This window comes from Mauremys reevesii, linkage group 4 (assembly GCF_016161935.1).
Source record: "Mauremys reevesii isolate NIE-2019 linkage group 4, ASM1616193v1, whole genome shotgun sequence".
Taxonomy (NCBI): domain Eukaryota; kingdom Metazoa; phylum Chordata; order Testudines; family Geoemydidae; genus Mauremys; species Mauremys reevesii.
Window position 1 is genome coordinate 149726532 of NC_052626.1, and position 68519 is coordinate 149795050.

Genomic DNA, 68519 nt, shown 5'->3' on the forward strand with positions numbered 1-68519 from the left:
GGCTCTCCCAGCATAGATCCAAGCAGGACATCTGCCTAGAATATCAGGGCTGGAAGGGACCTCAGGAGGTATCTAGTCCAACCCCCTGCTCAAAGCAGGACTCATCCCCAGACAGATTTTTGCCCCAAATGGCCCCCTCAAGGATTGAGCTCACAACCGTGGGTTTAGCAGGCCAATGCTCCAACCACTGAGCCATCCCTCCCCCTGCCTGTCCATTTGTCCCTCCCCACCCCAAGTGACTCACCTTTCAAAGCAATGAGCTGCTGACACAACCCACTGGTCTGAGATGAGGGACCCTCTGCAAAAAAGACAGCCCAGTAAACGGATGCTGACCTGTCACTGTACCCATGGGGCACCCCCTCCCCCAAACATTTCAGCCTGAGATCCTGGACTGGTGACACACGGCAGGGTGACAGCACTGACATAGGGTGAGCAGAGAACCCAGGAGTCCTGGCACCAGCCCCCCCCTGCTCTAACCCACCAGACCTCACACGTTTCTAGAGAAGGGGATAGATCAGACGCAGTGTTCAGAGGTGACCATGTTACAGCCCAAGAGACCAACATCCCAACCGAGCAGCGCCGCTGAGCTGAATGTAAGAACTTCCCAGGCCCGGCAAAAACTTTCCTCTGTCTGTTTAGACTGCGGTCACTCAGCCAGGGTCTGTGCAGCACCTGGCACAAGGTGACCGCTCCCCGTGACCTCAGTTTCTTCTACGGTAACGCTCTTTCACTTCCACTTTGATGAACAAAATCTCGCACCCAGCTGTGATCAGTGACCGTTACCCACATGTGAAGATTCTGGCCCAGAAAACAGATGTCTTTTTCCAATACACACTTTCAACTTGTTGCCAAAAGACAAGAAAAGAAGAAGCCAGAAACGTCTCAAGATTTTGTTTTTTTAAAAATAAATCCAAAAGTCGCCCTCTCAAATCACACACTTTCTGTGGACCGAAAATCTGTTGGGTCTAATACACAGTAAAAGATACTCAGAAAAATGCAGAAATTTTCTCCTGTAGAAAATTTCAACTTTTCATAGAAAAGCTGAAACTGAAAAGTTTGGGCCACAAACTCGAATTTTATTCCCCCCCCCCCCCCCCCCCAGGAATCAGACACTTTTCAGGAAAACTTCTGATTGCCATTTTAACTTCCCTTCAAATCTGCCACATTGAGGGACCCCCCTCACCGCCGCCGAAATGCCGCTGAAGACCTGGAGCGAGTGAAGGACCCCCCGCCGCCAAAGTGCTGCCGAAGACCCGGACCGCCGCTGGGTATGTAAAAAATAAATTAAAAAGGCAGCTAAGGCGTGGGGCCCTCTTAGGCGCGGGCACGGGGCCCGATTCCCAAATTGTCGGAGAAGAACTTAGTATCGGGATGACCTATGTATAAACAAAATGCAGCTGTTGCTTATTATTGTCTGTAACAAAAGTATAAATGCTGCTGGAATTGTTTACCTGGGGAGAGACCTGTCTAGGAGGGGGAGACCCTATGTCCTAGCGCATTTTCTCCCTGCTGTCGCTGCTAAACAGAATAAAGTATCTGACTCTGCTGCACCCAACCAAAAAGTGAGAACTCTGTTATTCTCCGACAATGTGGGGGCTCGCCCGGGATGGCAACGCCCACGGAGCCACAGACGGCTGCTACGGATCGTTCCCCTTCGAACCCCATGGCGCCACAAGGGAGGTATGAGACCTTTTGAAATCTCTATTGGGGTGTCGGAGGAGGACTGTCCGTGGGGCCGTCTGTCCCTCTTGGGCTCACGCCATTGAACTTATTGACTGTGCAGCAAGATCAGATGCAGAGCGGTGCTGGGGAACTGTTTCGCCGCCCCCAACAAGGTTAATGCATCAGGGAAATGCATTAGGTGCACCGGTGCTGAGGGGTTCTTACCGCCTCATGTACTGAGTCCGGACGTAAGGTACAGATGCATCCTGAAGCCAGCCCTGCCCGGAGGCCTTTGCCAGCCGTGCCTCAGCGAGCGAAGATGAATCAGGCCCAGCCTGGCTTTGCTCAACGCCAAGACAAATTGCTCAAGGGGACGCGGAGCGGGTCGAGGATGACAGCCGTGCGGACGGAAGGACGGCCCTCGGCCTGGAAGATTGTGAGGGCCGCGTTAGAGACGCGCCGGGCCAGCAGCATCGTGACTGCGTGGACTTCAGAGGACAGAAACCGCCAGCGCCGGCCTGGGTGCTGACCTGGGCCTGGGAAGAAGCCGTAGGTTCCCCACGCAAACGCAATCTCTGTGCTTAACCCACCAAAATGTAGCCCCCGGTGCCCCCTCGGTAAATGCTGTGCCAAGCGCTAGCGCCCCGGACGGTGGTTTAAAGAGAATTAGCGAATCGAAGGCTCCCGGCTTAGGGCGTTACACTGCCTGCCCGAACCTCACCGAGCCCTGCTTAGGAAAAAGAGGATTGGTAAGAAATCCAAAAGGATGAAGTCAGAGGATGGTGCCGGGACAAACCTAAGAAAACTTGGCACCTGCGAATAACAATATCTCTGGGACCATCCGTGTTTCCGTTCTGGGGGCCTTGGATAAGAGGAAGGGTTTGATGGGGCAGGGTGGTTCGTTTTCAAGGGCCGCATGTCGGTTCAATACAATAGCTTGCCTGATCCCGGCTATATACGAAAAGAGACGGATTCCCAGCCTGAAATGCCTGCAGGAGAATCCGGGGGAATAAAACCAGCGAGGTGAATTTAAAGGACAAGCAAGGAGCTCTCGCATTTTGTGTAAAGCCCGGACGTGTGACACACCCGCTTGAGCTCAGCAGCGCTGACCCGGCCCCATCGACCCGCCGAAGGCGCCTCTATCTCCTTCAGCGGCGCTATAAGAGCAGGCCTAGGGGTGACTCTTCCTTCGCTTTCCAGCAGGGTTGAAGATATTAGGCCCTGCCGGGGGTTGGAAAGATTGTCAGTAATTAGGACTAAGGGGCATTCACCGCCCAAAAGGGGGGCGGGGAGCTCAGATTGGGAGTAAATCAAACAGAAGCTCAGGAGTTTATATACCTGTGGGTCATAGAATCATAGAATATCTGGGCTGGGAGGGACCTCAGGAGGTATCTAGTCCCCCCCACCCCCCCACTCAAAGCAGGACCAACCCCAACTAAATCATCAGGTGTAATAACCCCTCGGGAGTTTGTGGCACACTCTGGGTCAGGCTTTCTAGCCTCACAAAGTCGCTAAACGGTTAAAAAAATCACATTGTTTCCAAAGTCAGCACCGTTCTAACACCGACACGTTGCCCGGGGTCGCACGCCTCTCAGGTATTTATAAAACACGCTGGAAGAACAAACTCCTCCCTCTCCAGCATTTCAAAGCGGGGGGCGTTTTGGGGGGGGGGTTGCTATGGCTCTCCGACGTCCATTTCAATTGAAAAACCAAACCATGAAGCACCCAAGTGACAGGTTGAAATGGAAAAAGCACAAAGACTCCATTGCGTAGGCCGTGGGGTGCTCTGGTTTGAACTGAAAACCGAACAATCAATGTAACGTTGTCGTTCCTCTAGCCAACGTGCGGGAGGTCAGGCTCGATGACCCGGGTGGTTCCTTCTGGCCTTACAGTCTATGAGAACCAGCTGCACTGGAAAGTTCTGGGGAGAAACCCCATCACTGAGGGGGGCTCTTCTGCATCAGCCGCTGTTTGAGCATCAGGGCCGGGGTCTCTCGCGAGCAGATGGGAACCCCGCTACGTGGGCTGCTCGGAATCAGCCTCTCCGTGATCCCACCCCTCATTCTCAGTCATAATGTTGTTTTCTCCTTCCCGCCCCTTCAGCCTTTTCTACAGTTTTGGGGTTTTATGGTGACTCTAGTCCATAGCTTCGGCAGGCGGCTGTTTGTCCCCCAAACCCTGCAGATCCAAACGCTCATTCCACCTGCTGCCGCTGAGCGCCCCCTCTGCAACCCTGCGCAGACCCTCGTGTGTTCAACCCCTGTTATCCGCACGGCTGTCAGCCCCATGCCTAGGCCCGTGTGGGCAGTGCTACCGTCTCCTGTTAGAAACCCCCAATTTTCGACCGCCACCAGCATCGACTTTGTACATTTATTGGTCTTTCCAACGGGTGGATTTGATGTCAATCAAATTGACCTACGTCACTAGTCAGGAAAACTCGATTTAATCATGGTTTTCTACATAAAAGTGCGTTCTCGTTGGTTGTTAGAACCGTAATACATATTCTTCACAACTCGGAGCTAGATGCACGTTTCATTTGTAGAAGGTACACGATACATTTTTAAACCGTGATTTATTTGGAAAACTTTTCAGATTCATTTTACAGCTGTATCAGAAAATGAATGATTGTTTGATCATTTCATTTACCAAAGGTAATTGAAGCAGATATTTATGAAGTCACTGGGAGGTGAACTATCTCCAATTCAACTATCTCCAATCATTAATATTTGGAGGATCTTCTTGCCGCATGAGGAGAACATCACCAGACAGACATTTACATTGTTTTATTTAACTAAAACAACAACGTTAAGTGTTCTGGATTTTTTTCTTCAGCAGCAAACATATAATATTTTAACAAAAAAGCATATGTCCCTCGCTTCTCACGATTACCTCCAGACTTCTTCTCCTTGTCCAGATCTATTCCGCCCCCAACTATCTTCTATTCTTTCAACTTTTTGAAACTTTGCACGTTTCGAGAGAGGTGAGGGATTGACTCTGTGTACACACATTTGCAGAGGGACAATAGCGTTGTGGTCTGTTATTTCTCACCTCTGTATATTATTTATTTATTTTAAAACATTTTTGCATTGAAAACATTTTGCTGTTAACAACTATGTTACCTCTGGCGACACAAATCCACAGTTTGAGAACTGCAAAACTAAGCATCTCTGCTGGTATCTTCAGGGGCGGCCCCAAGCACAGCAGTCGGGTGTCTTTCAGCAGGGCCGGCTCCAGGCACCAGCTTCTCAAGCAGGTGCTTGGGGCGGCCACTCCGGAGCTTGCTGCGCTGGTGCCTGGAGCTGCCCCAGGTATCTTCTAGACCGAGCACTGAGTCCCAGTGGGTAGATAGAAAGATTAACCTAAATAATCTCTACAGCAGCCCCTGGATCCCCATGGGATTGGGTCTATGAACTATTGGAACTCATTTACAAAACTTTTCTTAAACATGACATGAAGATATTGTCTCCTACATTCGAATTAGAATTTTTAATCCCTATTCCACGAGGAGAGATCTTTGAGCTATAATGTATCTTAATTAAAACTATCTTTAGATGGGTGTTTTCCTCGAAAAACATTTTATCAAAAAATCCAATTTAAATAAAAGAACCAATCATTGATTTTTATCCACCCTGCTTTCCAAGTCACTCAAAGGGTCGGTACTCAGGGACCGAACATCCATCGTCACTGTTTGCTTCCAGTCTCCAAACTCCTTACTGCTGGTATTAACGAGAGGAGACCTGACGAGAGGAATTGTTGCAACCATGTTTCTGCAGCCCGTAGCCACGCTGGCGCTGTGTGTGTTTGCAGCCCTGGGGTTTTTCTATTCGTCGCCCTAAAGCGCACACCCGCTTTCGTGTTTTCGCTCACAGCTTTCTCAGGGCTCGGTGTGGTGTGAACCGCAGCGGAGCTGAAGGTGTGGCTGCCGTGCTGATTTTGGAGTCTTTTGTTTTGGCTGGCCAGAGCCAAGGTTTGGGTTGGCCTGATGCTTTGTCTGCGCTCATCTGCTGGCTGTGTTGTTAACGGGCTGGGCAGATGCCTGGTTGTTCGGTGGTTCTGCTGGCCACGGCTCCTAGCTCTGACTGCGGCAGGTCGGGAGAGTTACACAGGATTGATTAGCAAAAAGATGCCCCAATTTAGCATCAAATAAACAACGTTCACAAACCCCTTAACTCTATAATCTATAATCTCTGCCTCTCACCGAAACCTACCCACACCTAGGTATTCGTTTAACAACAAAACCAGTTAAGCAACCAAACAAATCATCAAAACATATTTACTAGGTTTCAACCACCATCTGTCGACGGTTGATCCTGGAGAGTCTCTCTCCTCTCGTTCATTTTTCTTTTGGCTTCTTTGCACTCGGGTCTAAGGATTTCTCTTGTTTTGACCGGACTGTGGGGAGTCAACATGATCACAAGACACAGGAAACGGTTGTGTGAAAGTGAAAAATCAAGTGCTAATTTGGGGGGTGGGGGTTGCTGCGTTGGGGCTGTTTAAAAGTCACTGCGTTACACAAACAATTCCCCCGCCCCCAAGTTTTGCACAGAGTAAAAAAAAACCAGTATTTTAAGCATCCAAAACCAAACAGTTTGCAACGAAATACCTTTTAAAAACACACTTTTATCTCCCTTCCTTTCCTGAGATCACACGTACATTTTCCTGGGTGGGGAAGGGGGAAGACACATTTCCTGTGCCCTTAAATCACAAGCAATTTAAGCATCAAAACTAATTTTTTGTCCCGTTTTTAAACATACATTTGCACAGAGTGATAAAAACTCTCCTAGTATTTTAAGCCCTCAAAAGCAGGTGGCAATTGCAACAAAGCGCTGCAGAAAACCCACCCGCGCGTGTTCCTAAATATTTTAAACAGGAAAACCAACTTTTATAACCATTTCAAAACCTACACGGCCCACGTTTGGCACCCCGTAGATGTAAGCATCCAAACCCCAAACAGTTTGCGACAAAATACTTTTAAAAAAACCACACACCCCTTCGCCTCCCCCACCCGCCCGAGGTCACGCGTACATTTTCTCAGAGGAAAAAAAAAAAGTTCAGTGCTTATGCCCCTAAATCACAAACAACTTAAGCATCCAACCTCACTTTTTTAAGAAACCCATTTTAAAAAGGCACATTTGGAAACAAGTGTCAGCAATTTACACGGCGCTCCAGGGTACAGCGATGCTGGCACGTGGTTATTCTGTTTTCCCCCATGTGGATGTGGGCCTTTGGTTTCAGAACAAGCACAAATGTTACTAGTATTATTCCCCGAGTGCACAACCCTCGTACAGCCTATTTAATACCAGGCTGTTAAAAACCAGTATGAAGCACAACCGTAGTCAACGTGGGGCTTCACCTTGCCCTGGTGAAACACGGCGTGAAGTTGCGCTTTCCACACTAACCAGCCGACTTTGCAATAAAGACACGTATCCGTATTAGGAAGGAGAGCAGGTACAAAGAGTAAGAATCTATAATACGTATTTTCAGAGTTAGAAAACCAGCAGCCGAGCCGCACATGAGGTCTCTACCGAAGGCTTGTGACTTACTGCGTTACCTAGGGAGGTGGTGGAATCTCCATCCTTAGAGGTTTTTAAGGTCAGGCTTGACAAAGCCCTGGCTGGGATGATTTAGTTGGGGGTTGGCCCTGCTTTGAGCAGGGGGTGGGACTAGACACCTCCTGAGGTCCCTTCCAGCCCTGATATTCTATGATAGAAACTCCGAATCACTGCGAGATGTGTGGACGGGTCATATTTAAGGAATATTTAACTAACATTGAAATGTGAGCCCTGGCGGCCTTAGAGTGCAAGATTGTCACCAGGGAATCAGACGGCTCAGTGGTGGCCCATTCAGGTAGCAGCGATCACCCTTCCCCAGTAACGGGGGTGATGGAATTCACGGTTCAGTTCTCTACCCTTGTCCCAGCCCAGATGAAGTCAATGGAAACCCTCCAAGACAACGGCAAACCATCGGAACCGCATGGAGGTGAAACGGAATGACAGGGCAGCGAGGGGCTGTCCCCGTCTGTGAACGGAGACAAGCGACTGGTCCAGCAGCTCACAGGTGGAGAAGGCCTCTCTGCGCGTATCTTGATGAGCGGGGACCCGGGGGTGTCCTGGTTCCATGGGGCAGGGCAAAGGAGTGAATTTGGGGGTGACGTGCTACTTTGCTAGCTAGGAAAGGTGACTATTAATCAGGGTAGGTCCTAGTTTGTGGTTTCTGGTTTGTTTTGTATGTGACCGGTTGTTCCCATCTCTCCCACCTGTTTCCAGTTGAAGCTCTGTTCTTTCTGGAATCAATTCCCTTTTACTGGCCAACTGGGGTCTGCTGGTGCTTTGGGAACGGAGGCTCAGGGGCTGGACACCACAGGTGACACTTGGAAGGGACTCGGAGCTGGAGCCTAGGCACCGACGCCGCGAGTGCTTCAGGGCTCGAGCACCCATGGAAAAAAATAGGGGGTGCCCAGCACCCACTCGCCGCAGCTGGCGGGAGGTGCTGGGGGGCGGCGAGCGGCTGGCGGGAGGGGGACCTTGGGAAGGGGGCGGAGCAGGGGTGGGAAGAGGCAGAGTGAGGGCGGGGCCTCAGGGAAGGGGCAGAGAGGAGGCGGGGCTTTGGGGCAGAATGGGGTGGAGCACCCACTGAGAAAAATAAAAGTCAGCCAGTGCCTGTGCGCTGGGGTACCTTTATTGTCAAAGGGCAGAGCAGATTAGCCAATAGAAGCATCGCCGCCTGCTCTGGGATCTGCCCCTACGTGCCCCCATGTCCCACTCCCTCCCGGGTCCCGACTGGGAATTCAGACGTGCAGCTGTAACCTACACACCTCCCGGGTGGGGTGTTCTGGCCCATCGAGTGGCACTGAGACCACTAAGAGAGAGAGAGATAAAAGGAGTTTGCTCTGCAGCCTTAGCTAAGGGCCATGTGGCTTTTAGCTCCTGCAGGAGAGACTCATGCATTTAGCTCCCGAGGGCCCAGGTTCGATACCACCCACCGACCCCCAGGCTCTGTCGGCATCACAACGCCCCCTTGTGTTGCACTGCGTGGATTATCCCAACGGGTCCGTTTTGTCTTCTCTCCAACAGCTGTCATGGCGCCGCGCCCACATGGGCCGATCTCCACGTGCAGACACAGGGGGCTCTCGCTGCCATATGAAGGGGGGGACGGGCCAGGGCTTGGCGGGTGCCGGAAGATTCGAGGCCAGGGAGGAGGTTCGAGGCCAGCCAGTCGGCTGCGGAAGCCCACTGGAGACAGGGGTGGCAGGAAAGGTGTCAGAGGCAGTGGCACTGTTCAGAGGGAAGTTCGCCACCGGGAAAGTCACACCCGGCAGGTTGGCCGGGATCCGCTCAGGTGTCTTGGCTAAACCTTGGGGCAGGGGCTTGGGGCTGCCTCACAGATCTCAGTCTGGGGAGGGGGTCCGTGCAGCGACCTGGGCTGGGGCATAGAACCCAGGCGTCCGGGCTCACCCCACTCCATTGACCTTCCCAACATGGCGGCAGGGCAGGGTCCGCAAAAGGTCATTGGACCTTCTCAAGATGGCTGCGGGGCAAGTGTTTCCCCTCCCTTCCCTGAACGTTGACCTTTCCAAGATGGCGAATTGGCACACGACCTTCTCAACATGTCGCCCCTCCCCGCTATGGCGGCCGGACGCTGAGCTGACCATCCCAACATGGCCGCTCGCGTCCGCCTTTTTACGAATCGACCTTCCAAGCATGGCGGCCCGCTGGGCCGTTCCCCCCTCCCCATTGGTCCTGCCGCTCCTCTGACCCGGCCTCTCCCAAGATGGCGGCCAGCGCGGGGTCGCGCGCCGTGCGTCGCGGGTCGCGCGGTGCAGGCTGGGACGGTGGCGGAGCCGGGGGCTGCGGCTGCGTCTGGGCGAGCGGGGAGCGGCCGGGATGGTGAGCGAGCGAGAGAGACCGACCGCCCCTCCCCCACTGCCGGGGCCCCGCCCGGGAGCCGCCCCCGCGGGGGGGAAACTGAGGCAGGGCCCGGCCCTGAGCCGGGGGGGAAACTGAGGCTCGCCCCGTGGCGGCGGGGCCCGGCACTGAGCCGGGAGGCGCGGGGCCCGGCACTGAGCCGGGAAACTGAGGCACGCCGGGCCCGGCGCTGAGCCGGGAATTGAGGCACGCCCGGGGCAGGGGCGCGCGGGGCCCGGCGCTGAGCGGGGAAACTGAGGCACGCCCCGGGCGGGGCGCGCGGGGCCCGGCGCTGAGCGGGGAAACTGAGGCACGCCCCGGGGCGGGGGTGCGCGGGGCCCGGCGCTGAGCTGCGTGTCCGCCTGTCCCCCCCAGGACGTGTTCCTGATGATCCGGCGCCACAAGACAACCATCTTCACCGACGCCAAGGAGTCCAGCACCGTGTACGAGCTGAAGCGCATCGTGGAGGGCATCCTCAAGCGGCCCCCCGAGGAGCAGCGGCTCTACAAGGTGCCGGGCGGGGGACGCCATGGGGCGGGGGGCTGGGCAGGGGACTGGTGGGGGCTGGGCAGGGGCACCAGCAGGGGCACCATGGGGCTGGGGTGGGCAGGGGCGCCATGGGGCGGGGGCTGGTGGAGGTTGGGCGGGGGCATCATGGGGCGGAGGAGCTGGTGGAGGATGGGGCGGGGCTGGGCGGGGCTGGTGGAGGCTGGGCATGGGGCGCGTATGGGCCTGGGGGCTGGGCAGAGGGCACCATGGGGCTGGGGGCTGGCCAGGGGACTGGTTGGGGCTGGGTAGGGGGTTGGGCAGGGGAGGCTGTGGGCCAGGGGCTGGGCAGGGGTCACGTGCTGCGGGGAGCAGGCAGGGGGCTCAGCAGGGGGCGCTCTCCCCTTGGCCATCAGTCCCTGTGCCGTGTTATATGCGGCGGTTCCCCAGCTGCTCCGCCCCAGAGGCAGCTGCATCTTTGCGGCTCATGCGGCGCCACTCCGCTCTCCCTTCTCTCCGTCCCAGGATGACCAGCTGCTAGACGACAGCAAGACCCTGGGAGACTGCGGCTTCACCAGCCAGACAGCGCGGCCCCAGGCCCCGGCCACAGTGGGCCTGGCTTTCCGAGCCGGGGGTGAGTGCTTGGGGGGAAGAGGCCGTGGGGATCCTGGGGGGCTGATCCTGCCTCTCTGACCCTCTCTCCTCCTCCAGATGACTCCTTCGAGGCTCTCCGCATCGACCCCTTCTCCAGCCCCCCAGAGCTCCCCGACGTCATGAAACCCCAAGACTCCAGCAGCAGCGCGAACGAACAGGCCGTGCAGTGAGATCGGGGGGAGGGCACAGAGACCCACCCAACCCCCACAGGATGTCTCCCCCGGCCCCCCAACACACAGCCCTCGCCTGGGATCAAACCCCCTCCACCAGCCCCCCCGAAATCCACCTTCTCTTCAGTTTGGAGACAATAAAGGTTTGGCTGGTTTTGTGTTACCTGGGTCTGGGGTCTGACACCAAGGCAGGGGGGTTCTCCGGGGATCCCCCATAATCCTCTGGGGCTCCCCAAACCTTTGTCATATTGGGAGGTCCTGGGGCTGCCTCCCTTGAACCTGAAAAACCAGCAAGGTGTCCCACCTCTCTGACCGTGCCAGCCCCCCATCTCTTCCACCCAGTACCCCACAGCACCCCCTCTGATCGTGCTGTCTCCCCCAGTTCCTCTTTATTACCAGCAGCTCACCCCCCTTCTCATTGCCAACATTGGGGTGCCCCAGGGCTCACATATAACAGAGGGGCCCCCGTTCCCATCGCTGGTATCGGGGTGCCCCAGGGCTCCCCTGTAACATAGAGCCCCCCGTTCCCATCTCTGATATTGGGGTGCCCCAGGGCTCCCCTGTAACATAGAGCCCCCCGTTCCCATCACTGGTATCAGGGTGCCACAGGACACCCTTGTACCAGAGGGGCCTTGTGACGACAGGAATTTTGTCATTTTTATGACTCCTGCGTGCCTCGGTTTCCCCAATGGGGGAAGCTCCCTATGTTTGCCCTCAGCCAGAGAAACCCCAAGTGTCTTAGCCAGTGACTTGGGGCCCTGCCACGACCTCCTCCCCTCGTCTGCCAGGGAGCAAAGGGGCAGGGGACCCATCTCCCCCCAGGGTCAGCCAGCTTGGGGCACCCATCCCCCCGAGCCGGGGGAGGCAGAAAGCCACCCCTTGAGCATTTGTGGGGTTGGGGTAGGTTGGTCACCATGCCCACCTGGTCCTCACCCAGCCGTGTCTCTGGGGCGCTGGTGGCTCAGGGATGCAGGGGGCTCCCCCACATTGGAAGGCCCCCTTTGGCCTGAACCCAACCCCCGGGACAGAGCCCACCCTGCCCCGCCAGTGGGCTGCGATTCGGTGTCTCTCGGTTACGAGAACCCACCATGGCTGCGCCATGCTCTGCCCAGCTGTATCCGTTACCAGCAGCAGCATCTCAGCTGCTTTCCCCTTCCCTGGGGGGCCCCTGACGCCCCCCGGCTCGCACAGTTCAAACCCTGGCCGGGGAATGTGTTGTCGCACTTTATGAAGCCTGCCTGTGCCTCGGTTTCCCCAGCGGGGGGATGACTTTTGCCCGCAGGCCAGCTGGGAGGGTCTGTCCACACTGCAGCATAACCCTGGGCCTAGCAGCATTTGCGTTAACCTCTCCAATGTCTACACTGCAGCCGGGGGACGGAGCCCACTCAGCCGCCCCCCAAAACAGGGCTGCCCGCAGGTCAGCCCGTGGCCTTGGGGGCTACGTTTCCTGGGCTCCGGCAGCAGCCGGCCGGCAGGGCTGCGTCTACACTGCGAAGGAACCGGGCTCAAACCTGGCTCCCGGGGCGACAGAACGGGATCCGAGCCAGCGCGGTGGGAAGTCGCCGAGGACGGGGAAGCTGGGCCCAGCCCGGAGACCAAAGGACCTGCGGGGGGGGGGGGGGGAGTGGGGAGGAGGAGGGAACCCCTGGGGGTCTGGCACGTTGGAGAGGGGCTCCACTATGGGTTCTTCCAAAGCTGGGGGGCATAGTGCCGCTCATGGTGTCTGTGACGTGCCCCCCGGCCCATCAGAGATACCGGGGTGCCCCAGGGCTCCCCTATTGCACCGGGTGCCCCATTCCCATCTCTCATACGGGGGTGCCCTGCAGCTCCCCTATAACACAGGGAGCCCCACTCCCACCACTCATACAGGGGTGCCCCACAGCTCCCCTATAACCCACCCCTGCTCTTAACCCTGTGGTAGCGGGCCCCCCCGCCCCCGGTCTGCAGCCAGGGCTGGGAGCAGTGACGGGACCTGCCTGGCTCTGAGCCAGGGAGTGACCCCCGGGGCCTAGAATATGGTCCAGAGGGGGTCGAGCGAGGTCACATGGGGTAACAACAGGGGCACCGTGGGGTCACAAGAGGTCACAGCAGGGTCACCGTGGGGTCAGGAAGGCAGTGGGTCACCAGAGGCAAATGTCAGTTTGGGGTCAAGAGATCATATGGGGAACAGCCGGGCCAATGGGGCGGGGAGGGGGCAGGCGCCCAATGGGTCAGTGTGGGGCCATGTGGTCACGGGTGGGTTACAAGGTGGGGTTAATGCGGGGGGGGGGGGTCACATGGGGAAATCAAGCACTCGAGCCACACCCCCCCCCCCCCCAATCCATGGTGTAGGAAACCTCGGCTCAGACTCCAACACCCCCCCACATCCCGGCCGGGTCTCAGCCCTCCCTGGCTCAAGCCAGAACAGGCCAGGGGGGTGGGGGGGAGGGTATTTTAGCCAAACAGCAGCCCCCATCTCTCTGTAAGGCAGAGAATCCACCCCCCCCAGCACAAAACTCAGACCCCCAACGCACCCCCCCCCCCCGCTCTGCCTATGGGGTTACCAGCCTGTCGCTGTCTCTGGGCGGTTGGGGGGGAGGGCTAGAAAGACTCAATACACACCAATTTCCTGGCTCCTGACACCCCACTGACCCTCTGGGGGGGCGGGGGTCTGACGAGCCTGCGATAGGAGCCCCCCACTGAATAGCGCAGAGGACGTTGCGCCGGCGCAGGCTGAGTCCCTCGGCCAGGGGAGCGTCGCATCCACCGACAGCAACCGGGCCAAGAAAATCCCTCCAGCCCCCACCCCCTCGACACTCTGGACCCTCTGGCGAGCTGGGGGGGGGGGGATTCACGCCCAGCTCTGTCACGGCCCAGCAGCCCCATGGGACGCACTCCACTGCCAGGCAGGAGCAGCAGGCACCCTCAGCACCGCAAAGGCCAGAGGGAAACTGAGGCAGGCAACAGCCACATACAACGTGACAGGAACGGCCCATTTCGTCTCACCAGGGAACAACTGAGAAGCCACCCGGTGCAGGCCGGCCTTGGGGTCGCATGGACGGGGGGGCGTGAAGGTGAACCCAGGGGGCCGGCCCAGCAAAGCCCCCGCCCTACTGAGCCCAGCTGGGAGCTCCAGGCGCTCTGCAAAAGGCCGCTCCGGTCTCCAGCTAGCCCCCTCCCGGCTCCTGCCCCTCCCGGCCCTGGGGTCCCCCCCGAACGCCCCATCACCCCCTCCCCAGTGGGCTAGTTGCCAGGTTCGTCGTCAGCAACTCGAACGGCCAGTGAAACAAGCCTGTGCTCAAACACTCGCACCTGAACAGGGGCCACGAGGTTTGAAACGTGCGACCCACAGCCTGGCTCCCGCCCACCCGCCGCTGGGGTTTAGGAGCCCGTCGGCACGGTGACGCTGTGTAAGCGGGGGCTGGCTGCGCTCGCCAGGCGCCGGGAGAGGCGTCAGGCCCCGGCTGCGTTTGCACCGACGCCCCCGCACGGCCCCGGTCGCGCGCTGGGTTCCCAACGGAGCCGCGCTGGCGGGTGTCACACAGTCACTGCACTACGGCGCTGGGGGGAGTGTGTTGGCTGAGGCCCAACCGCCGCTCGGTTCCCCGTGACCGGACGACAAGCCCGGCCGGCCACCAGCCCCTCGTGCTAGGTTGTGAGTGATGCACCCGAATACTTGGCCGCTAGTAGCCGAACCGCACGGGTCCGTTTATTCCCCGACGCGTGGGCTACAGCGGATGACGCACTATGTGCATTTTAGGCCTTTTAATGGGTAATTTTGCATCAGTTGAGCGTTATACCCGGCTGCACAGACACGCTCTGGCTCTGGCAGCATTTTAACAGGAGCTTTAATAAAAATGTTGAATGCAGGGGGACTGCAGTGTTGTTAGCCGTATCGGCTGAGGAAAGGGCAGCAGACCTGTGCGTGGCCTGTCCCGATTGAGGGGGGTCACCCTCAGGGCTTAATCTGTGCCAGTTCAGCGCCCCGGCACCTCTGGGCCCGGGAGGTCAGAGCCCCCCAGCACCTCTAGACTCGGCCATTCAGTGCCCCGGCGCCTCTGGGCCCGGGAGGTCAGAGCCCCCCGGCACCGCTAGACTCGGCCGTTCAGAGCCCCGGCGCCTCTGGGCCCGGGAGGTCAGAGCCCCCCGGCACCGCTAGACTCGGCCATTCAGCGCCCCGGCGCCTCTGGGCCCGGGAGGTCAGAGCCCCCCGGCACCGCTAGACTCGGCCATTCAGCGCCCCGGCGCCTCTGGGCCCGGGAGGTCAGAGCCCCCCCCGGCGCCGCTAGACTCGACCATTCAGAGCCCCGGCACCTCTGGGCCCGGGAGGTCAGAGCCCCCCCCCCGCACCGCTAGACTCGGCCATTCAGAGCCCCGGCGCCTCTGGGCCCGGGAGGTCAGAGCCCCCCCCGGCACCGCTAGACTCGGCCATTCAGAGCCCTGGACACCCCCCCTGACCTGCGCTCGCTAAGCAGGGGCTAGTGGAGAGACAGAGGGATGGGCCCTGCGGCGGGACGGCCTGGGGGGGGAAGAGCCGGCCCAGGCTGCACCAGCAGCGAGCTTCCCCCCTGAGAGCTGACATCCCGGAGCTGCTGGGACCTCAGGAGCCCGACTCGCAGGTGGCAGGTGCGGGCGCAGCCATCGGGGACGGAGCGAACGGAGGCAGGACAAACAGCGGCCAGAGCGAGGTGCCCTGTCCCCCCTCACCCGCCAGGGCGGGGAGCTGCACTCTCGTGAATGTACCTCTGGGTCGCTGCTGACCTCGCCGCTGCCTGGGGGGGAGGCGGGAGGGGCACGGGGCTAAAGGAACAGTTGTTGGTTGGACTGTGGTTTAGGGACTTTGCTCCAGGATGCGAGATTTGTGCCTGGGAAACGTTTATACATTTACGTTCGCTAGTAGGCCAAAGATTTTTAAAATGCACCATTTGCCAAGGCCGTTAGCTCACCTCGGCGCCATCGCGAGAGGTCATCATCCGGGGACGTTTCTGTACTAAACAGTTTAATTATTGTAATTCATTTTTACATAAGAGCATAAAAACAGCCATAGAGGATCAGACCAAAGGTCCATCTAGCCCAGTATTCTGTCTGCCGACAGTGGCCAATGCCAGGTGCCCCAGAGAGAATGAATAGAACAGGGAATCATCCAGTGATCCATCCCCTGCGCCCATTGCCAGTTTCTGGCAAACAGAGGCTAGGGACACCATCTCTGTCCAGCCTGGCTAATAGCCATTGATGGACCTGTCCTCCATGAATTTATCCAGCTCCCTTTTGAACCCTGTTATAGTCTTGGCCTTCACAACATCCCCCGGCAAGGAGTTCCACAGGTTAACAGTGCACTGTGTGAAGAAACACTGCCTTTGGTTTGTTTTAAACCTGCTGCCTGTTAATTTCATCGGGTGACCCCTAGTTCTTGTGTTATGAGACGGGGTAAATAACACTTCCTGATTCACTTTCTCCACTCCAGTCAGGATTTTATAAACCGCTACCACATCCCCCCTTAGTCGCCTCTTTTCCAAACTGAACAGTCCCCGGCTCTTTAATCTCTCCTCATATGGAAGCTGTTCCAGGCCCCTAATCATCGTTGTTGCCCTTCTCTGAACCTGTTTCAACTCCAGTCGATCTTTCCTGAGCTGGGGTGCCCAGCCCTGCACGCAGTGCTCACGCTGTGGGCGTGCCGTGGATTAATACAGTAAAAGTGGAGGCGCTGGGTTTGCCAGACCGAGCAGCAAGGCCAGTGCTGACCATCTACCTGAAAAGGCTGCAAAACACCAAACCTGGGGACCGCGGCGGGCTGCAGAAAGCCTCGGGAGCCAGTCACTGTCAAAGCCCATTTTAGAAGAGCTTCGTGAGGCTAAGACTGCGGGAGCCCCAGCACAGTGTGTGCAGACAACCATGGCTGCGATCCCCCCCCACACACTGCACACTGGAGGCCGACGTTAAGGGCATCGGCCCTTGTTGGACACTGGCTCCTACCAAGCCTGGCAAAGGCTCACTAGCTTTCTGCACGACACTCAGCTGAGTGGTGAGAGGCAGGCGAAAGGCTCAGCAGTAGAAACCCCTTGCACCACATTCAGAAAACGTCCAGAATGGCCGATGAATGCACCAGTGCACATGCACATCAAGCATTAAGTCGTTGTGTACGTTAGCTTGCTGTCCGTGGTGGGTCAGTAGATGCATTTCTAGATGTTCACGTTATAGAAGCTGCATCGGTTGCATCTGCGACAACCCACATCGTACAAGAGTTAAATGCTTGTCAACTGGGCCCCAGACAGACGGCTGCTTGTGCATTTGATGGAGCTGCAAACTTCTCAGGGAGACATGGTGGAGACAAGCTTTGCTCAGAGAAAAGTATCAGAGGGGTGGCCGTGTTAGTCTGGATCTGTAAAAGCAGCGAAGAGTCCTGTGGCACCTTACCGATGCGTCCGACGAAGTGGGGATTCACCCACGAAAGCTCATGCTCCAATACGTCTGTTAGTCTATAAGGTGCCACAGGACTCAGAGAAAAGTGTGACCCTAATCTCTCCTATACACACTGCAGAGGCCATCTACTCCAACCAGCGCTGGTACCAGCTGCAGACTCTTCAAAAGGCATTTAAAAAGCTACACATTTCATGTCTTCATTATGTTCTTTTTTTCAGCAAGAGTCCAAAAAGACTGAACGTCTTGGAAAATATAGACAATACACTGGGACTGAAGTTCACGTTAGTTCAACCTGGGAAAACCCTCTGGCTTTCTCATGAGCGATCCCTTGGCTGTTGTCTTAAAATTACTCCAGCCGTTATTACTGGCTTTGGAAAGTATCTGCCAAGATGGGATGGATCTAAGGAGTGAGGCTGGTGGATGACTTTCGGTACTACGTTCAGAGAAGACTATTGCCATCCTCCCTCTTGTAAGTCTTCTGTTGAAACCACCTGGGTCATTACACAAGGCCCTCCAGGCACCTGCTACAACAGTAGGAGATCTTCGTCCAGCAATGGAAGCTGCCCTCGGGTCAATCAGAGAGAGATCCACTGAAAACGTACTGGGAGAAGCACAGACTTCAGTCCGGAAGTTGACTAATGAAGAGACTTTTACTGAATCCTTAGGTGAAGAGGACAGGAAGGGGTTGGAAAAGTCAGGAACACAGAGTTGATTCTTACAAATCTACAACAGCCACTTTGGGATTCTATCAACCTCTGCGTAGGGTTTACAGATCCCTGTCCTGTAAACCACCGACAGCTGAGTGGATTGAGGCGCTACCAGAAATGGAGCTGCCACGTGCTCAGGACAGAACAGAGAATTTGAACACGCCGTGGAACGTCATACGATGAACGAATGAACATTTGACTTCAGCTTCTTCTTCATCATCACGAGTGGTTTGGCCAATTCCTGGGCTCTGTTTCCTGGGAGGAGAGAAGTAGAGATTCATCTCCTGCGACTCCCAGTCACAACAGCTACAGGTCAGCATCTTTTTCCTCACTGAACAGAGTTTTGAGTTCTGAACGGCGCCGCCTTCTGCCTGACCGGGAGCAGATCCGGACGCACGGGATGTACCGGACGCACGGGAAGCCACCGAAGATGAGCGCCCCGCGGTCGAGAAGTTCCTGAACAGAGTTGTGCCAAGTGACAAGAAGAACCCAAGAGGGATGGACCTGCCTGGCTTCACAGAAGGCCGGAAGAGCCCGTTTCCATTTGCGGGACGATTTTAACACACGAGTGAAATTGAATAAAATGGTTGGGAGCCGTTTTTCACTTTTTACGATGGTGCCGCAAGCCTCCCTTCGCCCGCCCGGTCTCGCCCCTCGGCCGTCACCCCCTGGTGTATTCAAACACCCCTGCTAATTCCAATCCCTGGGGGCACCAGTCCCGAACTGGGTCCTGCCCGTCGAGAGGCTGGCGGGGGGGAGACGGCCCAGGCATGGCGACAGGGTCAGGTCCAGCCCAACCTTTCCGGCACGGCCAGGCGGCAAAGCCCCCCCGGGGGCAGCGCAGCTCAGAGTCCAGCCCTACACACTCAGGATCCAGCCCCTGGGCTAAAAACGCCAGGAGAGACGTTCCCGCTTGGGTTGGGACCCAGGGGCTGAAACCCGGCGAAGGTCTCGGACCCTGGGCTCCAACACCACAGAGAGCAGGGGGCTGCGCGTCGGGAGTGAGGGGCACCGGCAGGGCTGGGCTGGCAGGGGCTGCGGGTCGGGAGTGAGGGGCACCGGCAGGGCTGGGCTGGCAGGGGCTGCGGGTCGGGAGTGAGGGGCACCGGCAGGGCTGGGCTGGCAGGGGCTGCGGGTCGGGAGTGAGGGGCACCGAGGGGCTGGGCTGGACTGGCAGGGGCTGCGGGTCGGGAGTGAGGGGCACCGGCAGGGCTACAGGGGGCAGGTCTGGCCTAGCAGGGGCTGCGGGTCGGGAGTGAGGGGCACCGGCAGGGCTGGGCTGTCAGGGGCTGCGGGTCGGGAGTGAGGGGCACCGGCACAGCTGGGGGGGGGGCAGGGCTGGGCTGTCAGGGGCTGGCGGGCGGGAGTGAGGGGCACCAGCAGAGCTGGGGGGGGGCAGGGCTGGGCTGTCAGGGGCTGCAGGTCGGGAGTGAGGGGCACCGGCAGGGCTGGGCTGGCAGGGGCTGCGGGTCGGGAGTGAGGGGCACCGGCACAGCTGGGGGGGGCTGGGGCTGTTTCTATATTTGCAGGGCTGAGTTTCCGGCCTTCTCGGCACTGCTCTGTGGTTTGGGGCAGGCGGGGGGGCGGGTCCATTGGGCGGTCTCAAATCGGCGGCGTCATGGAAAAGTCCAGAGCGGGGCGGGGAGGTTGTGGCCTCTGGGGCTGTGACTGGGATGGGGGCACGGTCGGGATGTTGCCTGTCTGGGGCAGCGCTGCCCCGACTAGAAGTGGGGCAGGGGTGGCTGGGGCTGGCTCATGCACCAGCCAGTGTCTCGGGGGGGGGGGAGGTTGGGGCTCATTGAACCGGTGGATCCCAGGGCACCATGTGCCCAAATCCAGACACTGGGGGACAAACACCCCCACACCACGGCCCCTCCCCCCCATCCCAATCCTTCCCCCCCAGAGCCCCTCCATCCCCTCCCCCACCCATCCCCTGCAGCCGCCCCCCCTCGGGTGCCTGCAAACCAGGGCCCTGAAAATAGCAGAAGTCGCAGCTCAGCCACATCCTGGCGCCTCTCGGGGAGGGGGGGGGGCGGCTCCTCCCCCCAGGGGCCACTTGTACCCATATAAGGGCATAAGCCCCATCCCACTGCTCAGGGACCCCTGCAGGACACATCCCGGGAGCCAGGACTCCTGGGTTCTAGCCCAGCTCTGAGAGGGGAGTGGGGTGTAGTGGTTAGAGCGGGGCGGGGCTGGGAGCCAGGACTCCTGGGTTCTCCCCAGCTCTGGGAGGGGAGTGGGGGCTGGTGGGTCAGAGCAGGGGGGGCTGGGAGCCAGGACGCCTGGGTTCATCCCACTGCCGGGGGCCCCCCAAATCTGCCCCACCCTCCTCCACCTGCTGAAAAGCCTTTTATCTCCGGGAAGCCGTCCGACTTTCAGGGTGGGAGCCACTTCCTGTCCCAAAGCCCCTGACACAACTTCCTGTCTCATGTGCGCCTCAGATCACACGGCCCAACCCCAGGGTTAACCCCCCCCACCCCTGCCCTGACTCTCTAGGCTGAGCTCACACAAGCTGCCCCCCAGCACTGAAATGCAGCCAGCTCTGGGGCAGAGGACCCCCCCATGCCAACCCCCTCCCTCAGCCACGGTTCAGTTGCCCCAGCTCCAGCAACCCGGCACCTCCCACCCCCAGAGACAGAAGGAGGAAGCAGGGCCTGGGGGTCAGGCTGGTGGGGGAAGGGAAGCCACCCACCTACACCTGTGGGGCTCCACCCCCCGCCCCAGCTGTGCCGGTGCCCCTCACTCCCGACCCACAGCCCCTGCTAGCCCAGCCCTGCCCCCCCGCAGCTCTGCCGGTGCCTCTCACTCCCGACCCGCAGCCCCTGCCAGCCCAGCCCTGCCCCCCCCCAGCTCTGCCGGTGCCTCTCACTCCCGACCCGCAGCCCCTGCTAGCCCAGCCCTGCCCCCCGCAGCTCAGCCGGTGCCCTCACTCCCGACCCACAGCCCCTGCTAGCCCAGCCCTGCCCCCCAGCTCTGCCGGTGCCCCTCACTCCCGACCCGCAGCCCCTGCCAGCCCAGCCCTGCCCCCCAGCTCTGCCGGTGCCCCTCACTCCCGACCCGCAGCCCCTGCCAGCCCAGCCCGGCCCCCCCCCAGCTCTGCCGGTGCCCCACACTCCCGACCTGCAGCCCCTGCCAGCTCAGCCCTGCCCCCCGCAGCTCTGCCGGTGCCCCTCACTCCCGACCCCCAGCCCCCGCCAGCCCAGCCCTGCCCCCCCCAGCTCTGCCGGTGCCCCTCACTCCCGACCCGCAGCCCCTGCTAGTCCAGCCCTGGGACCCCCCAGCTCTGCCGGTGCCCCTCACTCCCGACCCGCAGCCCCTGCCCGCCCAGCGCTGCCCCCAGCTCTGCCGGTGCCCCTCACTCCTGACCCACAGCCCCTGCCAGGCAGCCCTGCCAGCTCAGCCCTGCCCCCTCCCAGCTCTGCCGGTGCCCCTCACTCCCGACCCGCAGCCCCTGCCCCCGCCCCTCCACAAAACGTTATGAATTTTCCATTCACACTTGCACCAGATGCACCCTAACCACTAAAATTAAGGTCACGGCGTTCGCCGAGTGTGCGGGGGAGGGAACGGCAGGGCCTGGTGGCAGGTGGGGGGCAGGGAGCCAGGAGGGATTGAGGGGGATGGGGGGACTGGGAGCTAGTGGGGGGGGCAGGTGCCTTTTCTGCTGTCCCCCACCCCAGCTCCACTGTGCTCACCCAGAGGCCTGAGCTGGGCCAGGTCGGGTGTTGGGGGCGGGGGGGCCGTCAGGGTACTTGGCTGCCTACGGGGGGTGGGGGAGTCACTGTGTGGCCCCCCTTTGCCGAGCGCCCCACGGTACCAGCTCTTAGCACATGATGGGGGCCACAAAGGAGACTGGCCACAGCAAACCCCCTCCCCCCATGTCCCAGGACAGCCCTCAATCCCCTGACCCCCTCTGCCCGTGGGGAGAGAACCCAGGAGTCCTGGCTCTCAGCTCCCCCTGCTCTGACCCACCAGCCCCCGCTCCCGGCTGGACTGGCAGGGGCTGCGGGTCGGGAGTGCGGGGCCCCGGCCGCGCGGGGGGCGGGGGCAGGGCTGGGCTGGCCGGGGCGGCGGGTCGGGAGTGAGGGGCACCGGCAGAGCTGGGGGGGGGGCAGGGCTGGCAGGGGCTGCAGGTCGGGAGTGAGGGGCACCGGCAGAGCTGGGGCGGGCAGGGCTGGGCTGGCGGGGGCTGCGGGTCGGGAGTGAGGGGCACCGGCAGAGCTGGCGGGGGGGAGGGCTGGGCTGGCAGGGGCTGCAGGTGGGGAGTGAGGGGCACCGGCAGAGCTGGGGGGGGCAGGACTGGGCTGGCAGGGGCTGCGGGTTAGGAGTGAGGGGCACCAGCAGAGCTGGGGGGGGCAGGGCTGGGTTAGCAGGGGGCTGCGGGTCGGGAGTGAGGGGCACTGGCAGGGCTGGGCTGGCAGGGGCTGCGGGTCGGGAGTGAGGGGCACCGGCAGAGCTACCGAAGCCAACTCTCACCCCCGGCCTTTAACGGGCCTGGAGGAGACGGGGGCTGGGGGGGATTGTTCCCCTTCCTGGGCCGAGATCCCCTTCCTGCCACCATGCAGGCCTGGGACCGTTAACCCCGCGCGGCCAGGGGGTGAAGCTATGCACGGAGCTGGGAGGGGGCTAGAATTTCCGCTGTCAGGCCCCACTTCGAGCCAGGGCCCCCCACTTCCTGTGGTTTTGGGGGGGGGGGGAAGGGCGGCTGATCACATGACTAGTGTGGGCCGGGGGAGGGGCGCATAGTGGGAGGGCCTCAGGTCAACCATAAAAAGCCCCAGCAGCGGCTCCTCGCTCTCTCTCCTCTGCAGGTTGCTGACTGGAGCCCCCACCCCCCACACCCTCCGCCACGGACACAGGTGGGTTCTCACACTACGGCGACGCAGGACTCCTGGGTTCTCTCCCTGGCTCTGGGAGTGGAGTGGGGGCTGGTGGGTTAGAGCAGGGGGGCTGGGAGCCAGGACTCCTGGGTTCTCTCCCCGGCTCTGGGAGGGGAGTGGGGTCTAGTGGTTAGAGCAGGGGGGCTGGGAGCCAGGACTCCTGGGTTCTCTCCCTGGCTCTGGGAGGGGAGTTGGGTCTAGTGGTTAGAGCAGGGGGGCTGGGAGCCAGGACTCCTGGGTTCTCTCCCCGGCTCCGGGAGGGGAGTTGGGTCTAGTGGTTAGAGCAGGGGGGCTGGGAGCCAGGACTCCTGGGTTCTCTCCCCGGCTCTGGGAGGGGAGTGGGGTCTAGTGGTTAGAGCAGATGGGGGGGCTGGGAGCCAGGACTCCTGGGTTCTATCTCTCTGTGCCTCAGTGTCCCCAGTTCTGGAGCTGGGGGGTGGGGTCGCTGTGCTGTCTGGTGCCTGCTGTGCCCCCCCAGGAGGGGAAGTTTCAAACCCGCGCAGTGGTTTATGCAACAGCAAAATGGCGCCTGATCCCTCTTCCACCCCGGCGGGGGGGTGGGGGGGAGGGCGAGATCCTTCCTGGGCCCCGATTCTGGGGCGCAGGGATGGCGGGTGCCAGAGCACCTCCCTCTCGGGTCCCCCATGCTGCTTCCCCCCTCCACCTGCCCCTTCCTCTTGGGGGTCACGCCCCACTCGCTGCAGGGGGCAGTAACTGGGGTACAGGCTCAGAGCTCCCAGCCCAGCAAACAAGGATCTGGGGGTCTCCCCGCACCAGCGTCTAACATCAGGAAGCACCTCGCTCGCCCCCACACCTGTGAGCTGGATACAGGGCACAGGTAAGAAGGTGGCCTTTGCTCCAGGCTGGGAGCCCGGACTCCTGGGTTCTCTCCTGGCTCTGGGAGGGGACTGGGGGGGTTAGAGCAGGGGGCAGGGGCTGGGAGCCCAGACTCCTGGGTTCTCTCCCCCGAGCCGGGAGGGGTGTGAGGTCTAGTGGTTAGAGCAGGCGGGCTGAGAGCCCGGACTCCTGGGTTCTCTCTCCGGCTCTGTAAGGGGAGTCTAGTGGTTAGAGCGGGGGGGGGGGAGCCCGGACTCCTGGGTTCTCTCCCAGCTCTGGGAGGGGAGTGGGGGCTGGTGGTTACTAATTATTTCTTGCCTTATTTGCCAACTATCAAACCGCTGCTCACTGCGCCCATCCTCCTGAGTTAGTTTCCTGGGCTAAAATGACGTTTCCTGCCCCGGTGACGCTCTGTTCTCGGCTCCGTCCGTCTCCCGCAGCCGGTGGCCCTGGAAGGAGCAAGCAGCCGGCTGCCCAATTAGGACCTGAGTGATTCCCTTTGCCAGGATCGGCCACGGCCTAGGAAACGCTTCTCATTTGCTGTCAGTGCTTGCCACTAATTAGCCCCTTCACAACGATTCGTTTGCAGCCTAGAAAATCCTTTTTGCAGCTAGAAACTAACAATAATTGGTCAGAACTGCATAATTATTGGTCTCTTAATAAGCATAGTAGGTAGTAATTAATCACCATTTTCTAATGAGTAATTCAATCAAGACCCTGAGGTCTGGGCACGTCAATCTTTCCTCGCCAGCTAACGAGCAGCAGATCCCCTTTGAGATCACGAGGAGTCGTTTGATAATTGGCACTGGGGTGCGGCTGCGGAAGCAGAGCCTGAGCTTTATTTTAATCTAGTCATTAGAGAATTACTAATTCACTGATCACTGCAACTGTTTGCTGTTAAATCAGTCTCAATTCACAAGTGATCGTTAGCTCATAACCATCACCATACGAGTCATCATTTTGTTGCTAATTATACCAAACTACAGCTCTGGGAGAGCAGTGGGGTCCAGTGCTTGCAGGGGAGCCGGGGCTGGGAGCCAGGACTCCTGGGTTCTCTCCCCAGCTCTGGGGAGGGGGTCTGGTGGCTAGAGCGGGGGGGCTGGGAGCTCGAACACCTGGGTTCTCTCCTGGCTCTGGGAGGAGAGTCAGGTCTGGTGGGTTAGAGCAGGGTGGGGGGCTGGGAGCCAGGACTCCTGGGTTCTCTCCCAGCTCTGGGAGGGGAGCGGATCTAGCGGATCAGAGCGGGCAGCTGGGTGCCCGGATGCCTGAGTTCTGACAATCCGACACAGGGCCCCTGAACCGGCCCCCTCTGCTTGTGGCTCCCTGTTCGTTTAGCCAGCCGGGGACCGCGGGCAGCGGGAGCTGAGGGAAGGGCAGGGGAGGGGACGGGGCAGCCGGAGCCTGGCACAGGCAGTGCCCGCCGAGGGACGCCGCCCGAGGACTGGCACCGATACGGACAGTGCACTCCTCCATAAAGTAGAAAGCACTACTAAACCGCCGTGTCCTGTGTAGTGTTTCCTACTTTATGGATGAGTGTACTGTGAGCAACGGGACGAGAGACCGCCGCGCTGCCGGGAACCCAGGAACCCGGCCCGGAGCTGAGAGGAGCGGGGTAGGAGCAGTAATCCAAGGGAGGAGAAACGTGGGGAGCGTTGGTGGAAGGGGACGGAGGAGTCCGGGGCCGGTGGCGGGAAGAGGACACAGGCACCTGGGGGACACAGAAGATGCTGGGGGCAGGACCCAGGCATCGGAGAAGAGCAAGGAGCCAAGGGACGCCGGGGTGTCAGAATGGAGGGGCCCAGGAGTCCGGGACTTGGGGATGCAAAGCCCTCTGAGACTCCAGCAGATTCAGGAGCAGGAGAAATGACGATATCAGGACCCCAAACTCGAGGGCTCCCAGGGTCTGCTCGGACCCCGGCCAGGGAGACCGGGGGCGGGTTTCAACTCTTTGCTGGGGCACACCAGCTATAGAAGGTTGTTATCCGCACAAAGCCGGGGAGGAGGGATCTAGGGACTGTACCTCAGCCGGCATCTGTATTCAAATAAACTGCTGCATTAAAAGTCAAAAACTCATCACCTGCCTCCTCATTCATTCGTCTGGCACGGAGCTGCAGCCACCTCTGGGGCGGAGCGGCTAGGAAACAGCCGCATGTAACACTGCAGTAGGATGGCTCACCTGGTACGGAGCTGCAGCCACCTCTGGGGCGGGGCAGCTGGGAAACAGCCGCATGTAACACTGCAGTAGGATGGCTCACCTGGCACGGAGATGCAGCCGCCTCTGGGGCAGAGCGGCTAGGGAACAGCCACCTATAACGCCGCACAGGGACGACTCACCTGCAGCTGGGATGCAGCCGCCTCTGGGGTGGGGCAGCAGGGGAACAGCTGCACAGCGATGCCACAGAGAAGTTGGCAACACAAAGTGGGAGGTAAAATCCACTCTGGGGCTGAGGGCGAGCGAGGGAGGCAGAACAGAAGCCCCTGGTTTGGGGCTGGACCCAGACTCCGGGGCTCAGGGACAGCTTGGGAGGAAATGCTGCAGCTTAGCTTCACTCGGCTCCCTGCCCCACAGCACCCCCCAGGGCCGCACTGGGGCATGGGGCCAGCCCTGGCTGCCAGGGGAGAGCGCCCCCTGCTGAGCCCTGCCCCACTCCCTGCCCCACAGCACCCCCCAGCGCCACACTGGGGCATGGGGCCAGCCCTGGCTGCCAGGGGAGAGCGCCCCCTGCTGAGCCCTGCCCCACTCCCTGCCCCACAGCACCCCCCCAGCGCCACACTAGGGCATGGGGCCAGCCCTGGCTGCCAGGGGAGAGCGCCCCCTACTGAGCCCTGCCCCACAGCACCCCCCAGGGCCGCACTGGGGCATGGGGCCAGCCCTGGCCGCCAGGGGAGAGCGCCCCCTGCTGAGCCTTGCCCCACAGTGCACAAACCATTGCAACCACGCTCCTACCCCACACAGGAGAAGTAGAGCATCAAGGGGCACCGGCAGAGCCCTGTGAGGAAAGGGAGCCCAGGGCTGGGCTGGCAGGGGCTGCGGGTCAGGAGTGAGGGGCACCGGCAGAGCTGGGGGTGGGGGCCGGGCTGGCAGGGGCTGCAGGTCGGGAGTGAGGGGCACCGGCAGAGCTGGGGGGGGGCAGGGGCTGCAGGTCAGGATTGAGGGGCACCAGCGGGGCTGGGGGAGCAGGGCTGGGCTAGCAGGGGCTGCGGGTCAGGAGGCACCAGCAGGGCTGGGGGCTGGGCTGGGCTGGGCTGGCAGGGGCTGCGGGTCGGGAGTGAGGGGCACCGGGGGAGCCCGGGGCTGGGCTGGCAGGGGCTGCGGGTCGGAAGTGAGGGGCACCGGCAGGGCTGGGGGCAGGGCTGGGCTGGCAGGGGCTGCGGGTCGGGAGGGAGGGGCACCGGCAGAGCTCTGGGGGCAGGGCTGGGCTGGCAGGGGCTGCGGGTCGGGAGAGAGGGGCCCCGGCAGGGCTGGGGCGGGGCTGGGCTGGCAGGGGCTGCGGGTCGGGAGTGAGGGGCACCAGCAGAGCTGGGGGCAGGGCTGGGCTGGCAGGGGCTGCCGGTCGGGAGTGAGGGGCACCGGCAGCGCTGAGAGGGGGGCAGGGCTGGGCTAGCAGGGGCTGCAGGTCAGGAGTGAGGGGCACCGGCAGAGCTGGGGGGGGCAGGGCTGGGCTAGCAGGGGATGCAGGTCGGGAGTGAGGGGCACCAGCAGAGCTGGGGGGGGGGGGGGTAAATGAAATGGGACTTTCCAGGCTGTACCAAAACGTGGGGAGACAGGGCTGGACTTGGTACATCCCGGTCCCCCTGCCAAGGGCAGTGCTGCCCTCTTGTGGCCGTTGCCGATGCGGCAGCAGCAGGCTCCGGAGCCCCCTGGGCCCTGCCTGTCCCTCCATAAAGGGGTTCACTGGAGTGACCCCCCCCCCCGGGCCCGTGTTACGCAGGGATCCCTCCTCGGCTCGTTCCTCCCCCCCGTCCCTGCCCGCCGCTGGGGGTGGGGGGAGGTTTGGGGGGCCCCGCCGCCCCCTCCCCGAAAGACGCAGGCACCCGAGGAAAGGGAGGGGGCGCAGGCTCTGCTTTTCGTCGTTTATTTCACAGAAAAGTCTCCTTGCTGTACAGATTAAAAAAAAAAATCCAACGCTTTTAAGAAACGTGAAGAAAATTCTCTGCCCCGCCCCCACCCCACCCCCAAATCTGCCCTTCGATTTAGGGTTTCTCAGCCGGCTCCTCCCCCCCAAACCGTGGGGCCCGCGGCCCGGCCACTCCCGCTCCAAAACCGCTATGGTCTGGGCTCTGCTGACAGTGCCCCCAAACTGCTGCTTGGGGTACAAACAGCCCCGCCCAAGAGTCCCTTTATTGGGGGGTCCAGTGAACCCCAACTCTGCCCCCTCCACGCATCAGAAGAGGTGCCCCAAATTTAACTGAAAGCGCATACGCTCCCCTAAATCAGAGTCTCATTTGGGGGTGGCTCCTGAGAGGGCAGATTCTGCCCTTGAACTCGGGGTGCTAATATCGATAGCTGGAACCCCCAGTGAGCCCGAAGAGGCGCCCCCCCACATTTCAATGGCAGGGAGAACTCAAATCACTTCCTCACCCCCTCTTAGAGTAATTGGGGGGGCTGGGCAGGGGGATATGGGCCTGGACATTTGGGGTGCGAGCAATGAGAGCTCCTGGCGCTGCTGCCAGTGAAAGGGGCGTAATCTACCCCCTAAAATTTGGGGGGGCGGCCAGAGAGAGGGTGAGCTAAACCCGAGATTTGGGGGGATTCACCCCCTGAAAATTGGGGGTGCTTCAAAGAGGGGCGATGCACCTCAGAAATGCCATGCGGGTCTCTGCCGGAGAAGCAGGATCTCGCCAGCTCCCTGCCCCCCGACTGAGAAACACTAAATCGAGCCGGCTTTTTCCGCGCCCCACCCCAAAATCCCACCCCCACCCCCCCTTTTTTTGTGTTTTCCTCTTGAACCATTTTTTGTCTAAAGCAACCCAACTCCCCCCCCCCCCCCCCACTTGTCTCAAAACACAGAAGTTTTGTCGGGTTTTTATCGGTAAAACTCACAGAAGAGAAAAAACTGAAACGCTCACATGGGAAAAAACGAGAGTCGAGTCACAAGGGGGCGGGGCCCCGGCAGCCGAGGGGGCGGGACGTAGCCGCCGGCCAATGGGGGAGGGGGAGGAGCCAATGGAAACGGAGGAGGCTGCTGCCGGAGCCCCTGCTAGGGGGCGCTGCTGCGGGAGGCTGGGCGGAGCCCCGCGGGCTACGGCGACCTGGAAAGAAGAGAAGAGGGGGAGGGGTTACGGGGCTACAGGGAGAAGTCTGCCCCCTGGTGGAGAAAGGGGGGAACGCAGACCCCAATGGCTCAGCCCCACGGGCCCATCTATGCCAGTATCCCGCCTCCTCCCTGCCCCTCCAGATCAGCCTCATGAGCCCGGTTACCCCCATCCACCCCCCCCAGCCCCCCAGGCGCCCGCGATCCCACCCACTCCTGCACAGCCCCCCCCGCCCATCAGCCCCGGGATCGCCAGTACCCCACCCACTCCCAGATCAGCCCCATGGGCCCATCTACCCCGGGATCCTGCCCCCTCCTGGCTGCCCCAGATCAGCCCCATGGGCCCATCTACCCCGGGATCCTGCCCCCTCCTGGCTGCCCCAGATCAGCCCCATAGGGCCATCTACCCTGGGATCCTGCCCCCTCCTGGCTGCCCCAGACCAGCCCCATGGGCCCATCTACCTCAGGATCCTGCCCCCTCCTGGCTGCCCCAGATCAGCCCCATGGGCCCATCTACCCCAGGATCCTGCCCCCTCCTGGCTGCCCCAGATCAGCCCCATGGGCCCATCTACCCCAGGATCCTGCCCCCTCCTGGCTGCCCCAGATCAGCCCCATGGGCCCATCTACCCCAGGATCCTGCCCCCTCCTGGCTGCCCCAGATCAGCCCCATGGGCCCATCTACCCCAGGATCCTACCTCCTCCTGGCTGCCCCAGATCAGCCCCATGGGCCCATCTACCCCAGGATCCTACCTCCTCCTGGCTGCCCCAGATCAGCCCCATGGGCCCATCTACCCCAGGATCCTGCCCCCTCCTGGCTGCCCCAGATCAGCCCCATGGGCCCATCTACCTCAGGATCCTGCCCCCACCTGGCTGCCCCAGATCAGCCCCATGGGCCCATCGACCCCGGGATCCTTCCGCCTCCTGGCTGCCCCAGATCAGCCCCATGGGCCCATCTACCCCAGGATCCTGCCCCCTCCTGGCTGCCCCAGATCAGCCCCATGGGCCCATCTACCCCAGGATCCTACCTCCTCCTGGCTGCCCCAGATCAGCCCCATGGGCCCATCTACCTCAGGATCCTGCCCCCTCCTGGCTGCCCCAGATCAGCCCCATGGGCCCATCTACCCCAGGATCCTGCCCCCTCCTGGCTGCCCCAGATCAGCCCCATGGGCCCATCTACCCCAGGATCCTACCACCTCCTGGCTGCCCCAGATCAGCCCCATGGGCCCATCTACCCCCGGATCCTGCCCCTCCTGGCTGCCCCAGATCAGCCCCATGGGCCCATCTACCCCAGGATCCTGCCCCCTCCTGGCTGCCCCAGATCAGCCCCATGGGCCCATCTACCCCAGGATCCTGCCCCCTCCTGGCTGCCCCAGATCAGCCCCATGGGCCCATCTACCCCAGGATCCTGCCCCCTCCTGGCTGCCCCAGATCAGCCCCATGGGCCCATCTACCCCAGGATCGTACCTCCTCCTGGCTGCCCCAGATCAGTCCCATGGGCCCATGTACCCCAGGATCGTACCTCCTCCTGGCTGCCCCAGATCAGCCCCATGGGCCCATCTACCCCAGGATCCTACCTCCTCCTGGCTGCCCCAGATCAGGCCCATGGGCCCATCTACCCTGGGATCCTGCCCCCTCAGCAGCCCCACGGGCCAATCTACCCTGGTATCCTGCCCTCTCCCGGCCCCCCCAGCCCCGTCTCAGCCCCCTCGTACCGGGACGCTCGGCGACGGGCAGCGTGGGGGGGGCTGGGCGTTTCCCGCCTGCGCTTGCGACCTGGGGAGCGGCTGTTGGTTCCTCGGCTCCTCTGGGAGGTTTTGTCACTGAGGGGGGGGGGCGCCGGGTAAGGGGAGGGTCAGTGGGGCCCCCAGATCTGACCCACAGGCCCCCCCCAACCCTCCCAGCCTGCCCCCTCCCCTGTCCTCAGTCCCCCCACCCCTCGCCCTTCCCTCCTAGCCCCCCACCCCGCCACGAGCTGGTCCCTGGGGGGCTCCGGCAGACACCTACCTGTGCCGGTCCCGCTGGGCCAGGGGGGGCTCCGGGGGGGAGGGCCGGCGCCGCTCGGCCGGGGAATAGCTGAGAGAGCGCGAGTCGCGCAGGGAATCGATCGGCTTCCGGGGGCTCCGGGAGCTGTGGGGGGGAAGGGGGGACAGCAGGTGAGACACCCTTAGACAGACCCAGAGGAAGCCACAGGAAAATAGGGACCCAGGTGTCCATCTGCGCAATACCCAACCCCTAGGAGAACGGGGACCCAGGCGTCCGGACCAGCAGCACCTGCCCACCCCCGTAACTCAGGTCTGCGCTAGCCCGCCCCCACCAGGAGAACGGGGACCCAGGCGTCCGGGCCAAGGCCCCACACTTACCGCCTCTGCTCGGGCGAGGGCTTCTTGGGAGCTGCCTTGGGCTGCGGCTGGGGCCCCGGCTTGGGGGAGGAGGAGGACGAGGAGGAGGAGGAAGAAGAGGACGAGGAGGACGACGACGAGGACGAGGAGGAAGACGAGGATGACGACGAGGAGGACGACGACGAGGAGCTGCTGCTGGAGCTGCTGGAGCTTCGGGAACGGCGTTTCCGCTTGGCCACCTCCAGGGGGCGCCCCTCACGGGCCAGCTCCTTCTGCACCGGGCTCGGGGGCCTGCGGACGGGGGGAGCGTGAGAAACCGGGGCAGGGGGGCGCCAGGCTGGGACGGAAGGGATGGGGGTGGGGAGCCGGGCGGGGGGCACCGCGGGGGACTCACTCTTTCTTCGCCGTCTCCAGGTCGGGCCCCTTGCTGGCCGGGGAGTCGTGGCTGGACTCTGAGGAGCTGGAGCTGGAGCTGGAGTCGGAGGAGGAGGACGAGGAGGAGGAGGACGACGAGGAGGACGAGGACGAGGAGGTGGACGAGCTCCTCTTCTCTTTGGACGGGGTGCGGGGGGGCACCGGCAGCAGCACCAGCGCCTTGGGGGCTCCGCTCCGGGCTTTGTCTGGCAGCTCCCCAGGCACCTCCGGGGCTGGCGACTCCGACTTGACCTTGGGCCCTTCCCTGTCTTCCTCCTTGGGGGGCAGCACCGGGGGCGGGGCGGGCAGGGGGCTGGGCACCTTGTGGGAGGCGGAGGAGGAGGTGGAGGAGGACGAGGAGGAAGATCTGACTTTCTCTGGCCCTTTGGCTGGGGGGAGGCGGCCGGCAGGCGGGGAGCCCCCAGGGGCGGCAGGGCAGGAGTTCAGGGTCCAGGCGGGCGCCGGACCCCCGTTCCTCACCGCCCCCAGGGACCCCTCTGGCCGCGGGGACTGGATCTTGGGGGCAGGGGAATGGGCTTTCCTGGCTTTGGGGGAGGCCTCGCCCGGCGCCGGCGGGGAGCGGGACGGGCTGCGCCGGATGGGCACTGCCGCCACGGGCGACGTCTTCTCAGCTCTGCCTGGTGCTGCCTTGTCGGCCGCTCCCACTTTGGGGTATTTCTCCAGCACCGGCGGGGAGCGGGACCTCCTCCCGGCTCGTTTTGGCGAGCCAGAGCCCGAGCGGGCCCTGGCCGGCGACGCCTTCGAGCGGCCGTGGTAGGAAGAGGCCGGGGTGCGGGAGACGTCCAGTTTCGGTGGGGAGCGGGAGCGGGGCTGGCGGGAGCCGCGGCGCCGGGGGGAGGACCCCGCTCGGGCTCGACGGGGCGGCGTGCGGGATCTGCTGCGACGGGGTGAGGACGGCGAGCGGTCCCGGCGGCGGGAGAATCGCGAGGTGGATCTCGAGCGGCTCCTGCCGGGCGACGAGATGGATCGGTCTCTCCGCAGGGAGCTTCTGGATTTGCCTCGTCTGGAGATGGACCGAGACCGGGTTCTCCTGGGCGACGACCCGGATCTTCCTCGCCGCAGGGAAGATCTCCACTTCCCCCTTCTGGAGGGAGAGCTGGACCGGCCACGCCTCGTCGGGCCCTTGGGTCTCTCTGGAGACGACCCAGAGCGGCTGCTTCTGGGAGACGCTCCCAGCTTCTCTCGAGGTCTCGGGGATGAGCTGGACCTGCCACGCCTTGGAGTGGATCTGGATTTCTCTCGAAGTCTTAGGGACGAGCCGGATATGCTGTACCTTACGGGAGATCTGGATTTCTCTCTAGATCTCAGAAATGAGCCGGAACTGCCATACCTAGCAGGAGATCGGGATTTCTCTCGAGGCCTGGGAGATGAGCCAGACCTGCTGCGCCTCGGGGGCGACCGGGACTTCTCTCGGGGCCTCGGGGGCGACCGGGACTTCTCTCGGGGCCTGGGAGGCGACCGGGACTTCTCTCGGGGCCTGGGAGGCGACCGGGACTTCTCTCGGGGCCTGGGAGGCGACCGGGACTTCTCTCGGGGCCTGGGAGGCGACCGGGACTTCTCTCGGGGCCTGGGAGGCGACCGGGACTTCTCTCGGGGCCTCGGGGGCGACCGGGACTTCTCTCGGGGCCTCGGGGGCGACCGGGATTTCTCTCGGGGCCTGGGGGGCGATCGGGATTTCTCTCGGGGCCTGGGGGGCGATCGGGATTTCTCTCGGGGCCTGGGGGGCGATCGGGATTTCTCGGGGCCTCGGGGGCGATCGGGATTTCTCTCGGGGCCTGGGGGGCGATCGGGATTTCTCTCGGGGCCTGGGGGGCGATCTGGATTTCTCTCGCGGCCTCGGGGGCGATCTGGATTTCTCTCGCGGCCTCGGGGGCGATCTGGATTTCTCTCGCGGCCTCGGGGGCGATCTGGATTTCTCTCGCGGCCTCGGGGGCGATCTGGATTTCTCTCGCGGCCTCGGGGGCGATCTGGATTTCTCGCGGCCTGGGGCGATCTGGATTTCTCGCGGCCTCGGGGGCGATCTGGATTTCTCTCGCGGCCTCGGGGGCGATCTGGATTTCTCTCGCGGCCTCGGGGGCGATCTGGATTTCTCTCGCGGCCTCGGGGGCGATCTGGATTTCTCTCGCGGCCTGGGAGGCGATCTGGATTTCTCTCGCGGCCTGGGAGGCGATCTGGATTTCTCTCGCGGCCTCGGGGGCGATCTGGATTTCTCTCGCGGCCTCGGGGGCGATCTGGATTTCTCTCGCGGCCTCGGGGGCGATCTGGATTTCTCTCGCGGCCTGGGAGGCGATCTGGATTTCTCTCGCGGCCTGGGAGGCGAACCAGACCTGCTGCGTCTCAGAGGCGATCGGGATATTTCTGCCCGTTCTGGAGAAGACTCCGAGCTGCTCGGAGGTGTTCTGGATTTCTCTCTGATGCCAGGGGATGATCCCAATTTGCTCCTTCTTGGGGACGTTCCATAATTGTCTTTTGCCTCAGGAGAAATCGGCTTGACCTGACCTGCTAAAATCCTCACTAGCTCTGTAGCTTCTGGAGAAACCCCAGGCCTGTTGTGTTTTGAAACTGCTCCAAGTTTGCTTCCTGACCCTGGAGAGGATCCGGATCGGCTGTGTCTTGGGGGCGAACTGGATTTCCCTTTCAATGTCAACAATGATCCAGATCCGCTCAGTGAGGGAGGCGATCTGGATTTTGCTTGCTCTACAGAGGCTCCTCTTATGGATGGTGATGGGGATTTCTTTTTCACTTCTGGAGACGATCCCGATCGGCTTTGCCATGGCTGGGGAGATCTGGATTTTTCTTTCACCACTGGAGAGGCACCAGGCTTAACACATCTTGGAGGTGATCTGGATTTCTTTTTTGGTTCTGGAGGGGATCCTGCTTGGCTTTGTCTTGGGAGTGGGGAGCTAGATTTATCATTTAGTTCCGGAGAGGATCCAGACCTGCCTCTCACAGGCGGCGATCTGGATTTCTTCATCGGTTCTGGAGAGGATCCAGACTGGCTGCATCTTGGAGGTAAACTTGATTTCTCTTCCACCACTGGAGAAGACCCAGCACCACTGTGTCTTGGAGAGGTCTTAGACAGCTTCTTCAGTTCTGGAGAGGATCCAGATCTGCTTCTCACTGCAGGAGATCTGGATTTCCCTTCCACGGCTGGTGAAGATCCAAGCCCACTTTGCCTGGGAGGAGAACTGGATTTCTTCTTCAACCCAGGAGAGGAGCCAGACCTGCCTCTCGCAGGAGGGGATATGGATTTCTCTCTCTGTTCTGGAGAGGATCCAGATCTGCTTCGTCTCAGTGGTGATCTCGGTTTCTCTCTCACAGCTGGAGATGATCCAGATTTGCTCTGTCTCAGGGGTGATCTAGATTTCTCTCTCACCACTGGAGATGATCCAGATCTGCTTCGTCTTGGGGGTGATATGGATTTCTCTCGCACCGCTGGAGATGATCCAGATCTGCTTCGTCTCGGGGGCGATCTAGATTTCTCTCTCAATGCTGGAGACGACCCAGATCGGCCTCTCACAGGTGGTGATCTGGATTTCTTCTTTGCCACTGAAGAGGACCCAGAACTGCTTCGTCTCGGGGGCGATCTAGATTTCTTCTTCAACACTGGCGAGGAGCTAGACCTGCTTCGTCTCGGCGGCGATCTAGATTTCTTCTTCAACACTGGCGAGGACCTAGACCTGCTTCGTCTCGGCGGTGATCTGGATTTCTTTCTCGCCAGTGGAGAAGATCCAGACCTCCTTCGTCTTGGCGGCGATCTGGATTTTTTCTTCACTTCTGGAGACGATCCAGACCGGCTTCTTCTAGGCGGTGATCTGGATTTCTTTTTGAGTGCCGGAGACAATCCAGACCTCCTCCTCCTCCTTCTGGACGGCGTTCTGGATTTCTTTTTCAGCGCTGGAGATGACCCTGACCGGCTCCTCCGAGGGGATGATCTGGATTTCTTTTTTGGCCGAGGGGATGAGCCAGAGCGGCTCCTCCAGGGCGATGATCTGGATTTCTTCTGTAGCCGAGGGGATGATGTGGAGCGGCTGCGTCTTGACACTTTCCTGGATTTCTGCTTCACGTCTGGCGACGAGTCAGACAGGCTCCTTCGCAGGGGCAGCCTGGATTTTTTCCTCCGCTCGGCTGACGACCCAGAGCGGCTCCTCCTGGCTGAAATCAGTGATTTCTCCCGCCTGGGAGAGGACCCTGACCTGCCTCGCCGGGGCGGAGTTCTAGACCGGGACCTGCCTCGCCGGGGCGGGGTTCTAGACCGGGACCTGCCTCGCCGGGGCGGGGTTCTAGACCGGGACCTGCCTCGCCGGGGCGGGGTTCTAGACCGGGACCTGCCTCGCCGGGGAGGGGTTCTAGACCGGGACCTGCCTCGCCGGGGAGGGGTTCTAGACCGGGACCTGCCTCGCCGGGGCGGGGTTCTAGACCGGCCCCGCCTCGCCGTGTTCCGGCTCCTAGACCAGCCAGGCCTCTGGGGTGTCCTGGAGCGGGACCACCCTCGCCGTTGAGGGCTGCGAGATCTCCCCCTCCTCTGGGGCGTACGGGATTTGCCCCACCTGGGCGGAGTGCGGGAACGGGACCGTCCCCACCTCTGGGGGCTCCGGGACCTGCCTCTCCACTGGGGGCTCCGGGATCGGGACCGGCCCCGTCTTGGTGGCGTGCGGGAACGGGCCCCCCGGCGGGGCGGGGTGCGGGAACGGCCTCCCCGGCGGGGCGGGGTGCGGGAGCGCTCCCTGCGGGAAGGGGGCGTCCGGGACCGGGACTTGGCGTCTCTCTTGGAGACGGAGCGGGTCTTGGCGCTCTTCGCCGGGGTGCCGGAGCGCTCACGCCGGGACGAGGGCTTGGGGGCTGCCTTGGCAGGCTGGGAGGGCTCCGGGGAAGAACTGGAGCGGTCCCGGCGCTGGGAGCCCCTCGATTTCTCCTGCCTGCTCGGGGCCGGCTTATCCCGCTCAGGGGAAGAGGAAGACGAGTCTTCGTCGCTCTCGGAGCCCGAGCGGGACGGCCGGCCCTTCCGGGTGGCGGCCGGTGCCGAGGGGGCAGCCGCTAGGGATGGGCTCTTGGGGCGATCAGCCACTGGCTTTTTGGGGGGCGGGGAGGAGGAACGGGGGGACTTGGTCTCCTTGGAGGGTGGGCGCTTGTGGCCGGACGAGGCCCTCTCTCGGGCCGGCTCGGGGGACGGGGAGCGGCGTTGAGGGCGGGGCTCACGCTCCGAGGACGGGGCGGGGGTGGATTTGCGCTCTGGCTGCCGGGGCCGATCCTTGTCCTTTTGCTTCCCCTCAGAGACGGGAGACGGGGAGGAGGAACGCTGGCGGGGGGAGCGCCGAGACGACCGCTTCTGGGGGCGGGAGAGAGAGAGCTGCTACTGCATGGACTTCAACCCACGCCCCCAGCCCCCCTGCTCTGACCCACCAGACCCCACTCCCCTCCCAGAGCCGGGAGAGAACCCAGGAGTCCTGGCTCCCAGCCCCCCTACTCTAACCCACCGGCCCCCACTCCCCTCCCAGAGCCGGGAGAGAACCCAGGAGTCCTGGCTCCCAGCCCCCCTGCTCTAACCCACTAGACCCCACTCCCCTCCCAGAGCCGGGAGAGAACCCAGGAGTCCTGGCTCCCAGCCCCACTGCTCTAACCCACTAGCCCCCATTCCCCTCCCAGAGCTGGGAAAGAACCCAGGAGTCCGGGTCCCCAGCCCCCACCACTCACCTCTCGCTTATCTCGGCTCTCCCGGGGGCTGCGGCTCTGCGCGCGCCGGCTGAGCTCGGGGGATGCCGAGCGATCTCTCTTGGGGGCTTCCTTGGAGGCGCCCTCGGGGTCGGCTCTCCTCCGTGGCGGCGCTGGGGGGGTCACGCTGGGCCGGGAGGCCCGCTTCTGAGTGGTGACGCTCCGGGACCTGGGGGGCGGGGGGGGCACAAAAGAGAAGGCTCAGAGATCCCGGAGAGCAGCAGGACCCCGCGCCCCCGCCCCCCCCCCCACGCCGGCGGGGGCCTACCTGCTCCGCGAGCTGTCCGAGGAGGAGGAAGAGTCTGGAGAGGACGAGCGACCTCTTCGGCCCTTCTGGGACGCCGACTCGCTGGTGGATCTGAGAGCAGGTGGGGGGTTAGGGGGCGGCGTGGGGGGGAATCAGGAATCCTGGCCGGCGGAGGGGGGTAGGGCAGCGTGTGTGTGGGGAATCCTGGCAGTGAGGAGGAGGGGCGGTGTGTGTGCAAGGGGGTAAATCGGGCAGTGTGGGGCGCAGGGCGAGGAGGGCTGGCTGCTGCGTGGGGGCACAGGCCGGGAGGTGCAGGGGGCTGGCTGCTGCGTGGGGGGCACAGGCCGGGAGGTGCAGGAGGGCTGGCTGCAGCGTGGGGGCACAGGCCGGGAGGTGCAGGGGGCTGGCAGCAGCATTGGGGGGGGCACAGGCCGGGGAGGTGCAGGGGGGGGCTGGCAGCAGCGTTGAGGGGGGCACAGGCCGGGGAGGTGCAGGAGGGGACTGGCTGCTGCGTGGGGGCACAGGCCGGGAGGTGCAGGGGGCTGGCAGCTGCGTGGGGGGCACAGGCCGGGGAGGTGCAGGGGGGGGCTGGCAGCAGCGGTGGGGGCACAGGCCGGGAGGTGCAGGGGCTGGCAGCAGCATTGGGGGCACAGGCCGGGAGGTGCAGGAGGGGCTGGCAGCAGCGTTGGGGGCACAGGCAGGGAGGTGCAGGAGGGCTGGCAGCAGCGTTGAGGGGGCACAGGCCGGGAGGTGCAGGAGGGCTGGCAGCAGCGTTGGGGGTCGCACACGCTGGGCTCTCCCCTCGTCCTCTGCGTCTCCTTGGCTTTGTGTTGGCTCGGGGGACGGGGAGACCTGAGGGGAGGAACAGGGACCATTGGGAAACCTGAGAGCCCCCCACGCCCAGCGCCCAACACCCCGCCCACCCCCACGCCCGAATGCCCCGCCCAGCGCCCAAACGCGCCCGCCCGAACGCCCCACGCCCAGCACCCCAAACACCCACTGCCCCGCCCACGCCCAGCGCCCGAACGCCCGCCCGCCGTCACCCCCGCCCGCGCCCTGAACGCCCACTGCCCTGCCCCAAATGCCCCCACGGCCAGTGCCCTGCCCCAACAGCGCCACCTGCTGGGCGAGGCCTGAGGAGCCAGGAGCTCCCCACAGCCAGCGCCCCACAGCGCCCCTGCTGGGCAAGGCCCGAGGAGCCGGGAGCTCCCACCCCACAGCCCCTGCTGGCGAGGCCTGAGGAGCCAGGAGCTCCCCACAACCAGCGCCCCACCCTCCACAGCGCCCTGCTGGCGAGGCCCGAGGAGCCAGGAGCTCCCCACAGCCAGCGCCCTGCTGGGCGCCAGGAGCTCCCCACAGCCAGCGCCCCCCCCACACAGCGCCCCCTGCTGGGCAAGGCCCGAGGAGCCGGGAGCTCCCCCCCCACAGCGCCCCCTGCTGGGCGAGGCCGGGGCTGCCGGCGCAGTCCCTCACCTGTGTTTCCTCTTCTTTGAGTCTGACTCCGACCTGGACAGAGAACACGGAATCTGGGGTCACCCCACTGCGTGCCAACCCCAACTAACAGACCCGGGGCCCATTCCTCCCGGGCCAGGCAGTCCCCTGCCCTGGGGCGGGATTGGAGCCAGCGCCCCCTAGAGGGGAGCAGGCCCCACGTTCCATTCCCACCCACCCCTGCCCCAGCCAGCCCCTTACCTGTGTTTCTTCTTCTTAGAGCTCTTTTTCCTCTCCCTGCGAGAGGGGGATCTGCTCTCTGACCTGCGGGGGACACGGCTCCAGTCAAACACAGCTGGAGGGAATCGGAGAACCCAGGAGTCCTGGCTCCCAGCCCCCCTGCTCTACCCACTGGCCCCCACTCCCCTCCCAGAGCCGGGGAGAGAACCCAGGAGTCCTGGCTCCCAGCCCCCTCAGCTCTAACCCACTAGACCCCACTCCCCTCCCAGAGCCGGGGAGAGAACCCAGGAGTTCTGGCTCCCAGCCCCCCCTGCTCTAACCCACCAGCCCCCTCCTCCCTGAGCTGTGGAGAGAACCCAGGAGTTCTGGCTCCCAGCCCCCCTGCTCTCACCCGCCAGCCCCCACTCCCCTCCCAGAGCTGTGGAGAGAACCCAGGCTTCCTGGCTCCCAGCCCCCCTGCTCTACCCTCCGGCCCGCACTCCCCTCCCAGAGCTGGGGAGAGAACCCAGGCGTCCTGGCTCCCAGCCCCCCTGCTCTAACCCACCAGCCCCCACTCCCCTCCCAGAGCTGTGGAGAGAACCCAGGCGTCCTGGTACTCACCTGCCTCTGTCTTTCTTCTTTTTCTTTTTTTTCTGCTTGGGGGATGGAGAGCGGGAGCTGCTGGACTCACGGACCAGGCTGGGGACAGACAGAGCAGGCGTGAAGGGGTTAATCCCCCCTGGTCCCGGTCCAGCCCCACCCTCACCCCAGCTGAGCCCCTGGCGCCAGGGCAACCGGCCTGGAGCTTGTGCCCCATGGGCAGGGCTGCACCTCAGGCCGGGGGGAGGGGTAACGGCCCCCCACCCCAGCACCGCACACAGCCTGCCCCCCGCCAGCACTGTGCCCCCACCCGCTCCGGCAGGCGGCACTGTGCCCCCACCAACCCCAATCCGCCCGGCAGGGGCGGCACTGTGCCCCCGATCCACCCGGCAGGGGCGGCACTGTGCCCCCCAACCCCGATCCACCCCGGCAGGGGGCGGCACTGTGCCCCCCCCCCGAAACCCGAGCCGCCCCGGCACTGTGCCCCCCCCACCAACCCCGATCCGCCCCGGCAGGGGGCGGCACTGTGCCCCCCCACCCCGATCCGCCCCGGCAGGGGGCAGCACTGTGCCCCCCACACCAACCCCGATCCGCCCCGGCAGGGGGCAGCACTGTGCCCCCCCCACCAACCCCGATCTGCCCTGGCAGGGGCAGCACTGTGCCCCGATCCGCCCCGGCAGGGGCAGCACTGTGCCCCCACCCCAATCCGCCCCGGCACTGTGCCCCCACCCCAATCCGCCCCAGCACTGTGCCCCCACCCCGATCCGCCCGGCAGGGGCAGCACTGTGCCCCGATCCGCCCGGCAGGGGCAGCGCCCCACCCCCGCCAGTACCTGTACTGCTTCTGCTGCTCCTGCTGCTTGGCTGCCGCAGCCGCCGCCTCCTTGGCCCTGCGGTTGGGGTCGAACGAGCTCCCGTCGACGTAATTCTCGCTGATGCCAAACGCCGCCCGCAGCCGCTCGTTCTTCTTCTCGTTGGCCTCGGCCAGCTGGTGGGTCTCTGTGACCCTGGGGAGGCGGAGAGGGGGCGGTAAGGGGCACGACAGACTGCAGGGCTGGGGGGGAGCCCAGGGCCGGGCTAGTAGGGGGCTGCGTGTCGGGAGTGAGGGGCAACGGCAGGGCCTGGGGGGGCAGGGGCTGGGGGTCGGGCGGGAGGGGCACCGGCAGAGCTGGGGGGGCAGGGCTGGGGGCAGGGGCTGCGGGTCGGGAGCGAGGGGCGCCCGCCGGGGCTGCGGGTCGGGAGCGAGGGGCGCCCGCCGGGGCTGCGGGTCGGGAGCGAGGGGCGCCGGCTGCGGGTCGGGGCGGGTCGGGAGCGGCGCCCGCCGGCTGCGGGTCGGGAGCGAGGCGCCCGCCGGGCTGCGGGTCGAGCGAGGGCGCCGCCGGGCTGCTGGTCGGGAGTGAGGGGCACCGGCAGGGCTGGGGAGGCCGGGGTTGTGGGTCGGGAGTGAGGGGCACCGGCAGGGCTGCGGGTCGGGAGCGAGGGGCCCCCGGCCGGGCTGCGGGTCAGGAGCGAGGGGCACCGGCCGGGCTGGGGGCAGCGGCTGACACGCCAGGCCCGTGCCGCGGGAAGGGAAGGGGGAGCCCGTCTCCAGCGCCCCCCGGTGAAGCTGGCGGTGCCGGGGCCGCGCCCCACGCTGCTGCCCCCGGGTACTTACGCCGGCTTCTGCTCCGGCTGCTGCTCCCCCTCCTTGCCCAGCGCCACGTCCTTCTCCAGGAGCATGAGCCGGAAGGTGGCCACCTTCTCCTGGATCTCGCCCTCGGCGTAGCTGGGGGGAGGAGCCAGGCGGGTCGGGGGGCGCGGGGGAGACAGGGGGTCCCCGGACTCTGGCTGGGCCAGCGCCCGGCTTCCCCCCCCCCCAGCAGCCCCCAAAGCAAGTCAGGGGAAATGTGACGCCCCCCCCACGGTCTCGGCACCTCCCAGCAGACAGGCAGCAGCACCCCCGGTGTGCCCCCCATGTCCCACCCCCAGTGTGCCCCCCAACAACCCCCGCGTCCCATCCCCACCCCCAGTGTGTGCCCCCTCACACCCACTGCCTCCCACCCCGGTGTGCCCCCATGTCCCACCCCGGTGTGCCCCCAACAACCCCGTCCCATCCCCATCCCCCCTCACGCCCACTGCCTCCCACCCTGATGTGCCCCCATGTCCCACCCCGATGTTCCCCCAACAACCCCGTGTCCCATCCCCACCCCACTTGCCCACGTCCCATCCCCACCCCCAGTGTGTTCCCCCAACAACGCCAGCGCCCCATCCCCACCCCGGTGTGCCCCCAAGTCCCACCCCGGTGTGCCCCCAACAACCCCGTGTCCCATCCCCACCCCGGTGTGCCCCCTCACGCCCACTGCCTCCCACCCCTGATGTGCCCCCCATGTCCCACCCCCGATGTTTGCCCCCAACAATCCTCGTCCCCATCCCCACCCCTGACGTTTGCCCCCATGTCCCACCCCAATGTGGGCCCCCAACAACCCAGCGTCCCATCCCCACCCCGATGTGCCCCCATGTCCCACCCCGATGTGCCCCAACAACCCCCGCGTCCCATCCCCACCCCGTGTGTGCCCCCTCACGCCCCCTGCCTCCCACCCCGATGTGCCCCCAACAACGCTCGCGTCCCATCCCCACCCCGTGTGCCCCCTCACACTCCCTGCCTCCCACCCCGATGTGCCCTCCCAACAACCCCGTCCCATCCCCACCCCGGTGTGCCCCCTCACGCTCCCTGCCTCCCACCCGATGTGCCCCCATGTCCCACCCCGATGTGCCCCCAACAACCCCGCCCCATCCCCACCCCGTGTGCCCCTCACGCCCCTGCCTCCCACCCCGATGTGCGCCCCAACAATGCTCAAGGCCCCATCCCCACCCCGGTGTGCCCCCGACACCCCTGCCTCCCACCCCGATGTGCCCCCATGTCCCACCCCGATGTGCCCCCAACAACCCCACGTCCCATCCCCACCCGATGTGCCCCTGATGCCCACTGCCTCCCACCCCAATGTGCCCCCACAACTCCCGCGCCCCATCCCCACCCCACGATATGTGCCCCCAACAACCTCCACACTCCCAATGTGTGCCCCCACCCCATGTGTGCCCCACACACCCACTGCCTCCCACCCCATGTGTGCCCCACACACCCACTGCCTCCCACCCCCATGTGTGCCCCCAACAACCCCCGCCTCCCATCCCCATGCCAGATCTGTGCCCCCCAACAACCTCTGCCGCCCATCCCCACCCCGATGTGCCCCCTGCCACACCCCATGTGTCCCATCTCCACCCTCAATGTGTCCCCCATGGATGCCCCCAACACGTGCCACGGTGCAGCCCCCCCCAACGTACCCCTGTTCCTCCATGAGCTCGGCCAGCTCCAGGCATTTCAGCTCCACCTTGCGCTTGCGCTCATGGTCCAGGATCTCCTGGTTGGGCTTCTTGACCAGAGACGACTCCAGCTTCCTGAGCTCCTCCTCCGACTTGTAGTCGGTTCGCTCCTTCTTGTGCCGCACGGCCGAGAGGTTGCGCTGGACGTAGCCGTTGGTACCGCTGCCCCGGGGAGTGGGGAGCCCTATCCCATTGTACATGGCGCCGCCAGCCTAGCACCGCCCGGGCCTGCAAGACCTGCGGGGGGCCACGCGGCATCAGCCCCCGCTCCCCTCCCAGAGAGCCCAGGCCCCCCGACTCCTAGCCCCCACCCCGAACAAGCCACCCACAAAACCCAGCCCCAACACACGGCTAGATCCAAAGTAGCATGGCAACAAGGGCAGAACTCCGGGGAGGGGCTGGGGGGCACAGATAAGGGGTGGGGGGCAGGCAGGGGGAAGGGATGTGGCCTAAGAGATGCTCTGTGGCAGGGGGAGCCTGGGGGGAGCAGAGGATGGAGGAGTTATGGAGCAGAGAGAAGGGGGATAATGGCAGGGGAAATCTGTATTTTGAGGGGCACCCCCAGGTGAGGGGCTGGGTCTCCTACACTGCCTCCACCCCACTGCCTCTCCCCACCCCCAACACCCCCTCCCCATCCATCTACCCCCACCACAACCCCTCCTCCGCCCCCTCCCCCAGCACAATCCCTCCTCCGCCCCCCACCACAACCCTCCCCACTCCTGCCCCCACCCTCTACCTACCCCTCCCCACCCCCCCCACCACGACCCCTTCCCCGCACCTACCTCCTCCCCATCCCCACCACGACGATTCCTCTGCCCCTTCCCCACCATCTCCCACTCGCTCCCCACCTACCCCCTCCTTCCCCACCCCAGCCGCACCACCCTCCCACTCCCCTCCCTCCTCGATTCCCCACCCCACCCCAGCCCCCTCCTCCTCCTCTGCCCCCTTCCCCGCACCATCTCCCACTCGCTCCCCAGCCGCACCACCCCACTCCTCCTCCCGACTCCCCACCGACCCCACTCGCCCCCTTCCCCACCTCCAGCCCCGCCCGCGGCCCCGCGCCCCCGCGCCGCGTCTGCGCCACTCACGGAGCCAGGCCGCTCGCTCGCTCCGCGCCGCCGCCTCGGCCTGAGCCTGACTCCGAGCCAGCAGCTGCCCCCGCCCCCGCCAGCGCCGCCCGCCGCGGGGCACCACGGGAAATGGAGTCCGCCGGGCCGCGACGCGCCGCGCGGGGCCGCGGGAGCTCCAGGCGCGCGGGACTACAGCTCCCGGCGTGCCCCGCGCGCGCCGCGCCTGACGCCGCCATTTTGTGCGCTCCACCGTTAGGCCGCGGGGCACGCCGGGATCTGTAGTCCGGCTGAGCCGGGGAAGCCGTGGCAAGTAATGGGGGGTCGGGGTACGGCGCGACTACAGCTCCCATAAGGCACCGCGGCAGCCGCACAGCCCATTGGGATGCTCACTACGCGGCTCAGGGCAAAGGGCGGCTGGGCCCGTCGGGACTCTAGTTCCCATGAGGCGCCGCGGCAGCCGCACAGCCCGCTGGGTAACTATCATCCCACTGCATAGGTAGTAGGGACAGGTGACGTTGGAAATACCGTTCCCGGCATGCCCCGCGCCGAACGCCGCCATTTTATTCGCTCGACAGTGGGGCCGCGGGGCATGCCGGGAGGCGTAGTCCGGCCAGGCGGGACTGCCGCTCCCATGGGGCCCCGCGGCGGCTGGGCATCCCCCGGGCCGGCTGAGCGAGATGGGGGCGGGCCCGTGAGGACGCTGCCCGGCGCCATTTTGATCGCTGGGGACTGGCCGGGTCCCTGCCCTGCTCCTACCACTGCAATCTGTTATTGTAGGGTCCCACGCACACCGGTCTGTTATGGTAAAGCTGCAATGTTATTGTAGGGTCCCACGCACACCGGTCTGTTATCGTAGGGTCCCAGGCACACCGGTCTGTTATCGTAGGGTCTCACGCACACCGGTCTGTTATTGCAGGGTCTCACGCACACCGGTCTGTTATTGTAGGGCTGCAATGTTATTGTAGGGTCTCACGCACACCGGTCTGTTATCGTAGGGTCCCAGGCACACCGGTCCGTTATCGTAGGGTCTCACGCACACCGGTCTGTTATCGTAGGGCTGCAATGTTATTGTAGGGTCTCACGCACACCGGTCTGTTATCGTAGGGCTGCAAAGTTATCGTAGGGTCCCACGCACACCGGTCTGTTATCGTAGGGCTGCAAAGTTATCGTAGGGTCCCACGCACACCGGTCTGTTATCGTAGGGCTGCAATGTTATCGTAGGGTCTCACGCACACCGGTCTGTTATCGTAGAGCTGCAATGTTATTGTAGGGTCCCACGCACACCGGTCTGTTATCGTAGGGTCCCACGCACACCGGTCCAATATCATAGGGCTGCAACGTTATCGTAGGGTCCCAGGCACACCGGTCTGTTATTGTAGGGTCTCACGCACACCGGTCTGTTATCGTAGGGCTGCAATGTTATTGTAGGGTCTCACGCACACCGGTCCGTTATCGTAGGGTCTCACGCACACCGGTCTGTTATCGTAGGGCTGCAATGTTATTGTAGGGTCTCACGCACACCGGTCTGTTATCGTAGGGCTGCAATGTTATTGTAGGGTCTCACGCACACCGGTCCGTTATCGTAGAGCTGCAATGTTATTGTAGGGTCTCACGCACACCGGTCCGTTATCGTAGGGCTGCAATGTTATTGTAGGGTCTCACGCACACCGGTCTGTTATCGTAGAGCTGCAATGTTATTGTAGGGTCTCACGCACACCGGTCTGTTATCGTAGGGCTGCAATGTTATTGTAGGGTCTCACGCACACCGGTCTGTTATCGTAGGGTCCCAGGCACACCGGTCTGTTATGGTAGAGCTGCAATGTTATTGTAGGGTCTCACGCACACCGGTCTGTTATCGTAGGACTGCAATGTTATTGTAGGGTCTCACGCACACCGGTCTGTTATCGTAGGGTCCCACGCACACCGGTCCGTTATCGTAGGGTCTCACGCACACCGGTCTGTTATCGTAGGGTCTCACGCACACCGGTCCGTTATCATAGGGCTGCAATGTTATCGTAGGGTCTCACGCACACCGGTCTGTTATCGTAGGGCTGCAATGTTATTGTAGGGTCTCACGCACACCAGTCGGTTATCATAGGGCTGCGTTGTTATTGTAGGGTCCCACGCACGCCGGTCTGTCATTGTAGGGCTGCGTTGTTATTGTAGGGTCTCACGCACACCGGTCTGTTATTGTAGGGTCTCACGCACACCGGTCTGTCATTGTAGAGCTGCATTGTTATCGTAGGGTCTCACGCACCCCGGTCTGTTATTGTAGGGTCCCACGCACACCGGTCTGTTATCGTAGGGCTGCATTGTTATCGTAGGGTCCCATGCACACTGGTCTGTTATTGTAGGGCTGCGTTGTTATTGTAGGGTCCCATGCACACTGGTCTGTTATTGTAGGGTCCCACGCACACCGGTCTGTTATTGTAGGGTCTCACGCACACCGGTCTGTCATTGTAGGGCTGCGTTGTTATTGTAGGGTCCCATGCACACTGGTCTGTTATTGTAGGGTCTCACGCACACCGGTCTGTTATTGTAGGGCTGCGTTGTTATTGTAGGGTCCTACGCACACCAGTCTGTCATCGTAGGGCTCGTTGTTATTGGGGGGTCTCACGCACACTGCTCTGTTACCATAGGGTCACTGCTGAACCCGGCCTTTCTTGGGTCCCAGCTGTTTAACCAAGTCCCAGAACTGGCTTTCCCAGGCGCTCCCTGCCCTGCCCCCATTAAAGACCCGTTCCAGGGAAGGGCCGGGCTCTGTAGCTCACAGGGGCCAAGCACGCCATGGAAAGAAAGAAATGCTTTGAGTCAGGGAAGGGAGGAACTACATTTCCCAGTATGCCCTGGGCTAGAGCCTGCTGCATTCTGGGAGTTGTAGTTCAGCTGGCCCAGAAGCCCTTGGAAATGGCTTGACTCGGGGGCAGGGTTCCGTTTGACGACCTATCCCAACATGCCCTGGGTGGGATCCTGTTGCATTGTGGGAATTGTAGTTCAGCTGTACCAGCGTGGCCTTCTCTATAGTTCAAGTTACTTTAACTAATTACTCACGCCTAGGCGAGGGTTCACCGTTCCTGTCATTGGAGAGAGTTCAACCCCAAGGTCGCTGGCGGCAGCCAGGTTCTCAATAGACGGGGGACCCAGAGACCCCTCAATGCTCTTTTGGCGAGAGCTCCCTTCACTAACCAGCCAGCCCCCAACACACACTGCAGCCTAGGCCCGGACAGAGCATCAATCATCCTCTTCCTTCTCTTTGTCACCATCTCCAGCCTCCCCTGTGGCCACCATCCTGGTGCCCTCTCCAGGAGACCGCTTTTATCACCTGTTACGCTGACGCCCACTGGGGTTCAGACCTATCGGGGAAGGTTTGACCCCTTTTCCTCCTTTGAACATCCAGCCCCCACAACATGTGGGTTGCCCCTGTTTCCTATGGGCAAATTCGTTAGTTCCCCTTAACACATGAACGCTGATGTCACCTGATCACCGCAGGCACAGCTGGTTGCCTCGAGGAAGTCTTGAACGTTTCACCCCGGCTACCAACAGTCATCCTGTGGTGTCTGCTTAGCGCTCGTGGACGTTATTATCCAAGCTCAGCAGTTCTTCTCAAAGCATCAGCAGATCATCAACGCAGCCACAAGCTCAGCGGGTTTATTATCATCGGACTTACGCTAACGTATCTTCAGATTATAGCTCACTTCTCCTAAGGCAGAGGGCCTCAAACGTTTTGCCTGTGACCCCATTTTGAGACTTGACCCCAGAGAGCAACAAAGTTCGGCACGTGCTCCTTGCAAGAATCGACCGCAGGAACTTTCGATGAGCTGTTCGATTTCAGCTGCCGGCAAATCCATGGCATTGGGCTTGTGCTGAGAGGGCTTTCGAGCCGAATCATACTTTCCCATTCCCAAGCTGGGGGGAAAAGGACACAAAGTCTTTCTCCAGCCAGCTCAGATGCTCAGCCATCACCTGTGCGGGAGGCGGAATAATTTCCTGCAAAGCTGCAGGAAGGATTCATAGTTAGTCTTCAATAGATTCTTCTTCTCAAAAACAATTTGAGTCACGAATCCTGTGGTCAATCACTCAGCTGAAGGACCTGGGTGTTTTTTCCTTGCAGACCTGTGTTCCAGTCATTCTGTTTCCCCCAGGTGTCCGTGACATAGGCAAAAAGACACATCTTATTTTAGTCACATAGAAAATCAATGAACCCACTCTCTTTGCAGTCCATTGCATAGGCACGCAGCTTGTCTCAGCTCGTCCCAGGACTCTCCAGCAATGCGGCGGGATCGGACCTCCTGCCTTCATCCAGTTTTGCAAACAGACGTGCACGAAGAGACTGAATCATGATGTAGTTCATCGTTGCAAACACCCACCACGCAATCACACGGGATATTTTTGTCTTGCATGTGCCCATGGGGCACATTAAACATTTCTTGTGCCGTCTCGTGTCTGGGAAGAGGGGACAGAACGTCTTCGAGAGTTGCACCCTCCAAGGCTTTATTTCACAAAAGCCAAGAAATGTGCATGACGACCCTCAGTGCTTGCATCAGCCTGAAGCACCTGCATTTTTCAGGTTCAGAGTAGCAGCCGTGTTGGTCTGTAGCCGCAAAAAGAACAGGAGTCCTTGTGGCACCTTAGAGACTAACACATTTATTTGAGCATAAGCTTTCGTGGGCTACAGCCCACTTCTTCGGATGCATAGAATGGAACATGTAGTGAGGAGATCTATATACACACACAGAGAGCATGGAAAGGTGGGGGTTGTCTTACCAACTCTGAGAGGCCAATTAAGTAAGAGAAAAAAACTTTCGAATTGATAATCAAGCTAGCCCAGTACAGCCGGTTTGATAAGACGTGTGAGAATACTTACAAGGGGAGATAGATTCAATGTTTGTAATGGCTCAGCCATTCCCACTGTCTACCTTTTCATGTTCTCTGTATGTGTACGTAGATCTCCTCGCTATATGTTCCATTCAATGCATCCGATGAAGTGAGCTGTAGCCCACGAAAACTTATGCTGAAATAAATGTGTTAGTCTCTAAGGTGCCACAAGTCCCCCTGTTCTTTCTGCATTTTTCAGACACTCCATCAGTGAGTTTTCCTGACCTTCTACTATCATCTCAATCCTCTGTCCACTGTGTTATTGGAGAGTGGTGTGGCTTTGAGTTTGTTTGCCTCAGTTTCCCTACATGTTATCATCATCATGTCAATTGCAGCTGGCAAAATCAAAGTCTCTCCAGTTATCTGAGTCTTCTTGAACCCGTGCGATGTGATAACTCACCTCAGTGGATATGTTCTGAGCGCGGTCAGAGACGGATTTGACTTTCTTGAATTGCATTTGTTGACGTGAAAGTTCTTCCTTCCAGCGCTGGAGAAATGACCTTGGTTTTCCTGTGTGTTCCTTGTGAAGGGTTTCCAAGTGTCATTTAAGTTTAGTGGGCTCGATGCTTTTGCTGTATAACACCGGGTGATGTAGCCTTTCTTCGTGCTCGACCAAGACACCAGTGAAGCCATACTCAAAGAAAGCCTGGTCATATTTGGGAGCTCGCTTCTTGGACATTTGGTATTTGTTTTCCATTTCAACCACATGCTACACATGCTGCTGGAGGCTAAAGCAGATACTCATATATAAAAATGCCTCATATCACAAATCAGAAAGAGGAATTCATTGTCAAGCAAATTCAGCCTGGACTTAAGAAGGCCTTGTGTGGTGAGATCAGGTCACCATGGAGACAGTGATTTAGGATGATTTCAGTCAGGTACTCAAGGACCCTGCCTTAAGGCGCTTCCAAGCCGCTGCAGATTCCTGTCTCCGAAAAGGCCAGCACAGGCTCCTACCAGCTCAAGCAAAGAAGATGCTCTGTTGACGAGGCTGCTGCTCACACATAAGGATTTTCTAGATTCACGTCCCTCGGCTGGATGGTGCCAATGGCCAAATCAACGTCCGCACAGCCTCCATATCCAGGCCTGCGCCCCAAACACCGCACCAGGAGGCCGCAGTTTTGGCCTACAAAATGGCGACCTCTGCCCAATGTGACCTGGTACCGTACTGGCGCGGCCGTTGTGGAACGGGTCTGGACGTGCTCGGGGGCAGACGGCATCGTCTCTCCGGCCGAAACTGGCCCGTTGGACCCACAACACCACCTGCTGATGGCGCAACCCCATTTGGAGTCGCGACCCACGGGCTGAGAACTGCTGGCCTGAAGCCTGATTTGGCTCAGCTAAATATCTCACCAGCCTCAGGCCCGTAGGCCCGGCGTTCAACACGAATCATTACCTATATCCATCTCTATGGCCTAAATACACCTGATACCTTTTATCCTTGGCTACGCTAGGCACCCCAGGAATTTCAACTGAGTCCCTGGGGGGGGGCATGGACTACATTTCCCAGCATGCATGGGCTGGAGCCTGTTGCATTGTGGGAGTTGCAGTGGCATGTTAACCTGTATTATACCGTTCAGCCACAAGGTGGAGCTGCGTGTAAAATACCTTATTCCAACTAACCTCAGCCATACCTGCGGATCTTCTAAATAGGGCCCTAGCAAATTCACGGCCATGAAAACCACATCACAGGCAATGAAATCTGGTCTCCCCCGTGAAATCTGTACGGTATAAAAGACCAGATTTCAAGGGGGAGACCAGCATTTCTCAAACTGGGGGTCCTGATCCAACAGGGAGTTGCAGAGGAGAACCACGGTTATTGGGGGGGGTCGTACTATTGGCACCCTTCCTTCTGCGCTGCTGTCACAGCTGGGTGGCTGGAGAGCGGCGGCTGCTGGCCATGCGCCCAGCTCTGAAAGCAGCACCCCGCCAGCAGCCGCGCAGGAGTACGAGTGGCAATACCACACCTGCCATCCTTCCTTCTGCGCTGCTGCTGGCGGCGGCTCTGCCTTCCGAGCTGGGATCCCAGCCAGCAGCCGCCGCCCTCCAGCCACCCGGCTCTGACGGCAGCGCCGCCACCAGCAGTAGCGCAGGAGTAAGGGTAGCAGTACTGCAACCCCCCCCCCCCCCACACACACACACACACCTCCCCCTCCTTTTTGGGTCAGGACCCCTACAATTCCAACACTGTGACATTTCAGACTTAAATAGCTGATAAAATCCTATGCCCATGAAATTCACCAAAATGGCCCGTGAATTGGGTAGGGTCCCACTTATAAATGCCAAACACGTGTGATGTGACTCAGTAGAGCCCTGCGCGGCCACACAATGTAGCGTGGCTGTGACGCCCCCAGCCCTGCCCACTGGAGCAGGCACCGGGCTCACCGGCAGCTGTGCACGGACGGGACTCTGTCCAGGAGCGTGCAAGCTGCTTGACCAGGGAGAGCTGCCGGTGTGCCTGGTCGCCTGCTTTCTGTCGACAGACATCCACACCCACAGATATAAATTGTGAATCCTCGCAGGGCTCTATGTATGAGCCAGTCCAGCTCTGGTACAGAAGACCATGGCCTGGGGTCAGGAGCAACCTAAGAACAGAAATACAGGAACAAAGCAACAAAGATTACAGGACCCTCTCAATGCGCCCCCCTTCAGTGCCCCAGAGAGCGTCGGCTTTGACAAACCGACAGCCTGGAAACAAGATTGTGAATTGCAAACACACTCCAGGAAGAAACTGGAAATATCCAGGTGTCTTCTTTAATTCCTGCTACGGGGAAGCAAGCAGAGCATCGCTTTCAATCTGCAGACACTCACAACGATGACTCTGAAAGGGACCTGCCTGGGTTTGATGCATACTTTATACCTCAGAGAAAATTGAGTTTACAAAAGAGCATCTCCCCCCCCGCCCCCCGGGGTGAACGTAACTTACAGGACTTACTGCCGGAGTCCTGAGCGGGGCGTGGTCTCATCCGGAAGAGGCGGCTGGGAGCCCCCTGGGGCTCAGGGGCAAATTAAAGGGCCCAGGGCTCCGGCCGCCGGGGAGACCCCCGAGCTTTGCGGGGCTGGGGCAGGGATTTAAAGGTCCCAGAGCTCCTGCCGCTGAGGGGAGCCCCAAGCCCTTTAAATCCTGGCCCCTGCCCGGCCACCGGAGCCACGGCCGGGATTCAATGGGCTCTGGGCTGCCTGCTGTAGCGGGGAGCTCTGAGCCCTTTAAATCCCAGCCGCAGCCGGATTCAATGGGCTCTGGGCTGCCTGCTGCGGCGGGGAGCTCTGAGCCCTTTAAATCCCAGCCGCAGCCGGATTCAATGGGCTCTGGGCTGCCCGCTGCGGCAGGGAGCTCTGAGCCCTTTAAATCCCAGCCGCGGCCGGATTCAATGGGCTCTGGGCTGCCTGCTGCGGCGGGGAGCTCTGAGCCATTCAATGGGCTCTGGGCTGCCTGCTGCGGCAGGGAGCTCTGAGCCCTTTCAATCCCGGTCGCGGAAGCTGATGCAGTCCGGCATGGAGTACTGGCTCTTGCCGGCACACCGGACTGGACCGGCTCATTTTCACCTGTCCCCCGGCCCCCCGAGAATTCAAGAACCAGGGGAAATGTTGAGCGTTTTATGAGAGCTGAAAACTCTGAGTATGAGACTGTAACACATGAAAATATCCAAGACAGGCTGGTTATTGGGATAACAGATAAAACCAGCAACTGCTGCAGAGAGATTATCCCTAGCCACAGCTAATCAAATAGCTAAAATGTACTGACTAACATACGCTGGCTGGTATATGTATATTATGCTGATGACTACCTTCAAAACACGTATTTTAAGCGTTCACGTGTACAGATTAAGCACGATCCTAGCAGCTATATAGCCTGGATTGGCCTGCACCTTTACTGTGGTCCTGAACACTTATGCTAAATATCCCATAATACCTTGCATCAGTTGAAGGAAGCCTTGTCTTGAACAGACAGGAAAACTGTCAGTATCAGGCAGGTGGTTATTCGTAACAGCAGGAAAGGCGATGGCCGTACGGTCAGGAGATGCCTTCCTCCCCCTTAGTACCTGGGATGTAGGTACTGACGGCACCTGGAATGCGCGGGACTGATCTCCAGAGACTGCTGCTGTGTAGACCTTTTTTCCCAGCGCCGTATTAAGAAACCTACCTGACGCTGGTTATTTGGTCTCTTAGGTGTATTTCGTACTGAACCAAAGTGCGATCAGGCAAACGACTGTAGAATTTATCCACAACGTAGAGCAATCGGACAAACCTGACAAACCTGAAACTTGCTCAGAAACGTAAACAGACACTTGAGTGCTGAAAGTCAGTATCACGAGACACCCCCTGAGGCAAGGAGAGAAAACACCAAGGCTAAAGAGGGACACATTCCAGCCTACATGCACAAGGTTTGGAAAAAGTCAGATCCCAGGAGATGATGCATGTCCAGCCAGAGGCGCACGGTGTGATACATGCACGAAATATGGACATTTTGCAGCTGATTGCTGCAGCAAAGTTGTAAGGGGGTTGACTCATATTACAGACAATCAAAAGCCATTGTCTGTGGGATCTCTCCCCTGCGAGGCTACAGAGACTGCCTGGAGAGTGAACCTGAATATTCGTGGCGTTAAAATTGACTCAGGAGCTGACGCCGGAGGACTCGCCTTCAACCCCTCCCAGAGCTGAAGTCACCTGTCACAGCTGTGACTAGCCCTGGAGATATGGTGAACTGCATGGGCCAGTTCACCACAGAAACAACTTACAAAGACGTGGGATCAAAGGACCACCGGCCAACAGGCAGCCACCATGGGCCTAGTGAGAAACGTGGAAGACCTCAATGGAATATCCCTCTAAGCCGTGTGGCCGTGCAGCTGCCTATTAAGTGCGGCGCGGGCGCTCAGGGTTGCAGCGAGGAGAGATGCCTCTCCCCCAGCTCCGGACCTGCCGCGGTGCCACTCCCCCGGCCCCGACCCAGCCCTGAACCTGCCACGGCTGGGACAGGCGCCCAGAGAGAGCTGGGGGGGACCCCTCTCTCCCCACCGTAGCCGCGGGGAGCCCCACTGCACCCCAAGCCCCTCGTCCCTGGCCCCACCCCAGAGCCCACACTCCCAGCCAGAGCCTTCACCCCCCTCACATCTCAGCCCTGAGCCCCCTCCCTCACTCCAAACCTCTCAGCCCCACCCCCGCCACCGGAATGTCTTATGTGCACCAATATGGAGCTCGTGGGTCACACATCACCTCCATATTGGTGCACATAATAAAATGAATTCCGCACATGGGTGGGAAAAATTAGCGGGAACGTTGTCGGTGAGACTAGACTTTTGAAAGGAGACCCCGTACAAATCACCTAGGAGACAATGCTGAACCGTACCGTGTACATACACCGCACAGGAGTCCTATCCCGTTACTGCGTAAAGTGGAGCCTGAATTAGAGAGAATGGAGCGGCCTGGCTTCATCGAAGAGATCTCTGAGCCAGCAGCAAGCCCCCGGGGTACCAGAGATAAAGACAAATACGAATCTGTGTGGCTCTTCGAAGACCTAATGAAGCAGTTGTGAGAGAAAACTCTATCCTCCCAACAGGGGATGATCTCCCCCCCAAAGTGAAAGGAGCTACAGCGTTCACCAAGCTGGGCGCCTCGAGTGGATTCGGGCAAATTTCTGTAGCCCAGCGGTTCTCAAACTTTTGTACTGGTGACCCCTTTTACACAGCAAGCCTCCGAGTGCGACCCCCCCCCTTATCAATTAAAAACACTTTATTATAAATTTACCACCATTCTAAATGCTGGAGGCAAAGCGGGGTTTGGGGTGGAGGCTGACAGCTCATGACCCCCCCATGTAATAACCTCGCAACCCTCGGAGGGGTCCTGACCTCCGGTTTGAGAACTCCTGCTGTGGCCAATGAAAGAGCTAAACTGGCTACATTTATCGCACCCTCAGGGAGATTCTGCTTTTGAAGCTGATCTTTTGGGAGTACTAGGGCACCTGACATTGGCCAAGGAACCCTGGCCAAACTGCACACCCGGAGTTGTCGTTTGCATGGACAATATTCTGAGATATGGACCTTTGATGGAGGAACGCAACAAAACCCTCGACGAAGTCCTAACCCTAATCAGTCGGTCTGGACTCAGGGTAAACAAGGAAAAATGTGTTTCCTGCCTACCCTAAATTGAGCTTTGGGGGCAGACAAAGAAAGATGGAATCAGCTGTGGCCTAAGTGGGTATCGTTGCACTAAAGTGACTCGGAGTGGAAGCCCCTTGCGTTTTGCTCACAGAAGCAGAAAAACGCTATGCCCAGGTGGAGAAGGCGTGCGTGGGAAGCATTTGGGCACGTGAGAACTTCTACAGATAGCTGTGTGGACTAAATGTGTTTACACTGATAACAGGCCATAAACCAGTCAATGGAAAAGATCTGGATCAAGCATAGCTGAGATGCCAGCGTCTACTGGCAAGCTTAATGTGATTTAACCCAATTGCTAAATATGTTCCTCAGAAAAATCTGGTGGTAACTCACACCCCGTCACGGAGCCCAGCATTGCACTCAACTACCCGTGAGCTCAAAGACGACATACAGGCATATGTGGATGCTCTGGACACCTCCAGACCAGTGTGAGGAAAGAAACTACTCCAGCTACGAAAAGCAACACTGACGGACACGCAACTTTAGAAAGTTCTAATTTCCATGGAGTGGCGGCCCAAGTGTCGAAAGGCCACTAAAGAAGTGACCAGAGACTACCTTGTGGTGTGTGGACAGTTAAGCAAGTCAAATGGACTCATGGTTAAAGGCAATTGCATCGTAATTCCAAACAAAACGAGAGGAGAAATCCTAAACCTCATCCAAGATTAACTAAATGCTTTGAATAAGCCAAGCAGTCAGTGTGGCGGGCCAGGCACCAGCAGGGACATAAAGTCTTTGCATGTGAACGTTGCAGAACTAACAGACCAACACGATGCAAAGAACCTTCAGTAACCACAGCTCTACCACGCTGCAACGTCTGCTTCCTGAGCAAAGGCAGAAAAATTGAGGAACCACTTACTGCACCCCTCATACTCCAGAAGGGACTGTCCCACCTCAAACAAAAAGTCAGCCCATGCTCCCATGCACTGGAATAGAAAACATTCAGGACACTTACCTGAAAATCATGCAAGAAACCCAAAACAACTATCAAAAAAAACCCTGACAACAGCCATCCAACACAAAAACAAAACATGGAGCCAACTCCAACCCACAGAACACAACCTCTGGGAGAGACCATGGCACCAGGACCCACCACAGTGCCACTAAAAGACACCCTGAGACCATCAGTTCTTCTTTCACAACAGTGAGGACACAACCCCCAATTACCACGTCCCCACCAACAGTCATAAGCAAAAAGAATAGTCTGACGGGACACCTTTGCTTCAGGGAAACAATTGACTGTGAGATCCTTAACAGAGATCACATCCAGCACAATCTCTCCACCCCCAAGAGGGCAGCTATGCAGTCCCTGTAATCCAGTCGCCAGACAGTGATCAAACCTGCTGACAAAGTGGGCACCATCGGAGTCCTCCACTGTGATGAGTCAATCAACAAGGCCAAATGACAAACTCTCTGACACCATCTACTACAAAGAACTCAAAGGAGACCCCACACCACAATTCACCCAGGAATGTAAGGATATCATCCAATCCTTCCCCAAACCACTACAAGCTCAGCTCCCAAGAACCCACCCCAGGGACCATCTACCTGCTTCCCAAGATACACAAACAAGGGAACCCAGGCAGACCCATCGTATCTGCCCATGGCACTCTTACAGAAGGAATATCAGGAGTCATCGAAACCATCCTCAAACCACTCACCAAAGAAAGGGACGGCTTCCTCCAGGACACAGCTGACTTCCTCCACAAACTCTGCAGCATCAGCAGCTTCCCTCGGAAGAATTCCATGGCTATCACTTCCTTACACACCAACCCTCCTCAGATCTGCCCTCAGATCTCCACCCGAGGACATCGACAAACTCCTCCGTTTCATCCTCACCTGGAACACTTTGTCCAAACCGTGGGAGCAGCCGTGGCTACTAGGACGGCTCCCCAATATGCCAAACTCTTCGTGGGCCACCTTGAAGATGAATTTCTGGACCAGTGCAATCACAAAACCAATGATGCACCTGAGATACATCGATGATATTGTTCTACTCTGCACAGACGACCTAAACTCCCCCGTAGATTTCCACCACAACATGAAAAACCCCCACCCGTCCATTCAACTCGCTGTGTGACACTCCCACACCAGCATCAACTTCCTGGCACCACACTCAGCTTCAGCCATGGAACTCGACTGGCCAACTAACTGTATAGAAGAAACCCACAAATCCCAACACCTACCTTCATAGATCCAGTAACCACCCCAAACACACCTAGAAATCTGTTCTCGACAGCCAAGGCCTCAGATACCACAGAATATATTTCGAGGAGAAAGCCCAGGACACCCACCTTAACATGCTTGAAAGCGCCTTCACCAAACAAGGACACTCCATGAGAGAAGTAGATCGCATCATGGAGCAGGCCACCCAAATACACTGAGATAACCTGCTTCAATATGGAAATAAAACCCCCTCTGACCACAAGCCCCTAGTTGTCACCTACCCATATGGAGTATCATCAAACAGCTACTATCCATTCTCAATGAGGACCCTGTCCGGAAAGGAATCTTTTGCAAACCTCCTGTTCTGGCCTTCAAACAACTTTTCAACCTGGCCGAACTCATCATCAGAAGCAAGGTCTCCATCGGCCAGGACCCACCAACTCAAAACGGCACCAGACCCTGCCAGAACAACGGCTGCAAACCCTGCAGATATATCACCACTGCTATGATAATCAGCACCCCCCAATGCACCTTTCAAGACATGCCCATCACAACCTGTGGGGTACCTCATCCAGTGCGCTAAATGCCCCAATAGCAACGATGTCGGGGTGAAACCGGACAGTCACTACGCTCTTGAATGAACTCACCCAGGAACATGGTAAAAGACAAAAACACACTGTCACGCGTGGGCAAACAAAACGATCGCTCCATAGCTGACCTGTCAGGCCTTGTCCTGAAAGGAAACTGGACCAACACCTTCAAAAGACGCGCCTGGGAACTTAAATTCATAACTTGGCTAGACGCTAAAAATCACAGTCTTGATAGAGACACTGGGTTCATGGCTTCTTGCAACAATCTGTAATCCACTAACTCCCTCCTTTGTGCCATGACTGCAGAGGTGTTAACAGGCCACTCTACCTGGAATGGTCCCATACAATATGTGTTAACTCCTTATGCTAAACAATCTGTTTCACTTGTGTTTAGCTGTGAGGCTCTGGTACCTCTCCCAGCCCCGTGTAGATTGAAAGCTTGTCCCTTCCACCAGCAGAAGTTGGTCTATTAACAAATATTACCTCATCCAGCTTGTCTCACTAAGACCTTCAGAGAGATTAGCAGCAGATGTATGTGAATTCAGAGGACATCACTACCTGGTGGCTGTGGACTGTTCATCAAGATACATAGAAATCGTGGACTTGAGACGTCCCAGTGCGATTGAGACACTGAAGCACACTTTTGCTCACTTTGGTATTTCAGAACAACTAGTGGTGGGGAACGGGCAACAATTCACCGCAGCCGAATGAAATGAAATAGGATTTTGCTCATACTGCTTCAGCTCACGTGACCCGCAAGCGAATGGAATAGCTGAGAGAGCCGTACAGACAGCCAAGAAAATCCTACAGCGGGAATCATGGAATCACAGAATCTCAGGGTTGGAAGGGACCTCAGGAGGTATCTAGTCCAACCCCCTGCTCAAAGCGGGACCAATCCCCAACTAAATCATCCCAGCCAGGGCTTTGTCAAGCCTGACCTTAAACACCTCTAAGGAAGGAGATTCCACCCCCTCCCTAGGGAACCCATTGCGGTGCTTTATCAGGGTTACCTAGGAGGATCCAGTCCTTGCTCTTTTGAATTCCAGACCATCACCAAGAGAGGCTACTGGTTATAGTCCAGCACAACTCCTGATGAGAAGACCAATCAGATTCAGAAGAAATGGCCCAACTTTGGAAAAGAATCTGTCTCCAAAGTAGCCAGACATGAAGAGAGAGTAGCCAAATCAGAGAGAAAGGCTAATACAGCTTAAGGACACTTTTACAACAGACGTCACTCAGAGCGTGGCCGAGTCTAGAACCTCGTGACCCTGTTCGTGCAAACTGGGTGGAGAAAAAGGATGGACAGCTCCAGCTGTTGTGAAGAAAAATCATTCAGCACCCAGATCGGATGCGATCAAGACCGACAGCGGAAAGTTCAACGGGAACATAAGAACATAAGAACAGCCACACTGGGTCAGACCAAAGGTCCATCTAGCCCAGTATCTTGTCTAGTGACAGTGGCTAGTGCCAGGTGCCCCAGAGGGAATGAACAGAACAGGGAATCATCATGTGATCCGTCCCGTTTCTCATTCCCAGCTTCTGGCAACCAGAGGCTAGGGGCAGCATCCCTGCCCATCCTGGCTAATAGCAATCCATGGACCCATCCTCCATGAACTTATCTAGTTCTTTTTTTGAACCCTGTTATGGTCTTGGCCTTCACAACATCCTCTGGCAAGGAGTTCCACAGGTTGACTGTGCGTTGTGTGAAGAAATACTTCCTTTGGTTTGTTTTAACCATTGACATCTACAGTTTGTTCCTCAGAAAGAACAATCACCAGAGCAAACTCTACAGATGGTGGATGCAGAACAAGGAGAAGACTCGAGGATTCCAAACTGACCACGGCCAGCAGCCAGTGGCGTTATGCGTTCTGGTCATGGGATTAGCAAACCGATACGATTGAGAGACGCTTAACATGGTATAAATATTGTCAGCGGCAGGAATGCAGAACTGAAAGGGGGCGACGGAATGGAATGTTAAACCATTATACGGATAATGCGGGCCAGGCACTTCATCCACCCGGTTTCTCTAATGTCCTGGGACCAACACAGCTACAACAACTCCGCACACCACAGTGTGTTTTACCGTTCGGGCGCTAGGGGGCCGGTGTGTAAAATACTTTATATAAACGAACCCGGCCAGACCTGGCAGAGCATGAAAGGATCTGATGCTGAACACAGCTGGATGTATACACAAGCTCTGTTGCCAGCAGAATTCTGGCTTGTCACCCAGTGGTTCTCAAACTTTTTTTCTGGCAACCCAGTTGAAGAAAATTGTTGATGCCCGTGTCCCAACGGAGCTGGCGATGAGGGGTTTGGGGTGGGGGAGGGGCTCAGGGCTGAGCAGAGGGTTGGGGTGCAGGGATGAGGGGTTCAGGGTGTGGGAGAGGGCCAGGGCTCTGGGCTGGGGGTGCAGGCTCTGGAGTGGGGCTGGGGATGAGGGGTTTGGGGTGCAGGAGGGGGCTCCAGGTTTGGGGGGAGCTCAGGGCTGGGGCAGGGGATTGGGGTGCAGGTTTACCACAGGCGGCTCCCGGTCAGCGGCACAGCAGGGGTGCAGAGGGAGGCTTCCTGCCTGTCCTGGCACCGCGGATCGCGCTGCGCCTGGAAGTGGCCAGCAGCAGGTCCAGCTCCTAGGCGGAGGCACGCCAGTGGTTCCACGCGGCTCTCGCCCACAGGCACCGCCTCCTCCAGCTCCCATTGGCTGGGAACCAGCCAATGGGAGTGCGGAGCTGGTGCCTGAGGTGGTGGCAGCACCCGGAGCACCATGGCCCCCCGCCTAGGAGCTGGACCTGCTGCTGGCCGCTTCTGGGGCGCAGCGCGGAGCCAGGACAGGTAGGGACTCGCCTGCCTTTGCTGGGCAGCACGGCCCACGGGACTTTTAACGGCCCGGTCGGCGGTGCTGACCAGAGCCGCCGCGACCCACTGCCTTCCATTCCGCGACCCAGTACTGGGTCACGACCCGCAGTTTGGAAACCACTGCCCTACAGGAGCATGACAGGAGTTGTAGGTCACCTGGCCCATGAGCTCACTGGAAATACAGAGTCCTGGGGTGCAGGTAGAGGGGGATAGTGTAGGAACTACATTTCCCAGCATGCTCTGGGCTGGAGCCTGTAGCACTGTGGGAGCTGTAGTCCAGGAGCCCCCTGCGGCTGCACAGATTTCCTTCTGCAGCCAGGAGCAGCTGTCCTTTGCCCATGACTCTCTTTGAATGTGAAACCCAGTTGCTGTTGGATTCTTTCAGCTTCCTCTCCCATTTCTGGCAACCCCCATTGGACTCAGATGCCTGGCAAACAGCTGGGAGGAAAACACTCTGGGTGAAAACCTGGAATCTCACCCACCCAACCACCCCCCCCTTCCATTTGCCCAAAGAACCCACTGGCCCCAACTAGACTCCATATCTTCTCATGTTGCTGTGGTGAAGATTGTGCCTTTAAGGGCTGAGCTTCCCAGCCGAAGAGTCCAGGCTGGGCACAGAATAAATCAGAGCTCTTGCAATGATTGGACACACTGAGGTCTAGATCAGCTAAACACCTCGGATGAACTGGGCCTGAGAGATCACTGAGCTACCAAGAGCCAGGGAGAATCGGGGATATTTTGGTTCACTGGCAATTTTGAAATATCAGGAACAAAACTGTTTCACGTGGTGCCGTAAATGAAAATGTTCAGCAAATCAAAAAGGATTCATTTGGGGTTAAATGAAACGTTTTCTGTTGATTCTGAGTTTCCAAACGGTTTGGGATTTTTTTTCCAAAATAAAATAAAAGGAAATATTGATGTGAAAAGTCACGTTGAATCAAAAACTAAAATAAAAACCCATCAAAAGGGAACATTTAAAAACATTTCTGAAGGGTTTTAAAATAAAATGACAGGAAATTTTGACGTGAAAAGTGGTTGCAAACCAACAACAACAGAAAAATCAAAATGTTTCCTTTTCATGGGGATTTCGCACATGTTTCTGAATCGCTTTCAGTAAAGTTAAAGGAAAGTTCGACATGAAAAAATGGTTGCAAACAAAAAATAATCGTTTTGATGGACTGATATTTTGAAAACGAGTTTGATTTTTTGTAGCTACAATGATGGGAAATTGTGAACCATAAAGTCATTTGGAACTCAAAACGGAATTGTTTTGTTCTGATTCCTGATGGGTTGGGATTTTTGAACAGAAACCCGGAGGTGATTTTTTCCGAGTTCCCAGTCTCTTGAAATGTTTGGGGATGTTTTTAAAAATAAACATACAGGAACTCAGGGTGCACAGAAAGGCAAAGGCATTTGGAACCCAAATCACCTAGAGCCAGCAATTCACAGTTTAGGGGGACCCCACCCCAGATCAGCTGACTCTTCTTGAGGAGTGGGGTCTAGTGGGTTAGAGCAGTGGGGGCTGGGGAGCCAGGACTCCTGGGTTCTCTCCCAGCTCTGGGAAGGGAGTGGGGGCTAGTGGGTCAGAGCAGGGGGGCTGGGAGCCAGGACTCCTGGGTTCTCTCCTCAGCGAGGGAAGGAGAGCTCTAGTGGGTTGGGGGGGCTGGGATGCCTGGGTTCTACCCCCCTCCTGGGATGAACCATGGCCCCTTGCTCCATTAGCTCCTGGGAGGAGCCCCTGCTGTGATACTCCTGAGCTCCGCCTCGCAGAGGATGGTGCATGGAACAGGCCTGATAAAATTCACCAGAAACTGAAGTGAAACTGGCCAGACCATGACTCAACCTGGGGGGGTAGGAAGGGAAGTGAGAGAAATTACAATCCAGGAGTCCTGGCTCCCAGCCCCCCAGCTCTGACCACTAGCTCCCACTCCCTTCCCAGAGCCAGGGAGAGAACCCAGAAGTCCTGGCTCCTAGCCCCCAGCTCTAACCCACTGGCTCCCACTCCCCTCCCAGAGACGGGGATAGAACCCAGGAGTCCTGGCTCCCAGCCCCCCGGCTCTGACCACTAGCCCCCACTCCCCTCCCAGAGCCAGGGAGAGAACCCAGGAGTCCTAGCTCCCAGCCCCCCTTGCTCTAACCCACTGGCTCCCACTCCCCTCCCAGAGACGGGGATAGAACCCAGGAGTCCTGGCTCCCAGCCCCCCCTGCTCTGACCACTAGCCCCCACTCCCTTCCCAGAGCCGGGAAGGGAACCCAGGAGTCCAGGCTCCCCTCCCCCAAGCTGTTGCCCAGGGCTGTGGTTAGTTTGAGCCGGTTGCGGGGAGAGGGGCTGGGTCTTTGTTTACAGGGGCGGGGGGAATTCTCCAGCCAGCGCTAAGTGGACGGAGTTTCACCTGGGGGTGATGTCACGGGGAGGGGAATGGGCGGGGGGGGGGTGTCGGTATTTAAACCCCCAGGGAGGCGCCTGCCCGCTGCGTATTATTGCGATTTGCGGGACTACGACTGGTGGGCTGGTGAGAGAGTTACTGCGGAGAGACAGGTGAGTGACTGTGGGGGCTGGGAGCCAGGGTCCTCTCCCCAGCTCTGGGAGCCAGGACTCCTGGGTTCTCTCCCCAGCTTTGGGAGGGGAGTGGGATCTAGTGGTTAGAGCAGGGGGGCTGGGAGCCAGGACTCCTGGGTTCTCTCCCCAGCTCTGAGAGGGGAGTGGGGGCTATTGGGTTGGGGGTGGTGGGAGCCAGGACTATTTCAGACTCAGGTAGAGCAGTGTGTGTTTGTGGGACCGTGGGGGGAAGGCGGCATCAGGACTCCTGGGCTCTACTCCGACCTGTGTGCGCCCCAGTCTCCCGTGCCTCAGTTTCCCCTACCTAAAACAGGACCAAACTCTCCCCCCCCGCCCCCACCGGGGCTCGAGGCTGAGCTGCTGTTTGTGGCTGTGGGCACAGAGACCCGCTGGGCTGGCAATGCCGCCCCCCGCCGCCCCCAGCCAGCCCCACGTGTGCGGCTGTGGGACAAAGGGGCCGCTCTCGGGGGAGGGGGACGGGGCAGGCTGGGATGGCGCTGCTCCCCTCCCCCTCCCCCGTTTCATCTGAAACTGCCCGCCCGGCGGGGGGGGAGTTTCACAGAAACCTGCGGACAATGGGGCTGAGGTGAGAACAGGGGAGGGTCTTTGTCCTGGGGCCGGCCGAGCCCCGGGCGGGGGAGGGGTGGTCACTGGGGGGCGGCCAGGAGCCGATTTGTTCCCCACCACCTGGCTCTGGGATTTTAACCTGTTCCTCAGCCCCTGGGCTGCTGCGGGGGGGTGGGGGGTTGGAAAGGAGCCTGGCGAGGGGCTGTGTGGGGGGAGAACCCAGGAGTCCTGGCTCCCAGCCCCAGAGCTGGGGGGAGAACCCAGGAGTCCTGGCTCCCAGCCCCACCCGACTCCCGTCCAGCCCCCTCCTGGAGCCGGGATGGAACCCAGGCGTCCGGGTGCTTGTGGAAGCCCTGCTGAGGGGGTCCTGGGACCCCTCACGCCGCCCCCTTGCGGGAGCCGCTCCCCAGCTCTGCACCATGGCGGGGGGGGGGGGCTTGTCCCCCCTGCCCCCCGGGTACCCAGGCACTAACCCAGCCAGCCCAGGGCGGGGCTCGGGTGGGGGCGTCCCTGGGCCAGCTCCCCCCTCCCGCCGCGCCAGGGCATGCGCGGGGCTGGGCGCGTTTCTGCCGAGCCGGGGCTGCCCCATCTCCCCGCCTCTGGTGCCCCCCCCCGGCTGCGTCTCCGCCCTGGGGTCACGTCTAAGCACGTCCCCGTCGCACGCCCCACACCTGCCGGGCGCAGCCGGTCCCGGGCACTGGGGCGCTCGCCCCGCTTGGCTCTCCGGGCCCCCGCTGGGGCTGGCTGGGAGGGGGAGCCCCGAGATGTCCCGTCCCCCCTGGGGCAGGACGGTCCCCCAGCAGAGCCGGCGCCAGTTGGGTTGTGGGAGCCGAGCTCCGAGCTCCGGCGGGAAGTGGCCACCTGTGGCCGGAGGTGGGAGTCAGGCCAGGCGGTGACTCACCGGGGGAAGGAGAACTGGAGTAGTGGCAGGGGTGGGCCGGAGACCTTCCCCTACCCCCTTACCACCCCCCAGTCCCCATTTTGGGGTCACCACAGTGCAGCCATTGCGGGGGGGGGACATGGGGGTGGGGTGAGGGCACCGTTGGGGTGATCCTGCCCAAGGTGGGGGCGTGTTAGGTGAGGCACCTTCAGTACTTGGGGTGGGGGCGGGCGGCTGCTGCTGCCCTTCCTGACTGGTCCATCTGAAGGTCCTTTAGTGTCCATCACACCAAGGCCCTGCCCGAAGACTCAGGGTCACTTGAATCCCATTGGTGTCCTGTGCAATGGAAGTGGGGTGTCAGAGCAGGACAACAGCCCTGGTGGGACCCCTCCCCATCCTCTCCTCTTCTCCGGGGGTTCCTGGGTGTTGAGTCCTTCTTACCTTCTCCCCATCTCTCTCTGCAGGCGCCTTCCCACCCAATCATGGCCTCAGCAGGTCTCCAGATCTTGGGCATGGCTCTCTCGGTGGTGGGCTGGCTGGGCTCCATCATCTCCTGCGCCCTGCCCATGTGGAAGGTGACGGCCTTCATCGGCAACAACATCGTGGTGGCGCAGATCATCTGGGAGGGGCTGTGGATGAACTGCATCGTGCAGAGCACGGGCCAGATGCAGTGTAAGGTCTATGACTCTATGCTGGCGCTGCCCCAGGACCTGCAGGCCGCCCGCGCCCTCATGGTCATCTCGGTGCTGCTGGCCGTGCTGGCCTTGCTGGTGAGCGTGGTGGGCGCCAAGTGTACCAACTGCGTGGAGGACGAAGGCGCCAAGGCGCGGATCATGATCGTCTCCGGCGCCGTCTTCGTGGTCGCCGGCATCCTCTGCCTCATCCCCGTGTGCTGGTCGGCCAACACCATCATCCGGGACTTCTACAACCCGCTGGTGTCTGAAGCCCAGAAGCGGGAGCTGGGGGCTTCCCTCTACATCGGCTGGGCAGCCGCCGCCCTGCTGGTTCTGGGGGGCGGCCTCCTCTGCTGCACCTGTCCCAAGAGGAACACCAACTACAGCGCCCGTTACACCGCCGCCGTCTCGCAGCCCCGCAGTGACTACCCCAGCAAGAACTACGTCTGAGGGGCAGGCAGCCTGGGGCCTCTCGGCGGGCAGGGCCCCATCGCCGCATGAGCCCCCCGGGGGCAAAGCGAGCCGGTCGGTGCTGGGAGTGCATCTGCAGCCTGGAGGGAATACAGAAGCTAAGCCGCAGACCCATGGTATCCGCCACTGGTGGTGGCTTCATCTGGCTTCTGGACCCCACCACGCTGCAATGGTCCTCGGCCCACGTGGTCCATCCATGTCCTGCTACCTTCCGGCTCTTCTCCCCTCGATGTGTCAGCTCACCCCCCAGCCCGGCTCCTCTCCAGTCCCGTTCTCCCCTCCCTAGGCTACGGGCCCGATGCCGCCCAGCTCGAGGCCCTGCCCCATTGATGCGCTGATCGCTGAAAATTAGAGGGTTATCTGGGGGGGGAGGTCAAATAGAGCACCCCAAGCCTGGCCTCTCTAGAGGAGAGTGGGAGTTGGGTCGCCTAGTTTTAACCTTTGCATGTGTCCTACATAGTCCTTAGATATTTTTCATAGCATCTGCTTGGTTTTTATATATGATGAATAAAATATCTGAGTTTTTTGTACGTAGCAATGGCCTTCTGTGCTCCCTGGAGTGGGGATCTGTCCCCAGCCCACCGCGGGGGGAAGAGGAGCGAAGGCTGCTTTGTCCGCTCCCTTCACCCCCTCATCCTCAGCCCTTGTGCTGTAAAATTCATCTCTCGATCGGCTCCACGTCCTGCCTTCTAGGGGTTGTTGCTGCTGCCGGACTGGGCCGGAGTGACTGGCTGGTAACTGGGAGAGCAGCCCTGGGAAGTAGCAGCTCCTCCCTTCCCCCCTGCTCTCACCCACCAGCCCCCACTCCCCTCCCAGAGCTGGGAGAGAACCCAGGAGTCCGGGCTCCCAGCCCCCCCCAGCTCTAACCCTCTGGTTCTGGGAGGGGAGTGGGGTCCAGGAACGAAACCTGGGAGTTGTGGCTCTCCAGTCCCCTGCTTGGGTTTTAACCGCAGGATCATGTGGCAGGCAGTTCCGCAGGCCCCCCAGGCAGAGTGTCAAACCAATTCCATGCTGTTAGAGGGCAGCATTGGCGGGGTCTGAATGGGCCAAGGGTGACCAGGCTGGGTGGAGAGCGACGGGGAGCCACTCCCCTGCTGTAGGGCGGGGCCCTGTGCTGCATGGTGGTGGGGAGCTCAGTAGGGGGTGCTCTTGCCACACAGTGTTATGTGCCTGCCCTGCCCCAGAGGTGGCTGCATCTCAGCAGCAGAGAAGTGGGTTTATTTCTGAGCGGGAGGGGGTGCGATTTGGTATCTTTTCCCTGCTCCACTGCAAGACTGCCTGGTGGTGAGGGGTGGGGTGGGGGGGGGAGAGCTTTGAATGGGGAACAGCCTGTTGGGTGGAGGGCAGCAGCTCAGAGGGGAGTGGGGTCTAGTGGTTAGAGCCCCCTCCCAGGAGTGCAGGTGGGGGAAGAGGCTTGGTGTATGAGCCAGGCCTAGAGTGTGTGTGTGTGTGGGGGGGTCTGTGTGCCTGGCTTTTGGGCTGTGGTGACCCCTCCCTCCCTGCTGAATGCCCCCCACACACACAGCATGGCCCCCGGGGGGGAGGATGTGAGATTTCTCTCCTGGTGCCAGCCGCCCCCAGCTCCAGGGAAGGCTCCACTGGCACAGGAATGTGCTGGTGCCCGTCCAGCTCGTGGGAGAGACGCTGGGCGGGCTGGGATCCAGGGAAACAGCAGAGCCGAAACGGGCAGGTCGGGGCCAGCGCCCCCTGGAGGGGAAAGGCCCCATCCCTGGAGCCAGCCAGTCCTGCCCCACGGCTGGTCGGGGCCAGTGCCCCCTGGAGGGGAAAGGCCCCATGTCCCAGAGCCAGCGCCCCCTGGAGGGGAAAGGCCCCATCCCTGGAGCCAGCCAGTCCCTGCCCCACAGCAGGTAGGAGCCAGAGCCCCCTGGAGGGGAAAGGCCCCGTTTCCCATCCCCTGAGCCAGCTAGGTGGGGTTGGGTGATGGTGAGGGGAAATCTGGGAACGTAGCTGGGGAGATGGGCTGGGAACCCCCCAATCTCATCCTGGGAACGGGGATGGACAGAGATTGGGGAGAGGAGGGACACGTACAGCATCCCCCATCCACCCCCTAAAGCCATACCCTGCCCCCCCACACACCTCAGCTCTTCTCTCTGTGGGGTGGGGGCTGATTGGTAGCAGGCTCCTCCTCCCACAAGCAACACCCCCACTCTGCTTGCCCCGATTTACCCCCTCATAAACCAAGCCCCAATTCTCTTTCCTCCCATCAGCTGCACCCCACCCCACCCTTTCTCTCCCCAGCCAGGCCCCAAAATGAGAAGCAAGAGGCGAGGGTGGCGGGTGCTAGTCTGGTTCTTTTATCTCCATAAGGCCCCCAGGAACGTGGGCTGAGCCCCCTCCCCGGCTGGGT

The 68519-nt window shown here is 60.5% G+C and overlaps 3 protein-coding genes across 3 annotated transcripts; 2 read left to right on the forward strand and 1 right to left on the reverse strand.

Annotated features, from left to right (window-relative positions):
• The first annotated feature begins 9432 nt into the window (after nt 1–9432).
• On the forward strand, nt 9433–11039 carry ELOB (elongin B). Its single transcript, XM_039534345.1, has 4 exons — nt 9433–9548; nt 9942–10076; nt 10578–10686; nt 10764–11039. Exons 1-4 carry the CDS (start codon nt 9546–9548, stop codon nt 10874–10876), a joined length of 360 nt encoding a protein of 119 aa, XP_039390279.1. The 5' UTR covers nt 9433–9545; the 3' UTR covers nt 10877–11039.
• A 17646-nt stretch (nt 11040–28685) lies between these two features.
• SRRM2 (serine/arginine repetitive matrix 2) lies at nt 28686–44505 on the reverse strand. The gene is made up of 15 exons (XM_039536124.1): nt 44382–44505; nt 43255–43530; nt 41588–41698; nt 40767–40940; nt 39956–40033; nt 39377–39439; nt 39158–39190; nt 37706–37807; nt 37420–37606; nt 33735–37054; nt 31685–33703; nt 31312–31581; nt 30956–31078; nt 30664–30771; nt 28686–28949 (listed from the first exon to the last, which is right to left on the reverse strand). Exons 2-15 carry the CDS (start codon nt 43491–43493, stop codon nt 28940–28942), a joined length of 6837 nt encoding a protein of 2278 aa, XP_039392058.1. The 5' UTR covers nt 43494–43530; nt 44382–44505; the 3' UTR covers nt 28686–28939.
• Nucleotides 44506–63422: 18917 nt separating this feature from the next.
• Nucleotides 63423–66686, forward strand: LOC120403338 (claudin-4-like). The gene is made up of 2 exons (XM_039534325.1): nt 63423–63538; nt 65471–66686. Exon 2 carries the CDS (start codon nt 65489–65491, stop codon nt 66128–66130), a length of 642 nt encoding a protein of 213 aa, XP_039390259.1. The 5' UTR covers nt 63423–63538; nt 65471–65488; the 3' UTR covers nt 66131–66686.
• The last annotated feature ends 1833 nt before the right edge of the window (nt 66687–68519 follow it).

Bases quoted from the DNA above. Each gene is read 5' to 3' on its own strand.
- ELOB (XM_039534345.1), top strand. The intron at 10,077-10,577 runs GTGCCGGGCGGG...TCTCCGTCCCAG, and splicing joins AGGAGCAGCGGCTCTACAAG to GATGACCAGCTGCTAGACGA. The intron at 10,687-10,763 runs GTGAGTGCTTGG...CTCCTCCTCCAG, and splicing joins CCTGGCTTTCCGAGCCGGGG to ATGACTCCTTCGAGGCTCTC.
- SRRM2 (XM_039536124.1), bottom strand. From the start codon at position 43,493: ATGTACAATGGGATAGGGCTCCCCACTCCCCGGGGCAGCGGTACCAAC. The intron at 39,440-39,955 runs GTGAGTACCAGG...TGTCCCCCGCAG, and splicing joins AAGAAGAAAGACAGAGGCAG to GTCAGAGAGCAGATCCCCCT. The intron at 39,191-39,376 runs GTAAGGGGCTGG...TTCTCTGTCCAG, and splicing joins TCTAAGAAGAAGAAACACAG to GTCGGAGTCAGACTCAAAGA.
- LOC120403338 (XM_039534325.1), top strand. From the start codon at position 65,489: ATGGCCTCAGCAGGTCTCCAGATCTTGGGCATGGCTCTCTCGGTGGTG.